General features: G+C 41.0%; 1 protein-coding gene across 1 annotated transcript; it reads left to right on the forward strand.

Moving 5' to 3' along the window:
* Nucleotides 1–12,268: 12,268 nt before the first annotated feature.
* pcdh7a (protocadherin 7a) lies at nt 12,269–54,093 on the forward strand. Its single transcript, XM_067584539.1, has 5 exons — nt 12,269–14,836; nt 16,227–17,403; nt 22,484–23,266; nt 48,040–48,241; nt 49,865–54,093. The coding sequence occupies exons 1-5, from the start codon at nt 13,413–13,415 to the stop codon at nt 50,401–50,403; spliced, it is 4,125 nt and encodes a 1,374-aa protein (XP_067440640.1). The 5' UTR covers nt 12,269–13,412; the 3' UTR covers nt 50,404–54,093.
* Nucleotides 54,094–57,719: the final 3,626 nt, after the last annotated feature.

Genomic DNA, 57,719 nt, shown 5'->3' on the forward strand with positions numbered 1-57,719 from the left:
GCTTTCTGTAGCAAAACTAGCTGAGATGCAGTGTGTTAACAAAGCAAATGGGCACAGTGGTGGATCTCGAGGGATTTTTTTATTTATTTATTTAAAAGACATAAGAGCTACTGTATATACTGTACATGTAAGCTTGAGTGTAAAAAGTATGATAGATATGCGTAGCCTTTCTTAATGTCTTGTCGAGAAAGGATGAAAAAAAGAATAGGAGACGTCTTTATAGATAGCATAAGAGGGGGTTAGGAGAGAAGCCTAGGAGAGGGATTCAGAGAGATGAAGGATCACTAGGAAATAACGCAGTGACTGACTTGGGCTGTGTGTGGGAGCGCGCATGTGTGTGTGTGTGTGTATCTAAGACTTTGGGTGCACCCACACACACACACGCATTGTGTATACTCACTGCTCTGTCAAGACCTATCCGTGCTTATACCTTTCTTCCAGACCTGACAGGTGGGAAGTAAAAAGCAGTAATAGAAGAGAGAGAGTGTGTGTGTGTGTGTGTGTGTGTGTGTGTGTGTGTGTGTGTGTGTGTGTGTGTGTGTGTGTGTGCACGCGCGTGCATGTGTGGATGCTTGCATGTGTGAAAAGAGATAGTAAAAGGAAACAGGAATAGCATGTGCAATTATGTATGTTGTGGATCCATATTTGAGACCAAGTTTGTTCTGTTTGAGATGACTGGATTTTCCACTTCCTGCATCGTGATGTGTGCGTGTGTGCATGTGGAGGTGAGAATGGCTGAGAGAGAGAGAGAGAGAGAGAGAGCAAAGTAAAGCCAACTCACTCTCAGTTTAAGCTCACTACTGAGATTTGTCCTCTGCGACCAACAGTCTCTATCCCAGCACCATTAAGCAGCATCAGAATCCCAATACACATATGTTGCAATGAATCAGAATCAATATATATTGCAGTGAATTAATCAAAACAGCTGATGGGATTTCTGGCATGTTTCTCAAAACATATAAGTAAAATATCCCTACTGTGGATAAAAGAGTCAACTTGAAAACTTATGAAACTGCACTGAGAAGCCAGTACTGATATGGCCCAACGTGAAGGTCTAACATTCAATTTCAAAGAATTAAAAACAAAATTTAAAAATGATGCCTCAGTTATCACACAGGCAAAAATAGTTCAGTACTTTGGAAGCAAATAAAGAATATGATAAAGTCACAGAGACAATTAATGTTTTTTGTTAAATCTATTGAAGAACTTGTTAATAATAATTTCCAACAATCTAATTCTAATATAATTAGTTTTCATGAATCATGAAATCATGATCATGAAAACTTTCCTTTGTTCATATTACGACAAACTAATCAAGCAGATGATTAGAAGACGAGTTTACTACCAGCAACAGAGCTACTCCTTATTCACCTGTATTTTCTAGGAAATACAGAAATACTGTATAGTGGTTGATTCTCTAATTAATTTTAATTTCCCCTTTCCATTACCACTGGGAGTTGGATGGAAGCAGGCAAGATTTAAATAAACTCTTAAATCAGGATTAGTTGATCAGGCATGTTCAGAGGTAATTATTATCCTACCTGGGGTTTTTAAATTTAAAATTTTAAATCTCATTTCTGTTCTATGTTTCATAAAGAGCTAACTGTTTTTACAGAACATAAATCCTCCATTGATGAAGGTTATATGGTTAATGTAATGGAAAAAAACACACCTCGTATTCTCTACACCATTTTAGACTTTGCACTTTGGGAAAACTCATATTGTATGACCTCGAACATGTAACCATTTGGTCTATGCTCATCTTTGGTTTTGTTCACTGTCTGGATCCAAATAGGGAGTAGTTTCATCTATGCTACACATGCTACAGTTATTTTCAAAACAGTCTGACAGCTTTGATGATATCCGGCACTGGACCCCACACATATCCTGATACTGTTTCCCACACTCCTCTTCTATAAAAAGTATGTACACTTTGTAACTGACATCAGACTGCAATTACACTCTGTTGTGACTGTATGCTGATCCCTTGCAAGGTTTTTCTTCAAAGGACAAAAAGACAACTTGGTCTTTGTCAGCTTTTTATTTTCAGATTTCCACCACACAGTATAAATAAGAAACAATCTGTAATAGACATTATGTCAAGGACTCATGTTTTGGACTCTGTGTCTCTGTTCTTTTGGTTTTCTGTGTTACAGTTCTGTTGTCCATTCTTTTTGATCATTTGGTTTTGCTCATTTATAATATTTGAGTTGTTGGTTAGAGGGACTTTCTTGCATTCTTGCTTAGCATGTGGTGGTTTAGACAGTTTAATGTATGCTAGGTTGTATTAAGAGTATTGTGTTTTCTGAGTTTTGAGTTTCTGTTGCTCTGTTTCCCTCCTGTGTTCCTGCACTCCTCCCCAGTCTATTTTTCCCTCCACACCTGCCCTGCATCAAGTTTGTTAGCCCTGCCCTGCTCTCAGTGTTTTTCCCCAGCATGCTGTTACCTTCACGCCTGCCCTGTATCAGTCTCTTCAGCCCTGCCCTGCTCCCTGTGTTTCCCTCAGCCTATCAGCCTCCAGCCTGCCCTTGTGTCCAGTCACCTGTTCCCCATTTGCTCATTATTTCAGTTTGTATTTTAGCACTGGTTTTCTGTTCAGTCTTTGTTGGATCCTCTGTTCTGTTCTGCTCAATTTGCACTGCTCTGTTCTGTTCAGTCAGTTCTGTTTCTTCATGCTTGTCCTGTATTCGGTTTTTTGCTCAGCTCAGCCAGCTTTCTGTTTTTTGCCTGCACATCTCAAGAATAAAGAAGTTTTTTATCAGCCTTGCTCGGCCTGCAGTCTCTGCATTTGGGTCCACCTGCTCCACTACTCATAACACACACATTAAACCTGAACTTCCACATGTTTCTTATCCTAATTAAGGTGCAAAGACAACACTATATGTATGTGCGTATGTGTGTTTCAAACAGTATTAGTGACCATTTACACATCAGTTACCTTACCAGCCTACCAGGTGTAGTTGACAGGGGGATGAGAGCCTGGGCAGATATGCTAGGATAAGCTACAGGCAGTACATATCCCACCCAACCTGGGGATTATATGAGGGATTGGCAACGCCTTTGCGATCATTCCCCTCTCTGGGTGCTGAAAGAGAATCCCAAAGGGAAACTGCTAATAAACATTCACAGTGGTCACAGCCGCTGTAGCGATGCTCTGTGGACCAGTACAGATTGTTTCTTATTTGTCCCCTGGGAGAAAAACATATGACAATGTAACTTTAAAAAAACTGATATTCTCCAAAAACATGAAAATTCGAACTCTGTGTACCCATGTGATATTACAAAATAGAAAATATGCGTAGGGGCAAAGCCACATTGTCTAGTTCAGAAATAGAATCACATTCTCAGAATCTCAATTTGGAAGCCAGGTATGTTTGTACATCAAACATCAACAACTGGAGTGTTTAGCCAGTTAGCAGACACTATACAACAGCAAATGCAAAGTAGCGCTGCAAGATGAGGTTTAGCTTAAGGTTGAAATAGATAAGGTAGGAGAGGATAGAATGGGATGTAACAGAATAGGATATAATAGGATAGGAGGGTTAGGATATGATACAATAGACTTTGATTCACTTTTTTATTACTGCATCACAACTGTTGTCTCTTGTGATGTTACGTGACTCTATGTTGCCTTTTGTCTTGACTACATCCTTAAAAAAAAATGTTTATTGTTTATACTTGGGATTCAGTTGTCTACAATTGGTGCTTGTGTTGTGATATTTCTTCAGGTCAGAACATTAACTCCTGTCCCCATCTTGCTGAATGGTTGAAGGTCTGTGAAAATACCAGCGCTATGATGAAAGTAAGTCTAGGACTTTAGGACTATCTTTCTATCCCTGAAAAAAGTCTGATATGTTATGTTTTTTTAAAATATATTGGAGTGCTGTCAATAAGCCTAAACCTAAACAATACGATACAATAGCATAAGGATGATCCCCAAAGGGAAATTCAGTAAAAGACAAACAGATAAAATATAGATGAGGGACACACAGTGTACAGCTATATATATACATGCCTTGCTATAATGGTAATTCAGGTACGTCATTATTTTGGCAAATATGCACATGATATACAAGCATGCACAGGATATAGAACAAAATATAAATCATTCAGACAATTCAAACAAAAAGGGTTTTAACTACAAAAGAAAACACAACAAAGGTTGGCCATAATTGGTTGCTGGACACTTAGCGGGTCAACCCCCTGTTATATGTATCATATTCCCAATGGTTACTTTCAGCTTGTGACTGCTGTTCCTCTTTGTCACTACAGTTTGTCTGTGTTGGCATATGCTGTCATGATTTTGGAGACTCTTCCCCTGGACCTACTAAATACTTTAACAGTCATCATCAAATGATTTTGGTCTCTTTAGAGCTCTGTTACAGTAGTTGTTTCATGTTGATCTGAAAAGATATCAAGCTGCTGATTACCAAGCCTCACAGTCGACAAAAGCGACTAATTGCCATTCAACCTATTACAGCCCACCTCTGTAGCAGTGTTTGCAGTGTGATTAAGTTACTCTGGAGTCCCATTTCATGAAGTGTGCATGAATTGCTGGATGTATTATAAACCAGATGTCTGTGGGTAAAAATGTAGGCTTGAGACCCGTGCTGCAGTTGCTCATGTATTGTCTCTCTCACCGTCATAGAGTTGGTGGGCGTCATCCAGAACTGATTTAATTTCAGGCATCATTCTACTCTGTGACCACTTCCTGACAATCTAGACTCAGTCTTACGGCAGAGCTGGCATTCCTGACCAGCTTATTGAGCCATTTAGCATACCAACCTTGATGCTGCCTCTCCAGCACATTACAAAGAGGAGTGCACCAGCTACTAAATGTCCTGTCAGTTATTGTACAATACACAGTGAAGGGCATGCACCTCCTGTCTACTCTGTACTTCCCTCTCTGTGCTCTTATATACTGTAGAATACAACGCATTAACAAATGTAATCGCTGCCTAGATAATGTTTCAAGGCAAAGTTTTTTCGTATGAATGAAGCACTATATTTATGTACTGCATTGAAGTCTGAAGTATAGGGATATGGTCAGGGTGGATGGCATTGAGGTTGAGGTTTGCATCCTGAGTCCAGTGACTGGTAGATTTACGCAACAAAACCACTTTGGTTAAGGTTATTGATAGACTGCAGTTTTGGTTAAATGTTAAATAACATATTGTGTCTCCTGTTTCAAGTCACTTTAGACTGTTTAAACCAAGACCATGATCTTTCTCTAACCTTAACCAAATGCTGTGTGAAAAAAAAAAAAAGTTTAATAATGCTGTAGTCACTACCAGCAGATATTATACTGCAAGGTCAGATATTTTAGCGTAAAAAATTACATATGAACACTTTATTACTATGTGCGGTATCAACATATTTGCGATTTGTCAGTTATTCTAATCAACATTATGTTATATAATATTACATTATGTTGACAGAAAATATAACTCACACAGAATTAAATTTCTTTCAAAACATATTCACTGCTGCAATTTAGTAGCATGCAAACAAAATTTCCTTGGAGACAGGGCTGATTGTAGAGTATTATAAATGGGAACAGTCAAACGTTCTGTGCAAATGGATAAGAGTACATTTCTTGTTAATCATTAGGTTTACCATCACTTCAGTTTAATCATTCATAAATTGACAGCATCTGTAACTAACCTCTTCTCATGTCTGATTGTTTTGGTGCTCAGTGATCTGCTGTTCCCTATCGTTCAGGGTTAGGCACCTTCATGACATCAACCATGCCTAAGTTGTTATCTCTAAACACTTAAATTGCAATAATGGTTTAAAATGTTAAGCAATGGTGTTTTTTACTTAACTTCTTAATTTTCTCCAGAACTGATGGTTGCCTCCTCATGTCCTCTTTGATTGCACAACTATACCAGGCAGTTGGACAAAATGTTGAGGACAAACTCAGTAATTCTGTGTAGAGGTAAACCAACAATTTCTTTGGCAAGTTAAACATCCTCCACTACCACAAAAAGTGTGTTGTTCATCTGGCCTTTTGTACAATAGAGTATTTGATGGATTTCTACTTTAATTTAGACTGTCAACAGGAATTTTAAGATTGCCACAGCCATCACAGTTAAAGTATGGTAAAGACATGCAGAAATGGGCAGCTCCTCTTGAAGTTAACTATCATCCCCACTGTTTTGTTTTGCTCCAGATTGTTGGGGTTGCACCAGAGTTGTTCAACTTATTGTCAGTATGTACACCTCTGGATGAGTTCATGAACTGTTATGTTACCTGCAAAACTAAGGCAGTTAAAAGAGGATTCCTTGAAGGTGCAGCAATATATGTGAGAGTGAAATGAACAGTGGAAAGAGTGCACAATCCTGGAGTGCACCAGTGTTGACTGTCAGGGTATTGGATTTGACTTTCCCTAGCCTCATTTTTTCTCTTACCTATTGGGTAGCTGCCCATGGCAAGTGGAGGAAGGCGTGGTGAGGTGAAAGATCAGATTAATGTGAAGTATAGTTCATGGATCAAAGAGGTGAGCACTGAGCTTAAGTCCATCAACAGGCAGGATCCTGACATAAATCCTTGGGCTTGTATGGTCTGCGTAGGTGGTGGTCCAGGTGATGAGCTGCAGAGGGTCCAGTATTTGGTTTGGGATGTCATCAGGTGAACCAGCACAAGACTTTCAAAGGGCCTTACTGTGTGACCACAGGCCTGTAGGATTTTCCATGGACAGGACTTCTACTGATGAAAGCAACTAATTAGAGGTGCCATCATTACTGTTATTGCTGTAACAACAGACTGTGCCTGCACATTACAATTAGTGTTGTGTCACTAGCCCTAAATTTCAAGAGCAGAAGTTCCTGTGTGTACCTGCACCAAAAAAGAAATCAATAAGCAATTAGCATGGCTCATTTATGCTGCAATTTGTGTGAAAAATGTGAGGAAACTGAGGAAAAGGACACATTTGGATGAAATTGTCAATGGAGAGGCATTGCAACATTGATTCTAATAATTGTAGTTGAGTGAACTTTGTAAGAGAGGGGCGAACTTCAGCTGAGCTGAATTTCTGCAGTGAAATCTGGATGAACAAGATTATAAATTCATACTTATTGTGTAATCAGTTATGTCAAAATCATATAATATCAATTAATATAGGAGGAATAATTACAGCATCTAATAACATTCATATTTACATATGGGCATATAAATATTAAACATAGACTTGATAAAATGTGAGCCTATCCTTTTACTGTATATACAGTATATTAATATACACTCACCGGCCACTTTATTAGGGGCGCCTGTGCAATCTAATGCAATCCAATACAACAGCTCTGCCATAAATTCTACATTTACGAAGCTTATACATTTTCAGTTTCTGTTGATATTGTCAGAAAGGTGATAATTCTACTTTATGTTTGTTATCAAGGTCATAGTGGGTATGGTGGTGTATACTGGGGTGCGTTATATTGAATGGTGCTCCTAATATTTTGTCCTCCAGCCATACATAAAGGGGGCAAGTCTTATTGTCAACAAAAGGTCCACAAAAACAAAAACAAAACCAACGATGATTTCATCCTATTAACAATACCAAAAGCCTGATGTGACATACACCTTAATTTTTGTCCAAATAACTATTAAAAAAATCACCATTCCTTCCTTATGATGAACATTGACACTAGTTTATTTTGAGTCAGTCCTACCTACAGCGTCCTGCTGAAGTACATATTCTATAGGGCACCAAATGTGTATTAGTCTACGGCCAAAAGTAGTCCCCAACAAATGCACAATGTACTCCTGTTTGAATAATGTTTGTTTAAAACCATAGTGCCCAGTTGTTTTAGGAGATTACTGAGCTTTTTTTTTTTTTTTTTTTTTTTTTAAATGTATTTGTGACCTGTTTTAAAAGATTTGCATCAGTGGGAATGAATGGGCTTGGGACTGAGTGCCGCAGGCAACATAGGGAAGTCAGGAAGTATTCAGAGACAGACTAACACATTATTGGTTTAAGTCTTTTCACAGAATTTAATGACAGTAAGAAAGACGGGTAATAATGCCAACCCTATCCTTTTAAACCATAACTGTTTGTATAATTGTAGGGATTCAAACCATGAACTAGAAATTGATGGCAACATAAAGTGATTTCTAAATGATTAAAGCTGTTGTCTATTTCATGTTCAAATATATTATATATTGTAGCAGCTTCTGCTATTTTCTTTCTACCACCAGTATGAAATAAGAGCACTGAAATCTATTATGGCTTCTCTTTTTGCTATTGCTACCCTGAGCTAGCAATGACCCAACACAGCCCAGTCACCAGAATAAAATGTTGGCATTGTACATTTCTGCAAACCACAGATAGGTTGAATCTCTGCGTTTCAATACATTTAATATGTATCATATCAACATTTCTATAATACGTATCATAGGTAAAGTGACATAGTTCATGTGGTGGAAATCTGAAAATAAAAAGCTGACACAGACCAAGTTGTCTTTTTGTCCTTTAATGAAAAACCTTGCAAGGGATCAGCATACAGTCACAACAGAGTGTAATTGCAGTCTGATATCAGTTACAAAGTGTACATACTTTTTATAGATTAGGAGTGTGGGAAGTATCAGGATGTGTGTGGGGTCCAGTGCCGGATCTCATCAAAGCTGTCAGACACTTTGGAAAATAACTGTAGCATGTCTGAGATGAAACTATTCCCTACTTGGATCCAGACAGTGAACAAAACCAAAGATGAGCATAGACCAAATGGTTACATGTTCGAGGTTATACAATATGAGTTTGTCAAAAGTGCAAAGTCTAAAATGGTGTAGAGAATACGAGTTGTGTTTTTTTTCCATTACATTCAGAAGACATTGATACAAGCTCACTTCCAGAAAGAGCAGAAAGCAGAAAGCACTATTCAAGACCACTGCTCATTTCCTGTTTCAACCATCAAAACTGGGTATTTTCAGCAAAATGTTGGGTCATTTGCAGCCATTTTTCTGGTGACAAAACCAGGTATTTTAACCTAAACCATGATCTTTTCCAAACCCTAATCAAGTGGCTTTTGTGCCAAACTCTAGCCAGACCTTAACCACAGTGTGTCACACAATAAAACAATAATAATATAATATATATTATAATATATTATAATACATATAACATAATAATTATTCAACTGATAATGACCATTTAATGCAGCGTTAAATGACACATGAAGAGCTAAAAATGTGATCAAGATTGAAACGTAGAGATTCAACGTATCCATGGTTTGCAGAAATGTATAATGCCAACATTTTATTTTGGCGATTGGGTTGAGCTCATAGGCATTATAAAATAATGGACATAGTCACTGTGACGTCACCCATTGGGTTGTGGACTCGCGTTTTGGGGCCTTGCGTTTGGCATTTTGACCCTCGGATTTTTGGAGCCAGAAGTGATGAAAAGTGACCATATTTGGACAACAGGGTGGAGCTGACCCTAACGCTAGCTGCTAGCTTGGTTATCACAGTGCCTTTACAGTCTATGGTTAACTGTGATAATGCTAATGCTAATGCTAATTTTCGCTACATAAAAATGGGCTTAAAACCATTACAACAAAATGTACTTACCGGAAAAACTGAACATCCAACTCCTTTAGTACAACCAAACACTGAACAAGATTTTTTTAGGTGACCAAAATATTACAATTAACTTTCATGAACTGAAAACCCACTGAAATAGCAACAGCTATGCCTATACTCTGCAAATCTGGGGTTACGCCATATTTACATTTCCTAACCAAAGTTCTCGCTGTGGTGGCAACTTGTCAATCACAACATAGCCACGCCCTAAAGCATACCCTTCTTTATTGTCAACTTTAAATTAAATGGGACGCTAATTTAGAAAGTGAACATCATGCTGTATTGAAGAAGACTTAGAATTAGTGATTGAGACCATAAATTCATTAGGAAAGTCTTTACTGAGGTAATAAATCAAGTGAGAAGTAAGGTCATTTTCTCATAGACTTCTATACAAATAGACTTCTTTTTGGAGCCAATGGAGTTGCCCTCTGCTGGCCATTAGAGAGAATGCAGGTTTAAGGCACTTCCGCATTGGCTTCACTTTTCAGATCCAGAACTACCTGCCTCATTGAAAAAATGGATGGATGGACAATAACATATCCATAATATCTAAGACCTATGCCATAAACCTTCTTTAAAGGGTCTGGGGAACTGGGCACAAACTGTCTTCAGGATATCTAGCAACCTTGATCCCTGATACTTCACTGGAATATCAGTTACCATTGCCAAATGTGTATATCAACACAGTCTTTATTTTCTCCACACTTATCCTTGTAGGCCATGTGGTAAAGCTGCAATCCTCTTTTGTGGTGGCACAAACAGTAGATTAGGCCTTCAGGCTATAATGGATTTTAACCCAGGTTATGTTTCTCCAAAGAACATCCTGCTTTTAACGAGAATATACACAAGCGCATGTGCACGCATACACACACGCAGACACACACAAATACACCACAGTTCACTTTTCATTCAATATGCAAATTGGAACTGCAGTTCATTTGCTGATGAAAGGGGATTCATGCTCAATTATATCTTAATGGGTTGGATATAACAGCATGCTCAGGCCAACAGAATTTATTAGATGATTTTTTCATTAGGTCAAATCTGACTTAAATTTCCTAAATCAATTGAAGTAAAAGTGAACTGACCTGACCCAGGCAGCAGAACACAAAAACACACGCACACACACATCGCTCTCAAACATTCTTTCTCTGCCTTCTTCTCTAAACTCACATGCATGGCAATAATATATTCACACACACATACACACACACACACACACACACAGGTTTACTGAAGTCACATTCATTTCCTGGAGACTTGCTCTAACCCTAACCATAACTACTACTTTCCTAAATCAACTCTTACCCAATTGTCCCCAATTGCACAAGCCATCCTTGAAAGTGACTTAAGTCATGCACACACACACACACACACACACACACACACACACACACACACACACACACACACACACGCACGCACGCACGCACGCACGCACGCACACAAACAAACAAACAACAGGACCAATTCCGCAACTGGTTTCGAGGGAAATAAAAGCGCACATGGATCGAACGACAGGGGGCGTGAGTGCGCTTGAAGTGGACGCGTGTCAATGGCCCTGGAATGCTAACCATACAGGCTCATACACACACATACAGTTCCTCCTGATGCAGCTGAGAGAGTAAGAGACAGAAAAGAGAGTGAGGAAGAGAGAAAGCAATAAAGTCAAAATCAGCGAGAGGGTGAGGAAGGAAAAAGAGAGACAGAAATATGTGACCTCTGTGCAGTTTGTCAATTTTTGTTTACCCTCTGCCAGCCATAAACTGTTCACTTATAGCCGGTACCCAAGTCACATTATGTTGAGGGAACTCCCTGATTTTTAAGTAAGGCCACGCTGCCTGGTTGGTCCTACAGGGGATGTTGCCTTCAACGGCCTGATCAGTCTTGAGATTTAGAAATGCAGAGCGAGTTTAACAGAGCAGCAGCGTGGAAGCCCCGGTAGTGTTCAATAGCAGCAGACCGATGCTGCATTGCGCTCCTCTACCGAGCAGGTCGGTCTGCCGAGAGACATCCTCACAGCAGAGTGCATGTTTGTGTGTATGCATGAGGTAGAGCCGAGAAAGAGACAACAGAGCATGAGTATTATAAAAAAAAATAAACAAACATTTAAATAAATAAATTATATGTAATAAATTGTATGGATGTAAACTGTGTGATATTATACAGCAGCCTATATATAGGGTATTATATCTATCTATCTGTATCTGTGTTTTTTTTTTAATTAATTAATTTCTGCCCCTTACAATACTGGCTGCAGTAGTGGCTAGAGGTAAAAGTAGTAAGTGGTGCTACAGTTGTGTGTACCATATAGACCTACAGTACATTATGGTTCCCCAATACGATGTTACAATTACTGTCTCTTTCAGAAAAGAATGAATGAAGCCTTCCACGCTTGCCCCGCCAAAATAGCTGCACCAGCAGAAATATGACTGAGCTCTGCGCTGACTTGTAGCTATTAAAGCCGGATCACTCTCTTTTCTTTCCGTCTATCTTTGTCCTTTGAATGAATGTGTGAATAAAGATATTTTCCCAGCAGGAGCTGTCAGCAGCCGGGACACCAAGCCATTTAATCTTCCTCTATGACAGGAGGGGGTGAGGTCTGTCCCCGGTAACCGACATACACACACGGCGACCCAACACCGCCTCTGCTGCCTCTCCCGTTACAGCTCAGCGATCGAGTTACGCGGCCGGGGAAAATGTTGCAGTAGGAGAGAGAGAGGGAGAGATAGTGATAGAGAGAGCGAGAGAGAGAGAGAGAGAGAGAGAGAGAGAGAGAGAGAGACTGCTGCATCGCTGGAGACCGGCAGCAGCAGCAGTCCCAAGCAGTGCAGGTGAGAGGAAAAAAAGCCAGAGGAGGAGGAGGCGCATGTGGAGGAGAGAGAGAGAATGCGGGACTCTTGGAAAAAGACGCATCTACACTCGGTCCATCAATGAGACATCCATCCCGAGCACAGGATGCACAGGATTATGCTTAATTGATGCTGATGTCGGGATTTCCTTTTTAACCCGCTAAGGCTCTAATATTCTATTTTCTGAGAGAAAAATATTACAAGAAACTCGCTCTGAAAAGCACTCTTGTCTCTTCATAACTTGCGCGAAGGAATCCGACGGCTTGGCACGTTGCTCCACTGCGGGAAAAAGAGGAGAACGCAGCTGGATCTTAAGGTAAGAAAAGATCCAGTAGAGGCACCCAGACTTTTTTTTTCAAATTATTTTTTATTTCTCTTCGGGGATGTTAGTTCATTTTCCTTGGCGTCCGGATAGCCGAGCAGTGTTTTTTTTCTTCTTTTGTGTAGCCTAGTGGTGCTGCATTGCAGTTTCTAACTGTGAAAAACGCGAGAAAAGCCGCTGTCCCAAATGTGACTGGAATAAAAAGAACTTACAAATGGCATTATGAACTAATAAGCGTCCTCGTAGGACAACGGGATACTCTCCGGTTTGCTGGAAAGAAAGGCGTGAGGAAGAGTGAAGTGGATTAATCAAAGGCTGATGAATTAGTTTTTTTTTTCTTTTTACGCAGCAGGATGGATTTTTTGATATCCCTGTGGCATGAGCAGCCCAGAAAGATAACGGAGTCATTATAGAAGTTGAAAAACCCTGCCGAGTGTAGGAGAAGAAATAAAAGAAAGGAACCTGTACCGCTTAAGTGAACTACTGTGGTGGTGCAGAAGCGGTTCCCCGGACCTCAGGCGGCAGCCCGCAGAGAGTGATAGGGAGAAGGTAAGAAAGGATAAATCAAACACCCACGCTGTGAGGTACACAAGACCACAAAACACTAATAGAGAACAGACAAGCCGCAGCTCGGAGGTAGACGGAGACGAGAAGAAGCCATGCAGAGGCTTGGTGCAGTGCACTCCTCCGCGGCGCAGGCTCTCAGCCTCGTGGTCTTAGTGCTGCAGCTGCTGACTCAGCTACCGGGTGCCGACTCAGCTCTCCGGTACCGGGTGGCGGAGGAGGGTCCACCTGACGTCAAGATTGGCAATGTGGCCGCCGACCTGGGCCTCACGGCAGGTACAGGCAGCGGGGATGTCACCTTCGCTCTGGAGAGCGGCTCTGAGTTCTTCAAGATAGACAATGTGACAGGTGAGCTGACGACAGGCCCACGACGCATTGACCGAGAGAAGCTCCCCCAGTGCCAGATGATATTTGATGAAAATGAGTGTTTCTTGGACTTTGAGGTGTCAGTCATCGGGCCACTGCAGAGCTGGGTAGACTTATTTGAAGGCCGTGTGGTCATAACAGACATCAATGACAACACCCCTTCCTTCCCCTCACCTGTCCTCCAGCTCTCAGTTGAGGAAAATCGCCCAATAGGCACCCTTTACCTGCTGCCCACAGCAACAGACAGGGATTTTGGACGAAATGGCATTGACCGCTATGAGCTGATCCAAGATGGTGGAGCTGGGTCAAGTTCAACAAGACGCACAGCAGGAGGAAACCCTATTACTAGAGTGGATGGACTTGGGGACCGAAGAGGTAGAAGTGGAGATAATGGAGGAGCAGCCAGGAGCACTGTGTTTGAACTACAAGTGGCAGATATACCAGATGGTGAAAAACAACCACAGCTTATTGTGAAAGGCACATTGGATCGTGAGCAAAAAGACTCATACGAGCTTGTCCTCCGGGTTCGAGATGGGGGGAACCCACCACGTTCTTCCCAAGCCCTGCTTCGTGTTTCCATCACTGATGTGAATGACAACAGCCCACAATTCGAAAGGTCAACATATGAGGCAGAAATGGCAGAAAATGCTCCTCCAGGTACACCTGTCCTCCAAGTCAGAGCTTCAGACCGTGACATTGGAGTCAATGGGCAGGTGGAATATGTCTTTGGAGCTGCTACTGAATCTGTCAGGCGACTCCTGCGGCTGGACGAGGCAACTGGATGGCTGAGCGTTCTTCACAGGATCGACAGGGAAGAGGTGGCTCAACTGAGGTTCACAGTAATGGCCAGGGACAGGGGTCAGCCCCCACGCACTGACCGAACCACAGTGGTTTTGGCTGTCCGGGATGAAAATGATAATGTCCCAGTTGTAGAAATCAGAAAGATTGGACGGATCCCAGTAAGAGATGGAGCAGCATTAGTACCAGAGAATGTTCTGGTGGACACACCAGTAGCTCTGGTGCAGGTGTCAGATCGAGACCAGGGAGAGAATGGGGCTGTGACCTGCACAGTTGTAGGAGATGTCCCGTTCACATTGAAACCAGCGGGTGAAACAGCACTTCCACCCTTACCTGTAGATGAAGCCTTTGACAGGTAAGCCAAAAAAAGTAGACTTTTACAGTAAATCACACAAAATCTCAAGACGCAGGATTTAATTGCTTATTAATATGTAGTTCCTGAATAACCCTGAATAAAGGACTATATGATATACTAAGATAATTGAAAACAAACTGCTTGATACCTGAGTATCTGTAGCAGCATCTAATAATCAATCCCTGTCATTTGGGTTTAATGATACACTACATTTCTCGAGGGAACACGAAAGTATTAAGTAATGGTGAGGTAATCATGAAGTAATGATGCATTCCAAATAATAGCTCAGTATGATGATGCAGCACATTACCTGAGGGGGGACAAAAACATTAACTAAGATGAACATAATAAACAAATAATATTTAGTTACTGGATATGTGGCATTTAGCAATTAATTAAAAACTGATAATGTAGAGAATGTCCATAATTCTTAGACACTGATTCATTAACATGATAATCTGTTCTTAAATGACTTAGTTATAGTTATATAGTTATCTACTATACAGTCCTTGATAGAGAGAACTATGTGTAAACCACACATTAATTTGAGGATAGTTCCTGATTCATTCCTAAGTAATTTCTCAGGTATGTAAATGCATTTTTGCAAAGTGTTATGGAATTTAAAACTTAACATAATTTGTGGACAAACAGTATGTGTGTGTTTTTATCATGGGCTAGCACTGTTTTTTTTCTGATATGTATTCTGATCTTGCCAACTACACATTCAGCATGCAGTTGCTGTAAGTCTCACCCACACTGCTGCTCCAGGAAGTGTTTGGACAATTTATATTATCCACAGAGAATACAAAGAAGTGTGGCTCAAATGTTGTTTCATGTAGATTTTATTTAAACTTGGTTCAAGTGGTGCCACTAATTCACTAAGGCTACAGAGTGGTTACAATGTCATACAATCTGTAAACTTTGAGTATAAATATTCATTAAAGTCAAGGGTTTTAAATTTTTTGGTTATAATATTGCAGCAGTGCAGACTGCAAATGTCAATGCTCTCAAATGAATTCTAAAGATATTTCCTCAAGCTATTGAATTGAATGAGTGAGGGAAAGAGAGAGGGCAATCTTTGGGTATTGCTGCTACTACTTCTGACACCTTTACAATGGGGTTAGAATGGGTGGCTGTCCTCGACTAAAGAAATTCTGAGTTGAAATAATACTCTTAAGAGATCTTTTTAAAATTGATTTCATTTAAAAAGCTGTCACAGTTTCTCTAGTATTATTATCATTTTGCAAATGACAGTAGTCATACAGTAGGATCTCTTCAAATGTAGTTTGTTAATTTTTGGGCAGTACTGCTTGGATGCAAACAGTAATTTGTTTTACCCCTTGGAATAGCAACTACATATGTGAAATTTATTTTTCAATTGATTTCACAGGAACAAGAAAAAATACTTCTTACACACTTCTGCCTTGCTGGACTATGAGGTCACCAAAGAGTACAGTGTTACCATTGTGGCAGTAGATTCTGGAAGCCCCAGTCTGTCCAGCAACAGCTCACTGATGGTGCGAGTGGTAGACATCAATGACCATGCCCCAACCTTTGCCCAGAGTGTTGTGGAGGTCCACTTTGCCGAGAACAACTCACCTGGTGAAAGGGTAGTCACTGTGGTCGCCACAGATGCAGACAGCGGCAAGAACGCGGAAATTGCATATTCACTGGACCCTGTTGTTAACGGGCCATTTTACATAGACGCAGATAACGGAGATATCCGTGCAACCGGTGTTTTGGACCGTGAGCAACGAGAGAGGTATGAACTCCGGGTAATTGCCAAGGACAAGGGCACGCCCTCTCTGCAAGGCTCTGCTACTGTTGTTGTTCAGGTGACTGACCGCAATGACAACGCACCAAAGTTTGTTCAGGAAATCTTTACATTCTACGTCAAAGAGAACTTGCTTGCCAACAGCCCAGTTGGCATGGTCACTGTGACTGACGCTGATGAAGGTGAGAATGCGGAACTTAGTCTGTTTGTAGAGATGGATGGAGTTGATGAGAAGAAGACAGGAGAGAAGACGGAGGGAGAAGATGGAGAGAAGGAGCGAGAAGAGGTGTTTTCCATTGAGAACAACACAGGAACTATCTTCTCCTCTGCATCGTTTGACCGTGAAAGGCTTTCCACCTACACCTTCCGTGTTCGGGCTGTGGATGGAGGGGAGCCACGCAAAACAGCCACTGCCACTGTCTCACTCTTTGTGACAGATGAAAATGACAATGCCCCTTCAATCTTCTCTCCAGCCAATGAGTCCTACACCCTCCTTCCACCTGCCAGCAGTGCCCGCACTATAGTCAGGACTGTAACTGCCACAGACTCAGACACTGGCCCTAATGCAGAACTTCGCTATGCTCTGGTGGGGGGAAATCCCTTCAGACTGTTTGAGATTGGCCACATCAATGGCGTGATCACCCTGGCAGAACCGCTGGAGCGGCGCCATAGAGGTCTGCATCGCCTTGTGATCAGGGTCAATGATAGTGGGATCCCCTCTCTCTGTGCTACTGCCCTGGTTCATGTCTTCATCAACGAGAGCTTGGCCAACGCCACCCTAGTGGATGCACAGGTAATCTTTATGTATAAAGATATATTTTTAAGGTGATGTCAGCACCAGCAAGGAAAGTATTTTAAAATGTGACTTGAATGAAAGAAATCATAAGTAGAAAAGGTAATGAAACCCAGTGTCGTATTTTGGTGTGTGCAGACTTCTATTGTTCCACAGAGTTGGTAATGATACCCAATAATGACAATGATGATACTGTTCTTTGATCCATTGAAATAGTGGCCACAGTGATAACATGTTACAATGGAGGAGGGTGGTAATGACAACTGATTGTAGCTGTTTAAACTAAACTGGTAAGAAGATTATTTTATTGATAGAATGAGATAAATGCACAATTTTTACAGTCTGGTTTTGCAATTTGCTGCCCATTTCTGAGGAAATAATTGTGTCTATATTTGTCCCAGATAAAGAACCCCATTTCTCTTTTGAAGGCTATTGGCAATGCCAGCTTCTTTGTAGTTTTGATCCTACTGGAGTGTGTTCTTTGTCCAGCATGCATTCTTATAATGACTGTGTGGTTAAAATAACTGTTATTACTGAAGTGGTTCTTCTTGGTACATTGAACTCAGAGCTGAGAGCATTATGTATGTGTGTGTGTGTGTGTGTGTGTGTGTGTGTGTGTGTGTGTGTGTGTGTGTGTTAGAGAGAGAGAGAGAGAGAGACAGAAAGAAAGAGAGAGGGAGCATTAGGGGTGAGTTAGTGTTGGAGAGGCAGAGAGAGATGGGCCTGTCCCAGTTTTGGCCTTGTATTACCGAGTAGGTTGAAGTATGTTCATTTGAATAGAAGTTGTACTTTAGCAGTGTCTCTTCACTATAGGCCTGAATATTGATGAGGTTTAGGGATTTCCATTGTGCCATGCGGCACATTCTGAGCTGTAGTGGTCAAACTGAGAACAAAGTAACTAAAACTGCACTAAACTAAATAAATCACATTTACAGGGGGAATAAACAGAACATGAAATGCATGTCTTCAAACATATACACTATTATCTAGTAAAACTGTGTGGGTTCCTGGAACTGAGGACTTCACAGAGAGATTACAGTTGGCTTGAAAGATTAACACTGAGGTGCAGAGGTAATTGACTAGACTCAAAGACATTACTGGGATACCAGAAATAACTACAACAGCATGAGTTCAAATTTAGCTTATGCTATGCTGGTGCAAATCTTTTTTTTTCTTCTCTGTCCTCATTGTATTAATCAAATGAACACCCCATTATGCTTTAATAAATGTCCAATTAAGCTATAAATGCTGACAGGTAATAATTACTAAAACTTCTCTGGTGTGGACAAAGTAATTTGTATTGACTAATAATTAAATTGGCTCAGTGGCCTTGTGGTTACAATGTTTGTTCTGAGACTAACAGCTTGTGGTTTTAACCCCCACTTGGAACTCGGTTTAGAAACACGCTCTCATATTTTCTCTGAGGAAAACGTCTTCAACTGTCAGGTCTGTGCATGTAACATGATGTGAACAGTGCAACCCTGAAATAGCTTTGAGACATCCGGGAGGAAAAGAACAGTCCCATTTTGTTGGAACCCCAAAATACCATACCATGCTTTAATACCTTGATAGGGTCCTTTGTGTCAAAACACTCAAGAGAAAGTGTTTCTATTGCACTCTTTCTAACCTGTGTGGAAAAACCAACTAAAGATTGTGATCCCAGAGGACACACCTTACAATGCAAATGCATCATTTTGCAGCAAATTACGCATGTTATATTTTTGTGTTGCTTCCCTGGGTGGAGAATAAAGTATAATTACATGCTGGAATATACTGTACATGGCTATATATAGTAAAGTAAGAAATATAAACTTTATCTAATTTCTCATTTACAGTATAGCTATTCTAGACAGTCGCATAGCAACTAGAATAACAGGGTGCTGTGGGTGCCCCTTGCGTTCTTTGTAGCCTTGTTTTGAACAAGGCTAAATCTTGTGTTTTAGCAGGAGAAAAACACAGTTACACACTGTGTAATCACAGCCTGAGTTTTGACTCACCTCATATGTAGACAACTCAGCGTCCAAAAATGTTGTGTTTCATGGCACTTTTTTGCGCACAAACAACTGAGTATAGACAGAAGGTGTGGTATTTGAGCATAGCCAGTAAATAGGACACCTCCTGAATGTTACGCTGTCACTTAAGAGTAGAATGAAAAGTACAAGTTGAACAATCAAGGGGGTGAGGATTAGAACAGAACACTTGGTAAGCAGTGGAACAATGATGTTGACAGGTGGAATTAACTGCAATGTGCCTAAATGACCGGGCCCATTGAATCGAACAATAGGGTGTAATATGTCCAAGCCGGTATAAAAGCTGCCTTTGATTACAATATGCATAGTTTAGTTTGATTGTAGGGAGGAACTTGGCAGAGTAATTGAGTAGAAGTCATTGAAGGGAGAATACCTCCATCTCATAATGAAGTCAAACTGAGTGGTGGATGGATGCCAGATGTAATTAGGGAAGGAAAACGGTTGCTACTGCTGCAGCACCACGGCAGAAAATTACTCCAGTCTTTTCTATCCAACAGTACTGTGAACCACATGTTGGGTAATTAGCTACAATATGATGCTGCAGAGCTAGAAGGTAGACGAAGAAGGAATTTAGTTGTTGGATTTTAGACATGGTTGTCAGCTGGGAAACTTTTTGATGCTTTGTACATCAGACGTACACAGCACTGAATCTGAGTAGAGATTTTAATGATACTATTTCATATTCTTACAATTTGTAAGAATGTTAAAACTTGAGTTTTTTCATCTTGAAATGTTGGATTTTTTTCATGTTTTTGAATACATACAGTCAGCTTTCTATTAATATAATTAATAGCTAAGAATCGACAAACAGCTCTGTGTTCCTATGCTGTGCTGTAAAGGCATTAAAGGCAATTTCTAAGCTTGGGTTAATAGTGTGGTCAGGGGAGAACTCCTTGTCTTGGTCACAGCATCGGCATCTGCAGTGACATGCAGATAACAGAATCCTTAGAGATAGATGGTGGTGTTAAGCCCCACCGGAACAAAGCACATGCAACAGAATGGAAGATTCCACTGGGAGTTTGGGATGCATCAGAGAGATGCACTCGAAAGAGGTAGAGCTGACTGCAGCCCTTATCCTACTACACTTAAATGCCCTGTGTGTGCCCATACACATATATTGTATATACACCTGCACCTTGATGGCTATACATAGCTTTCACTCTTCTTCTGACATGTACACACACATAAGTAAGTTGACTCGCTGTCATAAACCTGAACCGTCACATGTATGCACATATGGCAGTGCATTGCTATTTTCTCTTCTCTTTTGCACACACAATACAGCAGACAGTTCAAGGATGCGCTATGCCAGAGAGATGCCCAGCAGAATGAGAATGGAAAGGAATACTGCAGGCAAAAGAAGAACAATGGGGCTGAGGGGAGAGCGGAGCCTGGCGGAGAGGCCTTCAGCAGTGGAGGCAAAATAATGGAATAGAACCAACACAACTCGCTCAAAAACAATGAAACTTAACCCAGAGAAAGATGGTGATGAAACAATGAAATATAACATGGTCCCATTCTTAGCTTGGGGGTAGCAAGAAGTGAGAGTGAATAATGTGGCTCTATATGAGTAAGCCTAATACGCCTCGGATAACGTAATAAGCAAGTTACACTGTGCAGTTGTGTGAGCAGCACTCACTGCAGCATTACCAATACTGCAGGTTATATTTATTTTATTTGGTTATTGCAAACCATGGGGGCTCAAATTCTGCTTCTCTCTCTCACTGTCACCCACTGTCTCTCTCCCATTCATTCCTTCAAGCCTTATTACCTACCATCCATAATGCAGTAGGGATTACATGAGTATATAATTTCCAGCCTTGACAGGCCAAACGAATTGTCATGTGAGCTCTGAGACAAGGTGTCAGGGCTGCAGAATGAGTTGTCTCACTAACAGACAACGTACACTCTGTGTGGACTCATGTAGGTGCATGCATACATGTCAGTGTGTTTCCATGTTTGTGTTCCCTCTGCATAATGATTTTCCCAACATAGTTGCTATGTATTGATTAGTTATATTCAGATTCATGACCCTGTCCCATATTACGAGCATGGCTCTGCAGACCAGAACTCCACAGCCTCATTGTCTCCTGCCAAGCAAGGCTCCATAACCAGTAATGGCCATGCTTGTGCTTTTGCATAACCCACTTTCTTGTAATGATCCTTTTATTAGTGTACAAACGAGCATGAGCGTTTGTGTATGTATGTGTGGGTGTGTGTGGAGGTGTGTGTGTGTGTGTGCATTCATCCCTGTGTATGTGTTCATAATGGGAGATCGTGGTTGTCTATCTAAAACCCCCAATATTTTATAAGTGTAATATATATTGATCTAAATGGATTAGTATTGCCTCTCAACAAAAATCTAATGTGCTTAACAGAACAAAAAACTTAAGACCCTAAAGAGACAAAAGGAAAATTGTTCTCAATATTATTTCATGCAGCACACATATTTACAGTAGCCTTCTATCTGACCAACCATTCAGTTCTCAGTGCAAAAAAAATGGTGATAGCAAATCCTTTACAATTCCACGCCTACGCTATCATTTACAAAAGGGACATTGTTCATTGATGAGACAGTCGATGTGTTTGTGTATGGGATACAGTCATAGCATCTCTCTTGCCTTAATTTGCACATTTATTGACTGTTTCTCCTACTTTTCCCCATCTCACTGTCTGACCTCAATGTCTTAAGTTTCCTTCTATTCTTTTAATCAGCTTTAAACAGTATAATCCTAGGCATTTCCTGTACCAGATTACAGACACAACTTGAAATGCTGCAACTGGGAAGCAACAGCAATTATATATTTAGTGACACACTGTGTGTCTGGGAATAATGGAACACACACACACCCCTCCCCCCCATTAAAACACAGTGATGAGTTTAATTAAGTTGAGGATGCTGTTTGATGTTTCTTCTGTGGCTCACACCCACTGTGTCATCTTTTTCAGTCATTATTTGGGACTTTTTTTCTCATTGATGGTTTGTCTCTTTTTGTTCCTTTTCTTTTCTTTCTCTCTCTTGCTCTTCTTCTTTCTCTCTCTAACCCCAGGTGGCCCGAAGCCTGATGGCTCCACTGTCACTGGACATTGCAGGGGACCCAGACAGTGAGCGTGCATTAGGGAAACAACGCCTCAGTGTAGCTATTGGTGTCTTAGCTGGAGCCGCAGCGGTCATCCTGGTGATCCTCCTTGTAGTCACAGCCCGGCAGTGTGGAGCTCAAGGCAAGAATGGCTATGAGGCCGGTAAGAAGGAGCCAGAGGAGGATTTCTTCAGTCCTCCAGGGGCTCAACCACAGGCAGGCCGTGGTGGGGGATCAGACCGTGGACGCAAACCTCGGCGGGACAAACGCAACGGAAGTGGCGGCAGTGCAGCCGCAGGAGGAGGAAAGTCAGACAGATCACTCTACAGTGGTATCGTCACAGTAAATGGGCTGCGTCGCCACGCCAATGACGACGATGATGAGGATATGAGCAGTGCTAGCGAGCGCCTGGCAGCCCGCTACTGCGCTGTGGACGGTGACCCCGGCAGCCCACGAATGGGCGGAGGCAGGAGGCACCAGTCAAGCCCAGATCTTGCCAGGCACTACAAATCCAGCTCACCTCTCCCTGCAGTGAATCTACAGCCCCATTCCCCCCCAGCTGAGGGAAAGAAGCACCAGGCAGTCCAGGAGCTGCCTCCCTCCAACACCTTTGTGGGCAGTGGGGGTTGTGTGGGGAGTGCCGGCTCCAGCAGCAGCAGTAGTGGGGGCAGTGGCAATGCTGATGCCATGTCCCTGGGATCTGACCAGTGCTCAGAGTACGGCTGCCAGACTGGGAACAAGTACAGCAAACAGGTAGGAATTCTGGGAAGGGACTGGGATGACATAGTTGGTTCAAGTCTGTTCTCTCTTTATTCTAAACTATCTAAAGAATCACTCAGCGACATTAAGTCAGTTCTTTCCAACTCTCGGTCTCGCTCTTTGTCCGCTCTCTTGCTCCTAATCTCTGTCTCCTCCTCCTCTTCCCTGGCTTCATGTCTTCTTATTCATGCATCTGCTGACATACTGTACCACACACCCCGTCGCTAACGTCTAAACACCATTTTATCTCCACAAAGTAGCTGTCAGCGTGTGCGCACACATGCACACGCGCTCGTGTGTCTGTGTCAGCATCCTAAGCCTGTGAATAGTGTGACGGTACCCTGCTGTCAGAGTGTGTGTGCACTCCATGTCAAACATCAGCCCTCTGTTTAGCAAGATCTAACGCAGGGGACATGAGTCAACCCCCTACTGTAGCCGAACAATATGCAAATGTACGCTTGTGTATGCATGCATGAATGCGTGCGTGTGTGACCATGTGTATAAACCCCTGAGGAGTTCAGTTGGAGTAAGGGCACAGAGAGAGTGGGCGAATAGTTGCTTCCAACAGGGTAATTGGTCATTTTGTGTTTCTGTTTCCCTTATCAAGCTGTTATCTTTCTTCCATTTAGCATATACTGTATGTTTATTCCGTAAACAATATCAGTTGCATTGATAATGGATGTGCTGGCTTTGGTGTATGTTCAGGAAACTGCAGTTAAAAGCTGATGTCCTGCTGACAAATAAATACGCTATAGAGGCGGTCAGTCACCCTTCTACCCACACACAGAGCAACTCACACACAGGCACCATCTATTATCGTAGACGCACTGACACAGCAGGGTCTCCCTAGTCCATGGGGAGTGCTCCCAAGAGTGATATTTGAGTGACAGCTAAACCTTCTTAAAGGGGCGGTGTCTCATTTCCTTGATGGACAGCTCTACATTTATCCTCCCCATGGTGAAAAAGTGCTGATGTGGTCATTAAAAGGGAAGGAGAGGAGCTTCTTGGGCTAATCAATTCATACATGGGCTCACTGATCCTGCTGAACACACACGCAGGAACACGCACACATACTCACACACACTCCAGAGGTTAATCCATTACAGAGTCAATCCTCTTAATCTGCCGTTCCCAGGGAAAGAAAATGCTTACTGGAAGAGTTTGGTGTTCATGCTTACGTGCACTCAAAACATGCCAGCACACATACAGAGACACCCATAAAACTGACAGCATAATGAATTATTGATCGTATGGGGTAATTAACTCCTCCACTGCAGTGGAGTGTGCCCCCCCTCCCCACCCCAGCCCACCCCAAAATATCCAACAGCCAGTTGGTTTCATACATAGCCCTGTGTGTGTGTGTCTAAGACTTTGGGTGCTCGTGCGTGACTGCGATCACGTCAGAATTTGTTAACACAAACAGTTTGGCGACATGAGCAGGTTTGTGTCGGTGGGTGCCTATCACTGCGCTTGAGGGACTGCTTATTTCATGAAGCCATATGCATTTTATATGTGAGTGCAAGTGAGATATAGACTCAGGGAGTAATAGGTGACGAGTATGTGCCAAATGTAGGAACTGGGACGCTGACAGAATTTGGAATAGCGTTAGATCAAGAGTGGGAGAGAATTATAGGAGGTTAGGAGGCGAGGATGATGGAGTAAACGAGATGGGGGGGGGATTTCAAAGCTACTTTATTGGGTCAGTGAAAACTCTAAAATCTGTTCATCTGAAGTCAGAACATCATCAGACCAACTAGGGTGCTCCAAATAGGAAGAAAAATAACGAATGAAAAAAGGCTAGTAATAAAAACTTGGCGTCATGGATGAAAAGCATGATTGCATCAGAGAGGCAACAAGATGATAAAACAGCTCAGTCAACGGCATTGGATCTTTTTAAATGTAAATTGTTCACTGAGGAGAAGGGAAGGAGGGGGAAGGGAAAGGATATTCCATATCAATGGACATGAATAAATACAGAAATGAACAGTAAAAGAAGGGAAAAGAGAGTAAAAGATTGAGATAGTGGATGTATAGTCAAAAGAGCAGGTGCAGGATTGAGAGATAGGAGAGGGGTAGTGATAAAGAAAAGGCAGTGTGAGCCAATGAAAAGAAGGTGAAGTAAATTTGTTGGGTGGGTGGATAAGAGTGTATGAGTCAGAGGAAGGGAAACAAAAAGTTAAAGACAGAGAGTGTGCTCAGTGTGTTGATTAGGGCAGAGTATCATCTGTAATTTTTCAATATTACTGCCAATATGATACCAATGTAAGTGTCAGAACAGACACCAAATACTTTTTTCAATACTTTGAGGGATATAAACACCTTTTTAGTTTCATTTAGCAAAAGAGGCTAAAGTTCTTAAATGTAACATTTTGTCTAAACACAAGCAAAAATAACAACTTAACTTGATAAAATATCAATAAACTTAACTAAATTATGTTTAAATCAGTCAATATCTGATAAGAGAGTGAGTGATCAGGACAACAAATCTGACCAGACATGCAATGAAAAGTTTCAGTGCTTGACACATTTTGGTCGGTTCCAAAAAAAGTATTGAACTTCGATACCCAGTTCTGATGTTGATGGAGAAAGTGTAAAGGAGAGGATTGGACTACGTGCTTCCAAGTAGGGAGGGGGAGTGAGTGAGTGAGAGAGAGAGAGAGAGAGAGAGAGAGAGAGAAAGTGAGAGAGAGAGGTCTGTTTTGGGTGGCAGCCAGAGAGTGAGAGTGGACTGCTGAGATGTGGGTCATCAGGATACCCGTTGGCATCAGGACACATTAATGATCACAGCAGTCACATGGCACTGCAGTCAATATGGGCAAAGCGGCCTCGTTCTACCCTCTAAACCGCTACCACCACTACCACACACACGCACGAATGCACAACACACTCCACCAGGAAAACTATTTTTCCTGTCTGCTGTCCTCAATCTACTAAAAACAAAGGTCATTGTGGTTTTTTTTAACTCATCGCTTATATGTTGTCTTTGGTTTTTATGTTTTGCTCTTCTTCTCATGGCAGTGCATAACTTATTTTGATGTCTTCCTGTCTTCTTCTTTCTTTTTATCTCTCCTTTTGACTCTCACCCTTTGTTCCTTTTTTGCTCTCCTGCTTTCTTTGCCATATGTGTGGGCATAAATCTAAACACCCCATTACTGCTACCTACCTACACTGACCTCTGAGAATGAATTGACTCAGCATTTTCGCTAGTGTGACTTCTTCTTTTACTGTAGTGAGCACTTTCTCTCTCTGGACCCAGCATGTGTGGGGGCGGGTGAGAGCGCGGTGCCACAAAGGCTGAATCGAACCAGACACACACTCACTTCCACACACACACACACACACACGCATCCAGAGTCTAATCAATGCCCCCGTTAACAAGGCCAAGACTGCAGTGGAAACAGGTGGGTTGACAACGCAGTTTTTTGCGCATTGCACTGTTCTACAACGAACGGTGAAGGTCAGCACTGGGCTCTGACGACGCGGGGCGCCACAGTGTTTTGACACAGCAAGGACAGACTATGGAGATGAGTTTGTGGTGAATAGGATTCATTCGGCCAGTCTTGTTCATCTAATTGGACTGTGCGGATGGACGTGGGTGAAGCGATTAGGTCTACTGGATTATAAAATTGAAAAGCAGCTTTTCATTTCAACAAAATCCCTCCAGGATTAAATATGATGAGCGTCTGTCATAGACTCACACTCACCCCTCCGCGCTCTCAGGCACACCACACGAATGCATCCACACATACGCCTCCTCTGATAACATGCAGCGTACATTAGGGGTCATAGGGGTGAAGGTGCTGTCAACCAGAAACAAATAGAAACACACACACACTCTCCCCTCCCCCTCTCTCTCTTTCTTTTACACAGACACACTGTAACCGACCTGTGACCCCTGTCATGATGATACCAACACACTGATGTATTTATTAAAACCACAGCAAGCTCAGGCCGTGCAGCCGGCCATATGGTCACGGGGTGAGTAAGTGGGGAGGTGAGGTGGTGGGGTTAAGCGAGAGGTGAGAAGGACGAGTTAACCAAAGCGGGGAGCACCCAACGAGCCAGACTGAAAACTGATCTACTGACCTGCAGACAAAGAGCGAGGGGAGGGGACAGGTGAGAGTCAGCGGTAATATGAGCCAGGGAGAAAGACATGGGGTGATAAGAGGAGTCAAAGAAAGGTTCGAACATTATGGGAAAAAGGAGACAGATGTGTGTTTATGTTAGATTTCCTGCTGTGGAGGTGGAGCACATGCTTACCCTGTAAATATTGATTTTGCACTTGACCACATTATAACTGAATGGTGAGTTTAAAGGTGCCTTCACCCCTGCTGTTCAGTTCCACTGGTCTAGACGAAGTAAAAACATGATACACTCGTTCCACTTCATGTTCACACTGACTTTTTACAAACTGTGAACATGAAACCACACTGAGTGATGGTTCTTTGTTCATTAGAGTTTTGGTGGCCTGCCATCCTGTAGTATTATTTGGACCTTCTAGAGAAAAACAAAACAAAATGTATTCTTGTAACTAACCACAAGTCTTGCTGCATTTCACTGCAACTTGTGGCTTCTCTGGTGATTCAAGGACCCACAAAGTAATATTTGGTTATGAGCATCTGTAGTTAAGAGAGCAAGTGGACCTCATCTGTCTGAAAGTATTAAGTTTTACCACATTTTAATTAAAAAAGGTGGAGAAAAAAATCCCCACATTTACCATGATCAGCAGACAAATCTTATAACCCTGTTTTGTTTCATTCTTACTGATGTCACATATCCACTGTCACAGAATCCTGTGGTTGGCCCCCTTTGCATTTACATCACAAAGAAACCACTCCAGAGTTCACTTGGAAGCAGGGTGGTCGTTTGATGGGAACATTGGCCCTGTTCACACCTGACATAAACATGCGTCTTGGGTGATCTGATCACAAGTGAACAGCTCTAAGGCTGTATTCAGACCAAATCAGGTGTTGCAGCGCACCTCTGCAGTGTTGTGCAGAGGTGCAGGGTAGGAATGTGATCGTGTTTATTTGTAACAGCCATGAAACAATCAGAAAATAAGATTTTATTCCTCTCATTCATCGGCTTTCTTGCTGCTACTGCTCACTCTTTTCATTCACTCTCTAGCTCGCTCGACCACCGCTGCTCTCTCTCTGTCTCACTGGTGCTCTCAGCTAGCTTGAGCTCTCTCCCCACTTACGCAGAGGACCTTCAATGTGGCCCAGGACACATTTGCATACACTCTGCTAAAAGAATGTAGCCATATGTGGCCCAGACCACCTCCGAACGTGGTCTGAGCAATCAGATCTCAGTGCGTCTGCAATACCTCTTGAGTGCATTCACACCTATACTTAGAGCTGTCCACTTGCAATCGGATCACCCAAGATACATTTTAATGCCAGGTATGAACAGGGCCATTGATTGTGTATTGGGCTGTGAGCCCTGTCAACATCTTTCTGTTTGCACAACAGTGCTGTGGCTGAACGCACCAGGTATAGAAACTGGTGGAGGACTGACACTGTGCTGCTGATGTGCTGCTCTCACCAAGTGTCACCATTTAGACATCTAAGTCCAAATGTCCTAAGTGGGATATGAAGATGAGACAACAAAAGGGGCATTTTGCTCATCCTTTCTCCTTTAAATGTTTTGAGTTAAGATCAGAGTGAAAATCAGTGTAGGGAAAGGTAAGGGGACATATATTGAGGTAAAGGGTGAAGGAGTCATGGAATGAAAGTCCATGGATGGTCCTCACAAAAAATCAAAGATGTGTGTGTTTGTTCTGTGTGCAAGCTCAGGACATCAGGACAAATATAGAAAGACAAAGCAAGGAGAAAATCATACAGAATGAGATTGCAGGAGGCAGAGGGAGAGAAATTGTCTGTTTCCGCACACATCAAGGTCATCCAGAGCTGGAATGTGATTGGAAGTCCCCTGTCTGTCTTGGCTGTTTACCACACGAGATAATACAGACAAGCTGTTCAGCTGATAATGTTACTGTGTTAACAACTCCTCCCTTCAGCCTTTGTTTCAAGCTCTCTGTGAAATGACAGGAATGTGGGAATGTCATTCCCACACTCACACACACACACACACACATGCACATACACACCGACAAGCTGAGGCAGGGGCACACGCAGCCAACACCGTCAGACGTGTGATTTTAACACACGCAGACGTGCCCACTGAAACACGCTCTTATGTGTACATAATAGCACATAATTACACACCCTCCCAGATCCTGATGCATATACACTTTTCACCGTGAGCAGACGAACTCTGATAAAAATATGATGACACACGAGCGGGGGAGAAAAGTTTTCTGGTTCTTACATCAGTTTCTTCTTCCATTCCCTCTGGATGGAATCACAAGCACAAGCCCGGGCACACTCTGTCTCCTAGAATCACACACATCCGTAGAGGCTTACAAACACACACTCTTTTAACTCCCTGACACACACGCACGCACACTCGAGCACACACAAAGACCTACATAGCAAGCCCCTCGCTGAGATGCTTCCTTTTATTTGCTTCTTGAAGACTCCGCTCTGCATTGTACAGCTCTGCATTCAGCTCATCTGCCTTCCAGCATTACCTTAATGGCTGTCTGTGGGTTGAGCAATTTTACCCAATATTGCTAAACAAAAGCTTTCTTTCTCACAGTAGACAGGGATTCTAGACAGCTTAGTAGCCCTGTGACTGGTTTTATCCACCTACACAAAAGAATCTTCAGTGCATTAAGTGGTATTGAGTTGGTATGAATTAAATTGACTTGAATGGATTTTTGAATTGAACTGAATTGGACTAAGCCCAACTCAGCTCAATTGAATAATTCAAGTGGTATGGAATCGAGTTGGACTGAGTCAACTCGAACTGAATCAAATTCAAGTGACGTGAACTTAAGCGACTTAAACTTTTTACCTTTCCAGCCAGATTGTTGTCATAACATTATCAGTTTCTTTTTGTTAGACTACTATTGAATATTAAATTATTTCTAAAAGTTTGCTTGAAAATTGAGTTTTATAGCTGTCATCTTCGTTTTGTAACCCTGTAAAACTCTGTTTTGGAAAGTTTGTATATATAAGTTTACGTTTCTGCCTGCAAACTGTCTTCTGTATTCTTGTGTATTTTTCTGTTCCATGGCTTTGAGCTTAATCTTACAATCTGAGGTACAATAATTACAGTTTTTCTGTCCACTTCTAAAGGGTTCCGTATGGTTGAATAGAAATAATGTTGTGTTTTGCAGTCTCTTCTAAAAGGCTTTCATGGTTTTTATGTTTTTACTCAGTGGTACACAGAAAAAGTGATGTTTGTAGTTGTGTGAAGACTAAAAAAAAAGAGAGCTTGAAGGATAAATCCTGCCTAACTTCACACCTTTGCACTCCCAGCCAATCAATGCGTGAAGTGGGCGTGATTGTCTGCTTCGGGAGGTTAAATGCACAAACTTACAAAACTAAGATGACAAGAATAAAAATCTATTTCCAAGCACATCATTATGAATCATTGACTATTCCATAGACTGCTCTCCTGCACTGTCTGCTTCTGAACTCAGTGCTCTGTAACTCATCCAATAAAAATGTGTCTCTTTCCAACCCTCCATCCCCAATCCACCCCCCACCCCCAACACACACACACACACACACACACACACACACACACACACACACATAAACACAAACACACACACACACACACACTCCTCCGTCTGTCTTCCCTCTGATTGATCTCTCTGTTCTCCCTAAGTGGTTTCATCTCTTTTCATCACTCTCCATCTCCATTTTTTCAAAACATGTTTTTAGTGGTTCCAAAGTTTTTTTTTTTTAATAACACTTAATAGTTTCTTTAAATTTTACAAATGGCTCTTAACAACCCTCTCGCTTTCCCTCTCCCCCTCCTCCTTCTGTTTTTAGACAGCAGTTAAAGTCAGCTTTACATTTGCTTTTCATTTTTCTGATTGGATAAAATTAAGCATGCTACCAAGGAACAAGCCTAAAGTGTGAATATCTGTACTGTGCAATATGGTTTATGCATTTTTGCCACTGGCGCATCAGAGCACATTTCTCACCGGATATCAGCTTATTAGATCTTGCGTGAGTGCGAAAGACTGGCCCTGGTAGTGCTGTAGTCCAAAGCCAATGTTTTTGCCCCGGGCTAAGTGTAGCCATCTGTTTTAGAATTGTTGGTGGAAGATAGATAAATCGAAAGATCAAGATGGAGATAGAGGAAGAGAAAGGGGGAGAGGAAGAGGCAGAAAATGAGTGGAAGAAGAGAAAAGGAAATGTTGCTCAGTGCCCATGTCTTAAGAAGGGAGTGGGTAGTGTTTAGGGAGAAAGGGTTAGGGTTTTGAGAGTTTGGTGGGGGAGATGTGAAGCTACAAAAATGAAAATGCGTTCTAAGGTATCGCCTAGGGGTGAGAAGCTGATGGAGAGAATGTAGAGAAGGAGGAGATGGACTGAAAAAGATAGAAATGAGGTATGTGGGTCTAGGGTTAGAAGAAGACAGGAGAGGAGGGGAGGGAGCTCCACTCCATGAGTAAAGCTAGATCAGACTCTTCGGGCTATTTTAGTGTGTGTGTGTGTGTGTGCGCGTGTGTGTGTGTGTGTGTGTGTGAGAGAGAGAGAGAGAGAGAGAGAGAGAAGGATAGAGAGAGAGAGAATGGGAGCTTTCTACCTGCCCTATTGAAGTTACATAAATCTGAGTGGGCAGGCCTCTGCCTGCAGCAATGTTCCATATTATACCACTGACCCAAACCTCTCTCATTGTATGTGTGCACATTTGTATGCGTGTACACGTTTGTGTTTTTGATTCTTGTTCAACCCCACTTCCCTGTTGATGTCGGAAAATAGACCAGCTAAGAGACACCCACATATACATGCACATACACTAACGTATGCACACACACACAGACAGGTAGAGCTGAACTACAAGAACTAGCAGGTCAAGCCAGTGGAGAGAAATCCCCCTCGGTGCCTTCAAACAGATGCATTAAAATAGTTTGACCTGTTTGACACACACGTACTCTCTCAGACTACATAATCGCACACTCACACCACACCACTTTTAAATCTCACTTGTGGATATTACAAATGAATAACTTTAACCACCACCATCATCCATAATATGTAAGATGACATGATCTTTTAATTGTCTTCATGCAGACACTCCCTAACCAAAACAAAGTGAACTTTGATGAATTCATCTGCATTCTGAATCAGTGGCTCGGCCCTCATACAGCACAGTAATTGCACAGCATTACAGTAAAGCTGGTTCTTAATGGGTCAACACTGCACAGGTACAAGTCAGACATGCATTATTTAAGAGGCTCTGTTCTCCTGTTTCACAAATAGAGATATTATGAAGATAGCAACTAACAGCACTTGAGAAAAAATGGAAATGAAACCAACAAAAACAAAACAACACACTCTTACGGAGCATTACTCAGATCCACAGACATAACACACAAACTTAAACACAAGCGCACAAAAATATTGTAATCAAAGTCATGCAAATCTATCTGCCAATTAGGGCCGCAAGCAGGTTTCCATGGGGATGAAATGGGCAACCTCTTATTGGCTGGATAAAAAAATGTTCACATCTGAGCCGACAGCCTGAGATGGCTTGGAAAATATATGCATCCCTGTGTGCATGCATACATACACACACACACACACACACACACACACACACACACACTCACTCACTCACTCACACAGGCATACACAGTGTAAGTGGGGATCACAAACAAATTATGCATGATTGTGGGAGTCACACACAGTATCAGCGGTAAGATGAGAAGTGAGGATAGAGTGTGTTGACACAGATATGCTGTATTGTCAGACGCAGGCACACACACATGCTCATTGACCGGTCAGTCTCTTTTAAAAGCGTGAATAAAGCTTTGGTCGCGGTGTCGTGTTAACATGAAAGCTTTCACGGCTGTTAAAAAGAGCAGGCTTTGATTAGAATTTGATGTGCAAGAGTGTTTCTTAATGCCGGCCTTTGCTGACGACGGCCCTTTTAAATCCAGCAGAGCCGTTGCAGGGAGCCTTCCATCAAAAATATGTTGAATCAATGATTTCACCTCATCACGCTCTCCATGGCTTTTTCTTTTTTACCCCTTTTTTTTTGTTTTGTTTTTTTTCCTGAATTTTCTAAAAGGCAAAAGTCAAGCGTGCTCACCATGGTTGGCCACATTTTCAGTAAATCTCAACCACAAAGCAGTAGTAGCAGCAGCGGCAAGTGAAGTTTCAAGGGTGATCAAACGTTGAATTTAAAATTACTGACTAAACTACTAATTGAATATCAAAGAACCTGGTGTTTTTTTCATGTGCATGTTGAGCCGCTGCTGCAGGAAAATGGCTCTGCGTGACTTTTACAAAGTGATGTTACCCTCATATGATCATTATGAATGTTTTAATAATTCATTCCCTACTCCCATATGGGGCTTTATGTAGAATGTGAGTCTGAGATGTGGATTGTTAGGAAACCAATTTACACGCAGCACGTCCTAACTTGTATAGACATTAGCTAGTGTACTTTCATGTGCAAAGGACTTGATTCAAAGTTTTAGCTTTTTAGTACATACGTGAAGTCATGCAAATATTATATAGAGGGGCTGTGGATCTTCTAAGGTTTTTCAAATAAAGGAAAATTTGATTATCTCAGTAATACATAGTTCTCATAGCTTAGTCCATGAAAAACCCACATTTTGGACACACATGGTTTTCACAGCAGAGTAACAAGGTAATAAGTGCAGTTTTTATTTATTTATTTTTTTTAGAGTGATTAGCCGATTAATCAATTACCTGATCAACACAGACTCAACAGGCAACAATTTAGATACTCAATTATATTGCTTAAAGTAATTTTTTAATCAAAATACCAAAAAAAATCTCTGGCTTCTTCAGCTTCTCAAAAGTAAAGATTTTCTGGTTTTCATGGTCTTCTATGACTATAAATTGAATATCTTGGGGTTTGGGGCTGTTGGTCTGATAAAATAAGCAATCTGATTTGGAGTTTTGGAAATTTTAATGGGCGTTTTTCTTTATTTGGCAGTTTGAAAGTGGAGTGAGACAGGAAACGGTTAGAGAGATGGGTACAACATCTGTTGTAAGCTATGCAGTTATGGTTATGAGGTATGCATGTTAACCATTAGGCTAACGGGCATACCCGTCTTTCACTATTTTTTGACATTTTATAGACCAGTTGAATCACTGAGAAAAAATTGGCAGATTAATCAGTAATGAAAATAATTGACTCTTTATGTCTTCACATGAACTCACATAAAAAGTCAATTACAAAGATTGCAAACATGGAATATTTTTGTATATTTGTATATATTGTATATTTGCACATTTCTTTCACCCTGTTATCCCTAAATGATGCACTGTAAGCCCAGGCTATCAGCTGAAGTAGACATATATTAGTATACTGTAGAGTGAACCAATATATTTACAGAGTATAATTAGTGCACTATATACCTGTAGTTTTTGTGTGCCATAAACATTATTTTTTTCAACTGTAGCTTAACTATCTTACTGCAGTAGCTGTGGAATAATTTGCATTTTTAAACATTTTTTTAATGCCAGGAGTCGCATAATAATCAGGCCGACTCCTCAGCAAAGGCTCAGCTCTCTGAAACTCTGCTGGATATGAATTCACTGAAGTCATTTCTCAACCCTAATGCTGAACCATAATTTTCAAAGGGGATTGTAAAACTGCAGCCAATGTACGTACATGCTTGAAGTGTGGTGTGGGGTTATCGATGGGAACAGGTTGGATTCTCCCCTGCTTTCTCATTAACACTCCTCCTTCCTTCTCCTTCCACTCAATGGCCTGACTCTGCACTCAAACAGCACACACACACACACACACATACACACACTCACATGCAAGAAGTCTGTTTGCATACCAAAAGCATACTTCATAGCTCAAAGAAAATGAAAGCCATATTAATTATACAGTCTGCGTTCATGCACGCACGCACGGGCACGCACACACGCACTCACACACACACGCACACTGAAAGAGAGTGAGAGTGAGGGAGCAGTTGTTTTATGTTTTTCCTCTGCGTCAAAGGAGACAGAGTGTGAGAAAATGATTGAGTCTCTCTGCGTCAGGGAGAGAGGGAATGAGGAATTGCGCAGAGGGAGAGAAAGAGTGCACTGTCTTCCCTCTTTAATGTGTATGCGTGTCTGCTTATGTGTGCATGTGTGTGTGTGTATGTGTGTGCGTGCCTGTGCGTGCGTACGCGTCGTCTACCCAGTATAACGCCCCCTCTGTGTCCCCAAGCTACTCTCTGTCACTCACACACACTGAGACTATTGTCAAGGCATTGGACGAGGCGCCCCAAGACATTTCTGTGGCACTGTGTCTGTCACGGGGGTGATAGGGCTGAGATGGGGTTCAGTCACACACATACACGCACACACACACTCAGAAATATCTAATAACCCAATACTCAGATATGCTGTATTACTATTTTAGGTCACATTTATATGTAGGTGGGCGAGTTAACACGGTCTTCTCCTGGAGTGCAGAGCATCCATGTGTGAGTGTGTGTGCGCATCTCTGTATTTTACAGCTTACGTATGTGCTTGTACTGCTTGTGATTTTTTATGTTTAGTGAGGCCTATGTGTTGTACGTGTTTGTTCGTATCTGACAGCACATTAGGCAAAGCTATCTTTAACCTTGTAAAATGAGTGACACTGATTCTAAACTGACAGGATGGATTTCAGTTTGCTGTGGCGCTCCGCCGTGTCAGAGTCTGTCAACTCAACCCATCCGCCCATTTTACAAAAGACGGGAGCACCAGAAAGGAGACAGAGTTCATGAGAGAAAGAGAGAGAGAAAATGAGAAAGATATAGAGCGAGCAGGGTCAGATATGATAAATGAAATAGTTTGGAAAGTGGAGGGGAAAGAGCAGTTTTGGTGGAGATAAAAAACAATGGCATATAGAAAGAGGAGAGGGTGTACAAGGATGTGGAGAACATGGGGGAGGGAGTGGAGGTGGAGGGGGGGGGGGGGGGGGGGGGATAGAGACCTTGCTCTTGTATCCGGATGTCTCTGAGGTCCTTTATTGACTCTGTCTATTGTTCACAGCAGCACTCCTAATCACTCTCAACAGGGAGGTTGTGTTTGTGTGTGTGTGTGTGTGTGTGTGTGTGTGTGTGTGCGTGCGCGTGCGTGCATGCGTGTCTGCCAGCCTTGTGTGTAGACTACATATCTTTAGTCTCATCCTCACTTTTACTCCTTCATACACTGGCCCCCACAGTGAAGCCATTGTTCACTTTCCTCTGGTCAACCTTAATGGACAATAGCAGTGGGTGGGAAAAGTCTGCTCCCAACACACATACTATTAGTCTAATGATCCACACACACATACACACATACACACAGAATGGGTAGTAAATGCCATCTAAATAGCAGGCATACATATGTATGGTCTCTCTTACTCACGCGTGCACACAGAAGGCCAGTTGTACACCACCATCCTGTTTGCATCTTTCTTAACAATGACCGCTGTCATGGATATTATAAGAGATGACTGTTTTAGGGACTAGCAGTGGAAAGCGATGAACATCGCAAGCACACACACACACACACACGCCAACAAAGGAGCTAATCTGAGTCGTGGGCATTTGTCCGGTAAGCCTCGCTTCACATCTCACTCTATGAGCTTTTGTTTCTGTTTTTGTTTTTCCCCTATAGACAGCCAAGGCTGCACAAAAGGATAAACATTTCAAAGGCCCAACACTGTGAATAGAGTCAGTGATTTTCAATGTGTATCTGCAGGGTGGAGAGCCCAGATGGAGACAGGGAGAAGGGAGAAAGCTCAATGCCAGAGTGGACAGCTTGATGGTAACAAAGCTGTGGTGGATGGCAATGCAGTAGACCCGCATGCAGTGAAGCGATCTCTCTTTCTGTCTCTCTCTACACCAATCTACACACCTACAATCAAAACACACACCCACACACTAACTAGTTACTGTTGTAAATAGTTAGGGCTGTTATAATGACTGGCTACAGGATTTGGCTTCAGTTGCCCCCAGAAAGAGAAAGTAATTTATGGCCAGCGAGCTTCAGCAAATCACATACATACATAGTACGCTACAAAAACTGTATAACGGGACAGGCGTGCTAGTAGACAGCGTGGCTGGTTGTTCTTGTGGTGACCACAAGGGGGCCGACAGCAGACTGCAGCAGTGTGAAGAGGAGTAGAGAGAGAGAGGGGGGGACCGCATAGTGCCGATCAGATGACCTCGCTGCTGCAGTTAATGTTCTCTGGCGTTCAGACACAAGGCTAAGGCTCTCCCTCATACCACGGGCTGCTGTACTACAAGCTATTGTGGTGATAGGGGTGGTGTTGTTAGAAGTGTGTGTGTGTGTGTTTGTGTGTGTGTGTGTGTGTGTGTGTGTGTGTGTGTGTGTGTGTGTGCGCGCGTGTGTGTGCGTGTGTGTGTGTGTGCAGGAGTGTATATGTAGCAGGGAAAAGATGTGGGGGTGGAGGAGCTGTTTGTGTGAGGGGAAAGAGGGAGCATGACATATTGTAGGTATATGTTACTAAAGCAGTGCTCAATAATCCTCCTTTTTCACTCTTTCTTTCTTTCTTTCTTTCTTTCTTTCTTTTTAATTTGTTCATTCTTTCTTTCTTTCCTTTTATTTCTTTTTCTTTGTCTTCCCCTCCCTCTTTTCCTCTTTGTCCCACTCTCCTCTTCTCCCTCCTCTTCTCATTTACTCCCCTCCCCACTTTATTTTGCCCCCTCTTTTCTGCTGCCGCACTTGCCCCCCTTTTCCTCTACCTCATGCCCCCTCTCCCTCCCTCCCTCCCTCTCTGCCTGTCTCTCCCTCGCTCCCTCTCTTCTTTCTCTCTCTGCAGTGCAGCACAGTGATTATCATTCCTCTCACAGAGTCAGGCCTGATAGTCAGATACTGCTGCGCACCCTTCTACATCACCTGCTTCTAGAGGGAGCAATGGAGAGAGAGGCTGAGACAGAGGAAAGACAGAAGAGAGAAGCGAGGGGGAGAAGAAGACGGGTGGGCTGCAGAAAGAGGGGGATGAAAGGGGAAAGCAGAGAAAGGGGAAATGAGAGAGGGGAGAGTGAACGAAGGGTGAGAAGGAGCTAAGAAATATGGGAGGGGGGAAAAATAAGGGAAAGAGGAGGGCAGAAGCATGGTGAAGGGAGGATTGCTCTTACTGCAGAGGTGGTCCCATTGCAACATACATGCTGCATAGTTATAAATGTGAGTATGTGTGTATGTGCACACCTGCAAGTGTGAGCATAAGCAAGCAGTTGTGCCTAATGTGTGGATTTACACTATCAGCATTGAAGCTGGGTAAGTGTGTGTGTGTGTTGTGGTAACAAGGCATCTTGGCTCATCAACAGCTGAAGAAATGCCGTTCATACTGCTTCATCCCCTCCCCGAGTTGAGTTTCAACCTGTTCCAAATCATTTTCTACATTCTACAAATACCACAACAGTCCACCGTCTCTCCCCTAAATAGCATTCTTTGTCTCTCCATTTCTACTTCAGTCTGTGGTCATATAGAGTTTAGCAGGCTCTTTCTGTTTTTTTTTTTACATTTTACTCTGCCACAGATGCTGGTTAACAGCCTATTGGTCCTTTCTTTGGCTTCATTCTTTTGGTCATTCACCCATTTATCAGTTGTTTTATTTTATCATCTGTTGTTGGCTCTCTCTCACTTGGTCTCTCAACACATCTCTCTCGACACTTGTCTTTACTTGTCTGCTTGACCTAATGGGTACACTGTGTAAACATGATGTCTGCTCTTTTCAGTATAGCCTCAGGAAACTGCATTCCAACACTGCATACATCACTCCGTTACAGCAACCGGTCTTGAATACAATTTTAGAACAGTTCTATATTTAAATAACCAGTGTAAATATATCATTGTCAAACGAATAGTTAACACATCTATCCTGTTCACACAGCCTCTGCAAGATGCTTTCTGTCAGCATGTTTCACTGTTTCTCCTCCTCGCTGCCTTTGATGCATAACAGTCGACAGCAGAAGGTTTCAAAAGATTTTCTAAAAAACATTTCAGAGATTTGTTGGGGGAAATGTTAAGTGAAATCTGACCAGTCACCTCAGTCGCTTACTCAAAGTAGTTAGTTTTGCACTTGTTTTATTCATCAGCACGGTGATAAAACACAAAGGTGAAGACAAAGAAGTGTTTAGGCAAGATGTTAATACTAATTGATGAGATAAAAACACCTAAAATATTCATGTGATATTTCACCAGCAAATTTCGCACTTAAGGCGCTTGTAACATGAAAACTTAAAATGATAAATCAAGACATCTGCAGTGGATAAGAGAATATATGTGGCAACATAATTAAAACAGTAGAAAACAGCAGTAAAGAATGGCAACGAAACTTAAGCATTGAATTGAATGGAGGTAATGAAACATGTCATCAGTGGAGCCACATACAGTTGACATGTCACTTTGAATATATAAATTACTGTTGATATTAATGTGCATTGATCCATATTGTTACTCCACACAATCATCTCTACATGCCATGTGAATGTGTTAATTATGCAATATTTGAATAAAAAAACTGTCAATACAAATTAATTACATTTCAGTAATTTTTTGATTTATATAAACTTGCAGTCGTCGAGTTCACTTATTAATTCCAACACTTACTCCACTCTAAAAGTAAGAGCAGATACATATTTGCTGGCAACATTAGCACAACATGATTTCTAAACGGCGGCAAAGCGAGAGAAAAGAAGCAAAGGTCACTTTGACTGATCAGCATTCCAGATATGATGTCTGGACCATACCCATGTGGTGTCAACAGAAGCATATTAGTTTTCATTGTGTGCTTTGGTAGCATAATGCAATATCACCTTACGTATCACGGTTATAGCTGTAATAAGCAGAAGACTGACATTTTATCAGCTCGGTTATTTCTACGTAGTAAATAAGCAGTCAAATTATGAGAAACAGGATGAGGTGACATATTTTGATAAGTGATATTAGACTGTTATATTGATTTTACATTGAATACCAGATATCTGCTTGTCTAGTATGGTGGGGATGTTTCCTGAAAGCGCTGCCAAAATATTCTGCAAACATTTATTCTCTTATTAATTTGGGTGTTTTGTAGATTAATTAAGCAATTAGACTATATTTTATGTTTTAATGCCAGCATTTCTCTAACCATTCAAAAGCTGAATAGGTCATCCCATCCTCTAGAACTGCTAAGCCACTTAAAGAATTTCATAAATCTGGCTTTTAATTGAGACTTTCAGTACCCCATGAGGATCACACAATCCAATTTCTGGTGTTGAAAATAATCACATTTAAAACGGTAGATACTAGCATCAAAAAGCCTGCATCCACAGGTTGAAATCACCAGTGAAGGACAAATGGCAAGGAAATTAGCGCACAAAGTTGTACCCTTCAATCAACATTAGGAAAATATCAGGTATCTGGAGGGAGCGATTACAAACAGGATGTCTGCTTGATTGACACTTGGCTCATAAAACTGTCCAACGTCTGCCTGCTTCCACACAAAAACATAACAATCACACAGAAAAGACTATCTTTTCTACCTGCTGTTGCTTATTGTTTTGAGCAAATGTAAACATGCAGCAACACAGAGAGAAAGAGGGAGTGGGATGTTGGGTAAAGAAAGATGAAAACAGAATCTATCACTTGTGGTGCTGGTTAATGTGTCATCAGTCTTGCAAAAAAAAGCAGCAGAGGTGATAAGTATTTGTGAAATATTGGAAAAATATTATCACTCATTCTCAGACATTAAAACATATAAATCTCTGCTGCCACACTGTGACATTTTTAATAAACAAAAGCAATCAGGCAAGAAAACACATATTTAATGCAATTAAGATCTAAAAGCTGTTTAGTCAAATTATAATTATTGAACAGCCTCTATCAATAATTTCACACGCTGCTAGTGGATATTGATCTTAAAAATATTGGTTATCAACCTTAAATAAGCTATATCAGTCATAAGACCTTAATTATATTTTGTGCAGATAATTAATTATGTTAATTATACATTCATTCTTATTTTTACTTTGTGTTCTGAATCTTTACAATCAAGTGTATGTAGTTGTTTATCTACAATAGGTCTATGCACTGTGGTCAGCTCTGGATTATGCATGACATCCTTACTCTGTTTGCATGCAACGTGGATGGATGAACAAATATTTCGCAGCGGTGGGAATTTGATATCCAATCTGAGTTTTGCTATACCTAAAATACTTCTAACTAAACAAAGGAAAGAGGAACTAAACAATATGCTGTGCATGTAACAAACTAATAAATAATAGAATCAGCCGTTACACTGTAGCTCTCCTCCGTACCTAGATGATGTCAAACATAAATGAGAATGTGTGGAGAGCCAAAGGGAAATGTGGCTCTAGTCCTACAACCATATTTGTAGTTTTGGTTTATGCATAAGCCGCATCCTGTCAATTCATTATGCAGACCAGAGTGTAGCAGGGCATGGACAAACACAAACACACACTCACAAACAGTCAGATGTGCAGATGTTGCACATACACACACAAGCTCACATGTGTTGAATATGCAGACACGTAACGAGTAGAGAGGGCGACTGTTAATTAACTAGAGCTCGTTAATTCTCTTTGAACCGACAGCGAGGAGGTTTACACACTAATTACCTTGATGACTGAGCCAACCTGTGCTCACACACACATGCGCATCCTCATGCCCCAGACACACACACACACACACACACACGTGTATTCTCACAGGCTGACATAACACATCTTGCAGGCTTTGAAAAGTCTCACACTCACACACAGCAAATTAAACACAAACATAAAGGTGTGAAGTCTCACTCATAACCATATGCATATGCACACACACACACGAGTACAGCAATACACTCTTGGCCTGAAATGAAAGCTATATTAGGAACATTTCTTTTCTACAGCTCCTTCAGAGCTGTAAGTTTCAAATGGTTGAGTTTATTCTGAGTTCAGACCCATCATACCTCTGTTTGATTCACAAAGATCTGCCAGAAATAACTTCACAATAACTCCCATACTGTATCAAGATACTCACATACTTGTACAGTACAGTTGCAATACATGCACACAAACAAATTCACACACCCACTCAAACACACTCAACGTGCAGATAAGTGAGGCTCCCATGTCAGTATTGAACTGTAATGGCCCATGTCAGATTAAGGGGAAGGTTTTTTATGTCCTCTGTCAAACTCAATGAATATTCCATCAGGCATGAATTCATAGGCCACACTGGACCTTAGCCAATTCATCCGCATGTGAATGTGCATATTCACAAATCTGAATGTGTGTGGACGTTCAGCAGATATTTGAGATATTTAGTCATTTGTATTAATTGCAACCGCTCTGCCAAATAATAGAAAGCTTGCGTGCTCACACACAAACATGCTTTGTGGTTTGGGACTCAAGGTGAAGGGATACTTGAGTACAGAGAGGGTTTTTTTTTAGAAAAATGTAGAAAGCAGGTAAAGCAGAAAGGAAATTAAAAAAAACATCAATTTAAGGTATGAGCAGGTGACATCTGTGAAAAACTGTAAGAAGAATGGCAGAAAGTTTGGGGAGTAGCAGAAGTATGAGTGAAAGAGTTTAAAGTTGAATTTGGAGGGGAAAAGTGAGACAGCAATGATAAGAAGCAAGGTGAGCAAAGACAGAATGTGTAGAGTGTACAATTATTAGAATTCAATGACTAAAAGATGCTAAAATGCTAAAAAGATTTGGCGGAAGAATAGAGGAGACATTTGTCAATGAGTGAAAGACTTTTGAGTTAGAGAAGCCGGAGGATGAGAGAAAGAGAGGGAAAAGGGGTTTAGGGAGTGTAGAGGAGTTATGGGTCAATAAAGCCTTCTGTGGGGAAGAGGAGAGGGACTCATAACGAGGTCAAGGACACATCATCGATCGTCACATCATAAAGCTGACTGGCAAAGAGAAGAAGGGATGGAGGAAGTGAGAGGGAGGGACAGAGAAAGGAGGGAGAGTTACAGCTGTGAAAAGCAGAGTTGATTGCAGGATCAGCTGAGAGAGGGGAAGGATAGAGCAACAGAAAATAAAATTATCGGGATGAAAGAATGAAAGGGGGCAGCTCTGGCCAGAAAGAGGGTTAGAGAGAAATTCAATTAGATGGAATCATGGCTGAACAGATGAATTCTGTAATAGAAAACACACACACACACACACACACACACACACACACAGAGCAACCCGCACTGGTCCTCCAATAGTGGTTACTCACTCCTCTCTGTCAATCAAGTCCCGGCTGGATTTCTGCATTCATTTAGTAATCCAAACTCCAGTTGTTTGTGCCTCTCATGTATTACCATTATATTTGAGTCACAGAGCTTAAGCATCTGTTTCTCAGATAGATAAATACCCAGCTATCTTTGAAAAACCCAGAAGGGTATTTAATAACATTTACCACTGCTCTGAAGGTATTTCCAAAATCTTTAAACATAAATCTAGCCACCAGGCGGAAAAAATATTGTCTGTTACACAATAAAAATGATTCTTCACACATTTCTCGAGTTGCAACTATATTTCCTACCCAACCTTGCTCTTTTTATAAAACACACATATTATATCAGCATGTTATTTTGTATGACAACATAAAATATTATATATATACTACTATGACTTCATACAGTATGAACCTTCCAGAGGTCAGCTGGTTCTGATCTAATTGTGGTTCATAAACATGTTAAAGCTGCTTTTACCTTGTATGCTGCTCACATCTGGAACAAACTCTACCCAAAGATCTCAGACTACAGACAATGCTGACTAGTGTTACATCTAAATTGAAGACACATCTGTTTGCCATTGCGTTTAATTGAATTTTAAGGCTGCACTTAATCATTTTTATCCTCTATGCTGCTTTTTTAATGTTCCTTTACTTTATAGCACATTTTATGCATTTCTATTAATTTTACTAAAGTATTTTACTGTTCTATATTTACTTGCCTCTGTTTGTCTTGTTTTCATTTTGATTGTTCTTATTCTTGTTCTTATATTCTTTCACATTTTGTAAAGCACTTGAGTATGAAATATGCTATATAAGTAAACTTGGCTTGCCTATAACTGATAATATATAATGTATATCTTTTTTCTGTGTGTGTGTTGATTTGCTTTGGATTTGTTTTTTCCTGCTGGTTTTTGGTCCTTTCTGGCTACCATCTTTGTTTGGATTATGGGGGAAAAGGCGCAACTTGGGAAACAGGTTAAAAAAAATTTTGTTGTGCCAAAAATATCTTTTCATCCAGACAGTATGAAGAATCTTTGAGTATTATGGAAGTACCTTCAGAACAGCCATACATGTTGTTAAATGACCTTTTGGATTTTTCAAAGATCACTGGGTAAAATTGCTTAGCTCTGTGACTTGAATGTAATGGTGATACATAAGAGGCACAAACTGGGACTAATAGTAATTCCAAACCCTCAGTAATCTCATTTTCTTGCTGTTTTATTTTGCTTCTCTGAACGGAAGGCTGGAGAGGAAATGTGTGTAGAGAAACTGTTCCTCTTGCTCCCCTGCAACAAAAAAATAATTATCTTTTTGCATCATTAATATCATGAAATAATTATTCTGTTATCAGGAAAAAAAGTATCTGCCATGATGTTGAGTTATTATTATTCTATGATCCTTAGAAAACAGTTTTGACAGCATGTTAAATCAAGAAAGTGATGTCGACACCTCTGATCTGAAAAACAAACTTATTATGATGAGATCACACAGTTAACAAAACAAAAACCCATGCCCTCTCTGGCTCTATACTCAGCCTCTTATTTTTTCAATTTTCAACTCCCTCTCTTTGCCATTGCCCCTTGTCTTAACAAGCGGAAAAGAGGTTGAACTGCTTCATCTAAGCTAGTGCTCTAAAAATACATTTCTCTCTGTGGAGAGTTAAGATGAAGCCACTGAAATTTCAAGAACTGCTGCTTTTTCATTAGACTCTTCCTCTTCCTCAGTCTTGCCTGTGCTTACCATCCCTGCTGTTGTAGTAACTCTCTCGCATCCCTCTTTCATCTAAACGTTGCTGAGAAATGGCTGAAGAAATAAGTGCTCCATTAATTTCCCCCTTCTCCTTAATTAATTTAGATGTGTCTTGCATGTTCATTAGGTGAAATGTTCAAATGTTCCCTTTTCTTTCTGTGTTTGGAATAAAAGGTGAATCAGTGCCACTCAGGCTTTTTATCCCAGCCGTCCATCAGTTACCCTCAAGATTATCTTGAAGCGACGTTTTGAGCTGAAGTTTTTCCGCCCTAATCTGCGTCTTCCCTCTGTTCTCTCACTTCCTCTGTATACACCACATGTTTCAAAGCAGATCTAAATTGAAAGGGTTGTAATTTTCCGAGCAGATAAATGAGTGTGAGAAGAGATATGAGGGGTGTTGTATAGAAATGGGCTTCCTGGTGCAGAGTGATCCCTTGAGGCCAGACAGAGTCATTTAACTCTCTCTGATATTCTCTCAGCATGGACTTATTACCGTCTTTTTTTTCCCTCTCCAAAGTGAAAACTGATCTGCTAACTAGACCGGGTGATTTGTGTGTTGAAATCGCAGCAGGTGTGATGCTCAGTTTGAGTGAATGATGTGATTCGCTACTGAATCACCACCACTTCCACTGCAGGATTGGGAGATTTGTCACTGGTGGTAGATGTTCTGCTAGGGCAGCCTGGTATTGAAAGCCTCATGCTTGCATTTTAAATTCTAATAATAAAGGCTTTATTATTTATTTGTTAATCTTTATTCTAGTTGCAAGTCTTGGCAACAAAAGAAAATTCAAAAAGATCCACTTCAGACATGTTTCAAGATATATAAAAATACACTGCTTGGAATAATAATTTGTGTCTGATATGGTTTTACCTCATTAAAATTGTTGAAATGACATCTTCTCCTTCTCCCTCATTGAATAATACAGAATTTGTGCAATGGGGGCTTCAGGTTTCCACATCACACTTGTGTAAGTTGCTTACTGGACCACAACTGGATCTAACTAGTTGTGATGTCACAAATCATGCTTGTAGGTACACACTTTAAACTCAGATTTCAGTGACCACAGAGAAACTTTCTACTCTCAGCAGATGAATTTGAAAACTCTGCACATATATCAGTCTGCACAATGAAGCTCAAACATCCAGCTGAAGGAACAATAATTAAAACACATTTCTGAGTGGAAGGGGACTTAAACAATCTTTAAAAGATAAGGCCGGTGATATTCTATATTTCTGTTATTGTCCACAAATCCCATGAAAAGAGCAAAACCAACAAATGCGTTAATCCATCTCTCAATAGTTTCCAGCTTCCCCAGCCTGTCTGTGGCTCTCAGCCCAAAGCCCATTAGTGCCGAACACTAAATAATTTCAGAAAACAGCTGAGCATTGTAGCAAATGTTCCTCAAACAGGAGTAAATAGTTCATTTGTTGGGGGCTATTTTCTACTGCGGATTAGTATACATCTAGTGTGCTAGTGTATTTTTGTATGCATAACTATCCTGCATACACAGCAGGACCGTGTTGGTGGGACTGACTTAAAATAAACTAGTCCATGTTCATCTTAATGAAGAAATGTTGTAACACAGCATACAGCCCGTCCTCACAAGAAAAACGACAGTATAGGTCTAAAATTCAGGTCAGCAAAATACAACCTATAGTTACATTTACGCCATCTGGTGTCTGGAGTAATGACCCAGGGAAGTGACGCAGTGAAGATGAAATCAATATAAGGTGACTTGATAAGATGATTTTGCCTTATAAGGAGGAGGAGGGTTAGATGGATGGCTGAGTGGCTAGATAGTTAGATGGCAAAAAGTGGACTTCGCTGCAGGAGACCACTGTTCGCTTCCCATTTCAAACCGCAAGTGTCATGTTTCCAACCTCGCGTCAGGACATTTTTTTAAACATGACAACAAAGGTTGCATAACTTTAAGAAAGTATAAACCATGTTTCAAGTTATCATTTTAACCAAAACCATGATCTTTTCCCAATCCTAACCAAGTGGTTTTTGTGCCTAAACTCAACCAAACCTGAACCACAGCGTTGTCAGAATTTTTTTTTTTTTTTCATATTACGATCCTATGGGTCGTTGTAGAGTGCATTACTACGACTGCTAGATAGCGCAAACATAACTATAGGTTGTTTTTTGCCAGCTAAATTTTAGGCCTAAACTGTCATTTAATTATAAGGATGTGTTGCAGTGCAACAGTGTGGCTCACTGATGTGTTTTTAATGGACAACAAAGGGGGTCTATTGCACAGAAGAATAAGATATATCAGGCTTTAGATACACAGACAATTTTTTAAATATCTTTTTTTTACGTGGCATTTATTGAAAATAAGAAAAATAATAAAATAAACTTATTTAAACAGAGCACCAAGTAAGGGGTTTTTAGAATGGACTATATATTACCCAGCTGCTACAACTGGGCACCATTCCTGATGAAAAATAAGTGTCCCTGAGCAGGCCAGAGGATTGTAAACATCAGCAACGTCCAGCAGCATTAATCTAAACTGGGATTAAAACCCAACCAAAAACTTTGAAAGGCCACTGTGATTGGTTGATGACTATTACCCAGCATTGTAGTAGCTAAGCCCATAATCAAGGCGAACATGATCAGATAATCTCAATATGTCTTTGCAGACCCCTGCCCACCAGTCTAATCCCCAGATTTAGAATCTCAGATTAGGAATCGTGGATGATTAATCCCATATTGTGTGTGTACATTCCCTGCAGGGGACCCTTCGCCGGGTGACCTTCTCCGTAGTCAGCCAACCCCAGGATGGCGGTTGCTATGACAGTGGCATGGAGGACTCGGAGACACCAAGCAGCAAGAGTTCATCAGGGCCGCGACTGGGAGCCCTGCCGCTGCCTGAGGAAGGCTACGAGCGGACCACACCGGAAGGCAGTGTGGGGGAGGAGGAGCATGTGGAGAATGGTCAGAACAACCGCATGCACATACACACACACACATACATATGTTGTGTTCATTCATTTATTGAACTCGTTCAGAATTGCAGTCAGGAGGTTCCCAGATATATTTGCTTACATATTTTGTCTCTCAAGGCTATATGTCCTGTATTCTGTGAAAGGCTTACACATGTTTTGATTACACACGCGCACACACACACACACACACACACACACACACACACACACACTGACAAACACTTCTATTGAAACCTTGACCTGCTGTCAAGGTCTCACAAGTCTTTTTCTCTCTTCTCATGAAAGGAGTGCGTTGTATAGAATAAAGAAATTGTTTGTGTGTGTGTGTGTGTGTGTGTGTGTGTGTGTGTGCGCTGCTCATATGTTTGTATGAAAGCCTGTGTGTGTTATGTGAAGTGCTTTTTTCAAAAAAGCTAATGTGTGCCAGAGGCTCATCTGTGGCCTTGCTGTCAGTCGGCAGCCCAAATCTTTCCTTTCACCAACAAAATTGTGTTTTCACCTTTTTCTACTGACTCTTTGTCAAGGATGGAGAGAAGCAAAAAAAGGTTTTCTTTTCTCAGTTTTTTCTTTTTTTCTCCATGTGGTCATGCCAGAGCTAACAGTGGTAAAGCATGAAGTTCACTATGACCTTGGTGACTGACTGTACTTCTGAGACTGTAAATGTGCTTCCAGTTAAATGCCGCTTTCACAGCGACATCTGAAATCTTGAGGATTTAGGGGAGTTCAATAAGTTTTCGTCATGGTCAAATGGAGAGAGGAATTGAACAGACAGTTCATTTTGTTGGTTGTAATTATACTATATAATTATTGCTTTTTTGGTTTCACATGAATTTACTGCCACTTCTGTACGTAAACTACAAAGCTGGAATTCATTTTCAGAATACAACAGAAATATTTAATTTATTGTGTTTCATTCAAGTACAGTGAATATCAAACAGCGAATGAATGTATTGTTTTTAATTAGATGTGTATGGGATGTATTCCTTTACCTTAAACCAGCTATAACATGACAAGTGCACAGCTTCTGTAATTGGCAGGAAAGTCACATTTACCTCATCTATCATCATTATAATTCCTGTCTCCATTTAACATTATGTCAGTATTGATTCATAAATGACTGGTTTACATAGATAATATCCATAACCTTTGACACTTGACCCTGTAGGACATTAACCAGTCTCTGGTGGCTTCACTAACCTCTTGAACCCTCACTCATGGGATATAATAGGGCCAATATGTAACTTAATCTTTTCCTTGCATGTAAAATGATTTAGATTTGTCATTCAAATGTCTGATAATGATATTCTCTTTGGCCTTGCTAGTTGTTTGGTTTGACCTCACCTTTCACCTTCAATGTAATGCTGAGCACAGCTGGGATTCTTTTGAAGTCAGCAATTTTTCATTTTGCTCTCACAGCTTTTTTTTGCCTTTCTTTCTTCAAGCCCTGTGCTCTCTCTTATTATTTTTGCCCGCATTTTTCTTTCTCCTATCTTCCTCACGTAATATTCATCTCTTCTCTCGTGTTGTACTCTTTTATCCATCTGTCCTTTCTTCTCAATTGTCCTTTCATCTCACCCCTCAATTCCATGTTTTGTCTCTTTCCTGTGTCCAGATGCCAGACAGCTGCCAGATGTAGCTCTGACAGGAAAGTGTACCAGGGAATGTGATGAGTTTGGCCACTCTGACACCTGTTGGATGCCCGTCCGCCCATCGCCTCGCCAGCGCCAGCGCCACGGCAGTGACCCCCCACGGCTCTCCACCTTCACCCCAGGAGACGACAACAACAATCTCCGTGGTAACGACCACGAGAGTGACAGCGAAAGCGCCGGCAGTGCAGGGAGCTCAGAACCAGGGGTGGTCATCAGCGGAGAAGGTCAAAGACTACCCTTAGCCAACGGCGATCCTCTCGGCACCCTGGGTAGTGGAGACCGCAACAGGAACATGGGCGATCACAACCGTAACCTTCTGAACCGCAAGATGACTTCAGCATCCTATGACACATTCAGCAGTGCAGGCTTTGGGAGGCGCCAGCAAGAGGAGGAAGGAGGAGAAGGCCAGAACCCACCTGAGGTCATACCACTGACGCGGACAGGAGGGGACTACAAGACCACGTCCTGCCTCACGTTGTCACGCCGCGAGGTCTACCTGTGACAGCCTTGCAATGGAACAATCACCACACCATTCCCTTTTCTGAATAAAGAGGGAGGGTGAAGACTGTACTGGCAAGTCATCAGTTTGGAAGGCCTTTTAAATCTGTGAAGATGTGAAAATGTCAGAAAAGATGTTTTCCGAAAATCATGTATCAATTTGGAACTTCTGGATTCTGACTAATATTTATAGGCACTTAAACTTAAGCAAGTGATGGATCGACTCTTTGGAGAGCTCTGGCCAGGAGTACTTTCTAAAAAAAAATTATCTTTTTTTAACTATTAGTAAAAGCTGCCTACAGGCAAAGATCCTATTATGTCCATGTAGAGGAGGACAACTTCATCTCCTCTTCTTTTTACCTGAATCCAATGCATGCCTGACCCTCTGGCACAGAGGAATGTGTGTGAAGAAGAAAGAGATTAAGACTGAGTAAATCCTGATGCTATAAATGTCTTGGCGCAAAGAAAAACTTTCACTGAGGCTACAGCAAGCAAGATTTGGACTCAACTGGAGAACCATCTGCTGTAAAACCACCAAGGTTTTATCCAGTCAAAACATGAAAAGAAGTAACGGGTCTTTAATTGAGCTATTTGGATTTAATTCAAGCCAATGAAACTTTGTAATGCCTAATCAACTCTATCGTAACACAAGACGGGGATATTAACCAATCAACCTGCAAATCCCGTGAGAAATTTAACAAGTCATAAACAGAGTTTCAAAGTACCAACAAAAGTATGGTCACTGTACAGTTACAAGATAGAAAAAAAAAAGTGCTGATCTCAAAAATCAGGTATTGTTCTTCAAAACATAAAGGATTCCGAACAAACTGCAACAATGTGAAAAGATAGATTTTTTTTTACAATAATCAAATGTAACCATTCAGAATACAAAGTTCTCATAGAGTGTCAGTGGTGCCACAGTATTCCTGCGTGTGTGAAAGTATATGTTTATTATTTTTTGCCTTCACACCCAGTCTGTATGTATATATGTGTGTTTGATAAAACAGCAGTGTTGTCTCTCAGCATTTCAGAATAGACTGAGGTGCTGAGATCTCTGCTAACCTACGGTATCCTTACAGTGTTCATGTATCATAAATGTTCTTTCACACACACATGCACACACACACACATACAGGCATGCACACACAAAACCTCCAAGCATGTAAACACAAACTCATACAGTGCTTTTACAGAATGTGAACATGCATAGGGCCACAGTTTATGACATGATTCAGTGGCCATGTAACATATAGTATATAATAACTTGCATTACCTTTCATACAGAAACATTAAGCACACACACAAACACAAACACACACACACATACATAAAGCATATTAGAACATAAGTAGGAACACAAACCCACATTAAGATGTGCGCAGTTGATATGCACTATGTGTGTATGTGCTCTTAATCATAATTTTAACATATTGCCTCTCATTGAATTAGCTGTAGCATTTTGCCTGATCCCCTCCAGCCAATATTTAAACATGAAATGTATTTAAATAATTACTCATCTCTCTGACTGATGTGTGGGGCTACATTAAAGGGAATCTACTGTATGTAATGATAGACAATGTGGGAATATGAGATATTCTGCATACTGTAAGTAGGACTCATAGAAAAACCAAATTTCTGTAAGAAAAAAAAAAGAAAAGAAAAAAGGACTCTGCATGAAAGAAAGATAATGCTAACTTTTTTTCTCTCTTTTTTAAACCACACGCCTTTTTTGGATACCACGCCTATTTGGATACATCTGTAGTACCTATATGTGTATATATATATATATATATATATATATACACATATATATGTGCATATAGGGAAATGGAGATAATGATGGCAGCAAGGGAGTTAGCTTCAGTGGATTAAACTGTTCCTTCCTTATCATGGAGAGAGTTTGGGGTAACCTTGGGCCTCTCTCTCAGTTTCCAGAGCCTTGAGTTGGCACGGACGGTCCCGCAGGCTGCAACAAAAAAGAACACAATGTAAGTGTGAGCTCAGAGTTCTGCTGCAACCCTTTTTCACCGCACAGTGCCGACCTGAACACGCCCATACTGCTGTGCTGAATCGCGCAGATAACAGACTCCCTCACATTCGTCCTTCCCAGCAGCTACTGCACGACTCCAGACACACTCTGCTGCACTGGGCTGAAGAGTGGGTGTGGATCGAGGCCAGCACATCTTAATTCCCATCATCAGTGTGTGGTTCAGTGGTGTGATAGGGATAATAGGGTTAGGTCGTCCCTGTGGTCTTAATGAGTTCCCTTTCTTCTCTCTTCTCCTCCCTTGATCTGTGCTGATCTCATTAATGTCTGGCTAGGCGAATGTAACACTGAAAATTGCCAGTAAGTCTGTCTCTTCATTTTTCTGGTTGTTTTGGATCAGATGAAGCAGAGGAGACATGGTTGTTAAGGATGTACTGCAGTTTAATTCATAGATTCTTGTACTGCATAGTTAGACTCAAGAGCAACACTCAGGTAAGATGTGCAACAATGCTTAACCTACCGACTGACTACTTGTGGTTTTTATGTGGCCACACACACACCCACACATGTTGCTTGACTGTCTCCTCACTGAAAGATGTGCAGCAACAGTAAAGTAGTAAGTACCATGATGATTGTTTATTTTACAATGGTAATTAGGGTGAAAAATGGGTGTATTCTATGTGCGTGACTACACTTTGTATACCTGTATATACCTTCAACTTCACAATTCTGTGACTGACACCTTTAGCTTGTTTTAACCCACTGATCTACTTACTCCCAGAGCCTTCATTACCCCCAAATCCCTAACATGGCTGTTTACTGAGCTCTGTTGTTGATGAACTGTGCGGTGGATGAAATGAATCTCAAGGCCCAACATATGGAGTTATTCTGTTCATGGAGTGTTCATGTTGAATTAGTGAAAACAATAGTAACATCCTGCAGGGATTCATACACCAAGACACAGACGGACACATGCTCATTCTCTGGGAGAAAGAGTTGAGATAAGTGGGTCTTGATCCCTTGGATGCCTGAAAGGTCATAAGGAACTAAGGTCCAGTTTGTGAGTTTTGGAAAGAGACTCTTGACACAGCCCTGCCTCCTCAAAGTGGCAGATATTTCTTCAAACTGCTGTTTTATGGCAGTTTCATTATGGCACCTTTCAAACCCTCCAATCCGGAATTAAGGGAACTTGCTGTACATGAATCAATGTGGGTGTGTATCTTCTTTTTATACTGCACGTTTAAACATGAATATGTTTCAATCTACTGCAAAACAGTGAGGGGAGACAGACAGAGAGGAGCATAACATCTGGGATCTATCACCAACCAATCAAGACATTTTTAAAAGACACTTCAGTGGACACCATGTACCTGTCATCCCCCCTCGTGCTGTTACCCTTATAGCCATGTACAGATAAAACTACACTGTAGAACAGAAACTGGAAACCATAACAGACAATGGCATGCTTAAGGTCTTCAAATCTGCACTTGAGAAAAAAAAAGAAAAAAACTGTTATTTTTATTTTCCTCTTCTTTGTTTTATTTTATTACGGGGGCTCGCTCTGTTTTTGCTGCTCCCTTCCTGTAATTACATAATGAACTAATTGCATTTGCTATGACGAGGAAGAAGAGGACCTGTCGACAAATGGTTTGGTATGAAGATGAATCATGTAAAAGTTTGACTTTGACATTAAAAACTTCAAACACTCGTGTGTCTATTAACCTTTTGAAGACTCTATTTCAGACAGTAACTGCGAGATTAACAATAGTTGGGACTCTTAGCAACTCCAAACAAAGTATTTGTGAGTGAATGCAATCTTCAGAAATATCAGTTTGAGACAGCCAGCTATTCAGCCCACAGAGGCAGTGACACTTTTGGACAAAATCAGTTTCTTATGCTTTTTAAATCAGTTATACTCCAGAACAACTTTAGGGTTGCCAGGTTGTGGAATATCCTCCAACATGAAATTTGCTTTGTCTTTTTACTCCTTTACTTCATCAAGAAGATCATTTGACCAATTACCCTCTGGAAATGGTCTCTGGACGAAACCATTTATTAACAATTTATTTACATTTACAACTGCAGACTTAATTTAAGATTTATTAACATTTATTATTACAGATGACTGACTAGGTTTTGCTGATGGCTTATTACAAATTGAGAAACCCTATACGCTATATTAATGACATTACTAACCTTTATAACCTGAAGACGTGATGGCTTCAAAGTTGTGAATCTATAAAATATTAGTAAATTAATTGTTAATTACTGGCAAAAGCCATTAATTACAACTTATAAAGCCTTTATAAAGGGCGCCATAGTTAAAAAGTGGCACCAAATATTGTAACTGTTGACAAAACAATCTCCATTAAAGCTCCGCTTACTCTCTTGTCCAGGAGCTTTTGACTATAGATCTTCAAACAAGGTTCCGTGACAACTTCTTCTGCTGATGAAGACCATGTGACAGTAGGAAGCTCTAGAATAAGCGAGTTAGTGTCCTTGAGTGGAAATTGTTGTTGTTTCCAAGGTCTAGAATGAACTGTCAAATTAAATTTTTAAACATGCCCAACAGAACCATTATCCCTCCATTTTGCAGCTGTGCAGACTAGAATTTAATTCTGGAATATCACTAAAATGTGGCACAATCCATCAGCGTTATCTTTGAAATGTGAATTTTTAACTGGTTCCCGCTTCAAATGCAGAGGGCAATTTGGACTTACACTTATCAGAAAATGCTTCAGAGGTCTTAACTGCTGCAAAGATTACGGTGAAGGACTCAAAATGTCAAAAAGTCCCGCAATCCATATTTCCCTTTGTCCAATATGCAACACTGACACCATGTGGTCATCAATAATTACTACTACAGTTTCCTGTCAGTGCATATGATCATTCTGTAGCAGGGGCCCTTCCTCTGAGTTTCAAATTAATTTTGATGGTAGTGAAGGATAGAATAATTAAAAGCAGGGAGTGGAAGAACAAGAAAGCTGTTTCTTTGAATATATATTTTGTCAAATATACCTGTCAGTATATTGTATTTTAAAACCAAGAATGTGGACTCATATGCTCATTCTGCTATAAAAGAGTGGAAAGAGATTCAGTATGACACAGTGTGGGAAATCATCATTTATGAATGGAGGGATCTTCATTGTTCACATTTTATGGAATATCAGATATAAAGATGAATATTAGGTAGATTATCGTAGGTGTAATTGAGAAGTGTAAATCAGAGAAAAAAGACATTATGTCTTGTTTCAATGGTTGGATGTTGCTACAGTGTGTGTGCTAGTCATTCATGGATAAGATGAAGATTTGAAAGACTTTCCAGTCTATTTCAGTAGGTAATCATTCATTTCATGTACAGCAAAACCACCAGTACAAATAGCAGCAACAAATCAAACAGTTTAATGTTTGTCTATTATCTTCAGCATCAGCAACCAAATTGCTACATCTACTCTATTTTTCATCATTTTTACAGGCCAAGTGTTAATCTGCACCTTGCACTGATCACAAGCCCATCACATAATGCCGTTCCATTGCAGACTACTAATTCGATTTTTCAAACAATTACAACTTAATATTCACATCACAGATTGAATGAATTATGCTGTTTGAGGAAAGGACTGGAGTCATTTTTCTACTGTGATGGCTTACAGCAATCTTACATTGTATTGGAGTTTAGTTGAAATGTCAATTCAGGGATTCTGGAGGCCATTGAATTTAGTATCCTCATTATCTGCAATTAGTATAATCAATTACAGTGTATTGAAATGCCAGCATGTGTCACATCCTATGAAAGTCTGTTGTTTTTTTTAGCTAAAAATTATGAATCACCTACCACAGTTTTATGTTGTCAGGAAAGAACAGTCTAGACATTACCATCCCAAAGGATCAATTGTTCTGCTGCCTGCAATAAAGTCATAAAAACACACATAAAAGGAAAATCATTAAACCACACAGTAAAAGGTATTAGCAACCTTCTTTGAAACATCAAAAGCATCAGGTATCATATCAATCAACCTCTTCATCGTAGCTCATCTCAAATAAGTGGTGACCATAAAAGCCTTTGTAAATAAATCACATTGTTTCAGCAGATAAATGGACAAGGACTTGTCTGCACTGCAAAAAAAGGATACCAGTTTCTTTGAACTCTTAATTAAATTCCAGGGATAGACCCAGTGGATGTGTATTTTATTGATTTTATAAAGATAGAGGAAAATGTTAAGAGGGAGGTGCCTGGTGAAGTAAACCCCAGAATGTTAACCTCCTCGCACACTGTCCAGTATATCAAATGGTCTTTGGGGTTGTCAAATGCTTTCAGGGGCTTAAGCAGACTCCTTTTCTGACTGAAAGTGAGCTGAAGTGAAATGCCTTTGAATTGCCTTTACATGCACTGACAGAGAACCTTGGGCTCACGGCTTCAAAGTGAATGGACATAATCGTATAATATGTTGAAATTTCCCTATCTTACTCATTTGTGCTTCTCATGTCAGGAAGAAATCTTTTTCTGATGTCCAGTCAGTTAACATCTATAGACGGGTGTTGCAACCCCTCCAACACCAAAGAAACACTCAACATCACTACAGCTGAGCATAAAGAGTCAGAGATGTGATAAATTCTGTCAGGGTGCTGTGTTCCTCTGTTCAGGAAAAGCCTTGCAGCAGAGCTGTAAACATTCTTCCTTGCTGATATGGCAGGCAGCTGATGTGAGATTTGATCCTCCCTGTGTTCCTCCATAGGCTGTCATTTATGTCTCTTCATCTTTTCATGGTCACATCAGCCTGAACTCATCAAATCCATGCTATCAGTATCCTTAGTAGAATAGCAGGAAATAACACATATACAACATGATTTTGTGTAAAAGCATATCCTTTGGCAGGATATGTATGTATCAGCCTGTACCTACATGCAGTGAAAACATTCCAATAAAAACTGAGTTATCTACATCTTCATAATAATTCATGGGGTGAAAAGAGGTGATAACTATAAAAGATTCTATCTCAAAGATTACCTGTTATAGCTTGTTTTTTTTACACCATTAATTCCCCAAATACATTGAATATACTTGTTTGGAAGTCACATAATTTTTAATAAGTGAGGACTTTACAGTCTCAATTAACCCTGCTCTTTCACAATATATTGATGATAATATTGATGATGTTCATGATAGTTGTGCATGAGACAGAGTAGCCACTATCATCAAGTGTTAGGTTGTGTTTAGGTTGTCTGTATATTCAGCATGAGGATAAAGAAGCCATGAGATTTCAGATTGGGCAAATCCATGGAGGAGTGTTGTTTTTTAAAAATGATATATAAATATATATGGTTATTTTTAT

This window comes from Thunnus thynnus, chromosome 3, assembly GCF_963924715.1.
Source record: "Thunnus thynnus chromosome 3, fThuThy2.1, whole genome shotgun sequence".
In the NCBI taxonomy this organism is placed as follows: domain Eukaryota; kingdom Metazoa; phylum Chordata; class Actinopteri; order Scombriformes; family Scombridae; genus Thunnus; species Thunnus thynnus.

Excerpts from the sequence above, each read along its gene's own strand:
- pcdh7a (XM_067584539.1), top strand. The coding sequence starts at position 13,413 with ATGCAGAGGCTTGGTGCAGTGCACTCCTCCGCGGCGCAGGCTCTCAGC. Across the intron at positions 14,837-16,226 it reads GTAGATGAAGCCTTTGACAG|GAACAAGAAAAAATACTTCT; the intron begins GTAAGCCAAAAA and ends TTGATTTCACAG. Across the intron at positions 23,267-48,039 it reads GGAACAAGTACAGCAAACAG|GGGACCCTTCGCCGGGTGAC; the intron begins GTAGGAATTCTG and ends CATTCCCTGCAG.